Source organism: Haliotis asinina, chromosome 12 (genome assembly GCF_037392515.1).
Source record: "Haliotis asinina isolate JCU_RB_2024 chromosome 12, JCU_Hal_asi_v2, whole genome shotgun sequence".
In the NCBI taxonomy this organism is placed as follows: domain Eukaryota; kingdom Metazoa; phylum Mollusca; class Gastropoda; order Lepetellida; family Haliotidae; genus Haliotis; species Haliotis asinina.
This window is the reverse complement of record NC_090291.1, coordinates 11149843-11211006: the sequence shown is the minus strand read 5'-3', so window position 1 is coordinate 11211006 and position 61164 is coordinate 11149843. Positions and strand designations below refer to the sequence as shown.

The following is a 61164-nucleotide window of genomic DNA, read 5'->3' as shown; positions in this document are numbered from 1 at the left end:
ATATCACAGTAGAGTATTGACACGGATTCGGTGGTACATATAAACTCTCTCAAAAAAGAAACGCAACCCCTGTATTCAGATTTTCAAAAAAGGTTTTATGTATGTTATATTTTACCAAACTAACTTTTATGGAAATGTATTCAAATACTTCACATTATTAATGAGGATTATCATACAAACAACCCCATTTTCACACAGAAGTGTAGTTTAATGCTTATTTCGGGAAAAACGCATGGAATGGCATTTCTGACTTTGCACAAAAAGACAAACGCACGTGCAATACATGACAATGGCAGCTGATGTAAGGGAGTATAAAAGCTCGTGTGATTTCGTATCTTATTCATTGACTTGTCGCCTAGAAGCAGCGTTAAAAATGCCACGATTGAGCAATGCTGACAGAAATATCGCCATTGGTCGTCTTCAAGCTGGCGAAAGTTTTGGCACTGTTGCACGTCACGATCGGTACATCCGGGTCCATCATCTACGCAATCGTCATGCCCTACCAACGGTGACAGCCACACAGATACCCGGATTGAGGAGGGTGTCAGCTCAAACAGTCAGGAACCGTCTGAAGGAAGTGGGTTTACGTGCTCGTAGACCAGTTCTTCGACCTGTACTGCGCCCCCTTCATCGACGCCAACGACTCAGATAGTGCCGAAACGTAGAGATATGGACCTTACAAAACTGGAGGCGTTGATGAATCCCGTTTCCTGTTGCAACGTCACGACGGAAAACAGCGTGTGTATCGGAGACGTCAAGAACGTTTTGCGCCTGTCTGCATAAGACAAGTGGACAGATTTGGCGAGGGAAGCATAATGGTATGGGAAGCCATCTCCTATAACCAGAAATCGAACTTAGTGATCGTTCAAGGCAACCTGACAGCCCAGCGCTATATCAACGACGTGTTGCAGCCTCACCTTCTCCCAGTTATTGATCGACAGAGACAGATTTTTCAACATGACAACGCCCGGCCTCATACCGCACATGCAACAGTGCAACTTTCTGCAGAATTCTAACGTAAATGTCCTGCCATGGCCATCTAAATCTCCCGATCTCAACCCGATCGAACACCTATGGGACACCCTCGATCGACGCGTACGTCAACGTCAGCCTGCGCCGCAGACGCTACAACAGCTCTCTGTTGCATTGCAGGAGGAGTGGAGAGCTATTCCACAAGAAAACATCCGCCGACTTTTTCGTTCCTGTTCAAGGAGATGCCGTGCAGTGGTTGAAGCTCGTGGGGCCCATACGAGATACTGAGGAAAACGCCCCCTGGTGACCCCCTGGGGTCTATGAAATGGTATTTGATTTGAACATTTCAAACATGATTATATCAGTTATCAGTTTGCCAAATATCAGACCTGAGTCTTCACAAATAAAAAAGCTGTGTTGTCCAAAATCTTAGAAATAAAATTGTCAAAACACGAGGGTTGCGTTTCTTTTTTGAGAGAGTTTATAATATAAAATTGCTAATATGCCATGTTGTTCGAGCGATGAGCTTATATTCGGTTAGATAGAGCACTTTTCTACCATGGCATCATGAACATGTCCTGATTTTACATATACTACGACTTTTTGTATTCTGGCCTTGTTTTTTTTTTTTTTTTTGTTGTTGTTGTTGTTGTTTTTGTTGTTGTTGTTTTTTGTTTGTTTGTTTTTTTTTTGGGGGGGGGGGTTATTGGTTTTTTGTTGGTTTTTTTTACTTTGTATAATTCGTACAAAGGGGCATAACATCGTCGATACATGAACTACCTCATTTTATAGAACACTACCATTTTGTTGAATCAATACACTCATATATAGACACTCTTGTTCAACCTCTTTAACAGTCGGAGCCGTTGCCCCGGAGGACGTCAAGCAGTTGAAGGAAGAGATCTTTAATGGATACGATGTTTACATACGTCCTGTTCACAACCAATCAGAAGCAGTAACGGTAGATATGAGGTTCACGCCTAACACTATTGCATATCTGGTAAGTACGGCTACTTGAGAATGAAAACTATCAAACTGGCAAATGTGTGTATGCGTGCGTGCGCGTGCGTGCGCGAGCGTGTGTGAGTGTGTGTGAGCTTGGCGTCATGAATAAAGAGTTGAGCTATTGGTGACACTATTTCTATTTCTAAGTTCTAAAATCTTCGTTTTTGTACAGAATATATACAACTGAATGTCTTACAAACCTTCTTAACAACGTGGATAAAACATCAGACAGTTCAAATGCTATTATTACGTTCTTTATAGTCCGACTGTCAATATAAAAATCCAGCTGCCACTAAAGGACCAAAGATCTTCAGACATTCGACCTTTCGTGCGTGCGTGTGTCCGTTCAAGGCGTAGGGGTGGGGGGTGGGGGGTGGGGGGTGGGGGTAGGTTGCCTGCGTGGGGGCGTACTGAGGGAAAAACTAAGGGATCACATGAAAGCTCAAGTGTTCGTTTATTAATATTCCCAGGTTTCTAGTTTTATAGATGTGTATGTGTGTCACGTGTGTGTCTGTGAGCCTATGTGTGTACGTGTAATATCTAGCAAATTTTCAAATGCAGGATCTGAAGATTCAAAAACTGAAATGGTCCGGCGTGCTGACTTTGGTAAGTTTACTGTTTTAAAATGCAGCACAAACCTTTTTTTCAGTGTGTTTTTTTTTTTATTTTTACAAAAATAACTTGATTCCTCTTACATTTGCCACCTTGAACATCGTACTCGTTGTATACTTTCGCCACCACATTGAAGTGCCAATTGTATACTTAATGTACAAACATGCATATGAGTGTCGTTGCCATTATGGATCTTGGATAAGCGGTGCACAGTGAAATGTATCAAATCAAAGCCACATGTCAATGTTCCTCGGTTGGAATGGCATTATATATCATACTGGCATACTGGAACACGGTAATAAAATACATATTTAAAGATGGTATCTATCAAACCAGGCTACAAAGCAAACCAAAACTCGTGTTGGGGTTCAACGGCCGTGGATTGCTCAATGGCTGCATTTAAGAGCCTTCAAATTATCATAGTTCAGCAACAAAATTTTTATGGATTCAAAGGTTTCAGACAGTCCTCGTTCAAGAGAGTATCCGTTGTAGAATATACCGATAAGAAATGAAAATACCTACAAATTACATTGCATGCAGAGATATATTTAACGCCTCTCGTTTGTGACATATACTTCATACATCATAAAGTACTCATTTACATACATATGTTTTTATAAATAGGTTTCTGACTGAAACACTCAACATTTGCTCTCTGGTGGTTAATTGAAGCTTTTTTAAAATTCAGTAAATATGTTGAATAAATTCTCTCCATAAGTATTTTTGTTTGTTTGTTTGTTTGTTTGTTTGTTTTAGCGTTGGCATGACAGAATCGTATCATGGAACGCCAGTGAGTATGGAGGACTGGACTTCATCACTGTGCCGCAGACTAACATATGGCGGCCCGACTACGTCATCGACAATGCGTATGTATAAAACAACAATCTTTGAATATGCCAAACTAATACTGAAGAGCTAATACTGAAGTCCACTTAAAAGGCAACATTCCAATATTATAGTCGACCTACACATAATACAGTCTGAACCAGATATTGATAATATGACCAACGTGCCCTGCCATCAGTTATGAAAACACAAGCACAGTTAATAAAATATCATATCATAGTCAATACTTATTCCCAAACATGGACATCATGTTGAGTAGGGTGAGTGAGGGGGTGAAAGTATTAAAGTGAGGACGCTGTCTTCAGCTATATCGATACTAAATGAAGCAGTACGTTTACAAAACACTTGTCACCCATGGACAAAGGGCATACATGTACGTCATATTTTGATAGGAGCTCAAATGAGTAGTCTCCAAACTTAATGTCATTTTGACTTCCAGTATATCTGGATCATTATCATGCACTGTTGCCCAATTTCACAAATGTACATCCTAATATTTAGCTTCTTTTCCTCTAGACATAGTGTTTCTCACACAACGAACTTAGGAGCACAAGATACTCTCGTTCGTATAGAAAGTAGCGGGTTAGTCACTTGGGAACCAGGAATTGTTAGTGAAACAAGCTGCAAGATTGACATCAGGAAGTACCCCTTCGACTCCCAGACCTGTTCCTTTATATTTATTCCCTGGATGACAACAAGCAGGTTCTTGAACACTACCAGTCGTCTCAATGGGATCGACATGTCATATTTTGTGCCACATGGAGAGTTCACCATCGGTGAGTCCACGGTCCATTGCAAACACATCCATGTGGAATTTGCTGAAGATGCATTGGTGGCAATAAGTTACAGTCTTGTGCTCAACAGACGACCAGCGTTCTACTGGATGGTCATGGTGTTGCCAGTGACAAGTTTTCCATTACTCGGTCCAGTTAGCTTCCTTGTACCTGTGGAGAGTGGGGAGAAGATAACTCTGTCAATCACCGTGGTCTTGTCCTACCTGGTCTTCATTGGGTCCATAAGTGATGCGATGCCTAAGTTGTCAGATACAGTCTCTTTGATAGGTACGGTTCGTCCATAAGAGGTTTTTCAGTTTCTTGAACTACTATTTCTTGTATGTATGCATACATTTTGCAACTTTTTTGTTTATTAAATGTAGGGGTGTATTACCTGTAACTGTATGGGTACTGAATTGGATTGAAATGAAAAGCTGTTTGATAGGTACGTTAAGTCACCAAGATATTTTTTGTTTCTGTGAACAAGCAAGAATTTTTTGGTTCCAAAATTATATATACATATGAAATATATTTTTGTCAGTTTTTGTGAGATTAAGGGATACGTCACCTGGAAAGGGGGCTAAATGGAATTGGAACCAAACTTCGAACCAAACACTACAAAGGGAGGTAACTGTTGATACATACTAGGCCACCAACAGAGTACTATCTATACAGAATTAGTTCCCTTTCTCGAAAATGTTTGGCTTCATATGTTTTCAGCTAAACTTTTGCAAACTACTGACTTACTTCTCTCATTTCCTTTCTAAGGTTGGCTTTATCGTTACATAAATAAATTTTATCTGCTTGTACGCATGGTATAATCAAATATAATAATGTGATCATGAGGATTCAAATTTCATTTAATATTTCGAGATGGGCTGATCTTATCAGATCTCGAGTGTGAGTTTGATTTATTAAGTGCTCATTCAGTTTTGTCATATAATCTACACATGTGCGTTTGTTTCAGTGATGTATGCGTCCCTACAGACAATAATAAGTATGCTGATAGTGGTTGCCAATGGAATTATCATATGCATTCATAAATTACCCCCAGACTTTGAAGTCACAGTTCCAATGTCCAAAGCTTCAAGAACAACTAACCTATCACGAGAAGATACATACGATCTACAAACTGGGGAGAGCTGCAAAAGTCATTCTCCGAAGCTGGAGTTGTCTTCAATTACTGGCAGGACAAGGGCTTTACAGTTAACAAGTGAAAACATTAAAGAACAGTCCGAAAGCAATGGACTTACAAATGATAAATGGATCCTGCTTGCTCGTCGACTTGACAAGATCTGCTTCGTATGCTTTACGTTTCTTGCTATATTAGTGTCGGTACTTTTCGGCATTCTATTCACATGCTGAGGTTGAAAATAATGGTGATGTCTGCACCTTTAGTAGAGGTGACAGTGGTTACATGTGAATTAAACTCTGCGTGATGATGTGTTAATTATTCGCATTTAGTCTGTTTCGTGAAATGTACATTTGTAATAGAATATGAGTCATTGAAATTTGCACAAACAAAATATGTTCGCCATTGTATCCACATATTATATAGGCCTATTCTGACCTAATTTCTGTTCTAACTTTGAAACATCACACGTGAATATATTATAATACAACAAGGTTACAAGGTTTCTGCTTGTAAATCGATCACTTTTACTGTCTTAATGGTACCGTGTAATGTCTAAAGATTCTACTATAAAATGGGGCCCCCCGCTGCATTCTAATTCGTTGAAAATCAAAGCATAGAAACCTTGTTTACCTTTTCATCCAACGACGGTAATTTCAAATTGAAAGCAAACACACACTAAAGTCCCTGTAGAGTATTACTTCCAACATGGATCGGTCTTTTTCAGTAGCAAAAACATGTGAGAACCACCATGTTGCTAGAACTAGGTTGAGAATACAGAGTTAAATGTGCCCGTCATTAACTGCTGATCAGCCTACATTGTAAAACGAAGCGTGTACGATTACCTTTATGTACATCCCGTTACGTGTTGTATTTGACTGTGCCTGATTAATATATGCAGTTCTAGCGGCTTCCTTATTTAACGTATTCCTTTATTCAATAAGGAACCAAGAACAATTAATGGAGTACTCTGCCACGATTCCTAAATCCATGGAACACTTAATACTGAACTCGGCTACCACAGTTTGATAATCGGCATTTCTTAAATACCCGGGGAGGTGGGGTGAAACCCATGTGGGAAGACATATCTGTGAGGTCGATTTCTGATCCCGTCATTGGCTGCATCATGGTGATGACCTGGGGTCGAGTTATGACAGACTACTTTCCTGATTAAAATTCATTGTTTCAGTAAGGTACTTCTACCGAACAGAAACCTGTTACTCGGGCCAGACACCTTATCACCTACCTGTTATTTTCCTGTGTGGAGGGTCACTTTGATGATGAGTAGTGATGACGTCACTCATTCACAAACGTTGTGTTGTGTATTATTGCGCAACTATAATATTTTAATCTATTCGACCAAAAAATGGTGGGATTTTTCCGTGTGTAAGAAACAGATTACTGTGCTCATGTCTGTTGTTCCAAATCGTATTTAACTCGCTTTCATTAAATACAACTCGTTGCAAGACAAATGGTATCTGACAGACACTCGTTTAGTAATTTCTATGTACATTCTGTAACGTATCGGTGTTACCCATGAGGCACAATTACGACACTATTTGGCAGATAAACGTATTGTCCTTGAAATTTAGACGAATGTTACATTCAAAATTAATCATATGAACACGGCGTTCAATTCGGTCTACCATTCATCTAATTTCCAATAGATTTGATAGTTCTGATGATATTCGTTATCATTTCTAATCTGAAACCCATTAGGCAAATGTCCCAAGCCTATGTCCCAAGCCCAAATGTTGGGAAAGATCAATTATCTGTGTTTGCGATGTATTGATAATTTACCATTTCATCTGATTCTGATTACATACCCCGCTGCAGTCACCCACTCAGTACCAACATCCTTTGTTACACGTCAGACACACTTAACACACCAGATCAGAAACAGGTACTGATTGCTTCAGGCAACAGACTACCACCGGCCTTTACCTTCAGAGGTTCGTCTATAGAACCCACTTGGACATCAGGACATGATGGCTACGCTGTCCTCACTGGCATGACTGAGAAACAGATCATCCTCACATTCATGTGAAGTATCTCCAATTGAGCCGACACGTCCTCTACAATGGATGGGTGAGTGAGTTCAGGTTTTAGCGACATTCTGTAATGTTCCAGCAATATGGTCTGTAAATCAAGTCTGGACCAGACAATCCAGTGATCAACAACATGAGCATCGATCTACGCAAGAGGAAGACCGTGATACGAGTCTGGCCACCCAATCCCGTTAGTCACCTCTTAAGACAAACGTGGGTTACTGAAAATCTACTCTAATCCGGATCTTCGTGGGTTTCCATTGCAATGGAATTGCTGAGGACTAAAAGATAAGTTCAGCTGAAAGCAATTATTTACACAAGTTTTTCACCCACTAGATATTCTTCAAAATCTATATGATCAGCTGTGGGTGATCACAGCAGACACAATCCGCTTTAGGGAAGTGTCAATACAAATAAGTAAAATACATTTGTATATCAGATAATGTGTTTAAATGATGATAGAACCACATAGCTTCTTCTGTCCTCGATATCTGACACTTATTCCAACTTATACAATGGCACGGATGATCCATGATCACTTCCTTCCCTACAATTTTTCTAATTTGTTAGAAACGGAGACAGACAAAAATTTAATTTTACTTCTGACATTGAAGAAGACAACAGCAACTTATTTTTATTAGATAAGGAGGTTCATGGTAAGGAGGTTCATGGTAATATACACTATCGACTCTTGCAGCAGTTGCCTGATCCGCTTAGAATCATTCCATGAAATATGAGATGCGGGGAATTTTCCTCTTTTCCCACATAATGCCATTGTAATCCCTATACCCAGATTGGGCCGGGATTCTGCCTCCTTCTAATTACAGACCAATATACTCAACGAATATACCTATTTTACTAATCACACACTCCCACGCACACGCACATGCATTCTCATGCACGCACGCACGTACGCACACAACACATCCCAATAACAATAGCAGTCACCGAGCTGTCCGAACTCATTTGCCTCTCATAACGTAGCACCTAAATTTCAACATAAAGACATCAGCAATGTTAATATGAAAAATATTTCGTGTGAATAACAAATAGATAGTGACTATGAATGGTAGTACACAACAAAGTGGTAGTACTAAGTCAATGGAAGTACAAATACAACTGAAATACCTTTTTCTTGCTTCCATTAATTCTAATGGCTCACAAAATGTCAATACGAGACAGAAATGACATACTGATAATTATCGATCACCACCTCTCCTATTCAGCTACGTCCAATTAACGCCTAAACCTTCCCAAGCAATCATATAACACACATAGTATCATATAGCCACGTTCATTATTGTCAGTATCAATACTGACTGGAAATATATATCCACTGATTCCTGCACCTTTGTCCATGCATGAAGTTCAGATCTGACCGTGCATCACTAGGCAACGTTGATGAAGGAATGACACACGGGTCCCGGGTTCCAGGAGAAATGGCACAAAACATCCTGACCTGCATGACTCTACTCATGCACCTGTATAATGGTAAGTTCTTGTACTTGGTCACAAAAACATTTCACAATCATTTGTGGTTAATAATATCAAATATGTGAAACTTATAATTTATAGTATAAATTTGAATTCCTGCCAAACACATATTCTCTTGGATAAATTCATCATCCACGAAGCTCTGATTTATCCGTATAAGTTCATTAAGTGGCATTTAGAAGCTGATATGATAAAGTGGAAGACTGTATTTTGTGGATGGGCAACTTCCTTATTGCAAAATGATGCTTGATAACGGTGTTAGGAGCTACACCGAAACGATGCATCCTCTGCCATAAAGAAATTGTCTATCCATTAAACGTGTATGCGTGTATGGTTTCACAAAGAGTGCTTTCTTCTGTTTTTGTGATTCTGATTGTCCGATGTGGAATCAAATTTTTGTCCTTAATGTACAAAAACCGCCTTAAAGACTACCGACACGGAATATCTATAAACATGTTTTGCGAAATATGGGCACAATAAGATTGCACCAACCCTTCTGTATTCATGAAATTATTTAATGCAGCCGATTTTGCACATTGACGCTCCTCAAAGACATTGCAGATGAAACCCTACTTCAGGATTTGTGGTTGATGTGCTGCTATGTTATTCTTTTAGAACAAACCCACCCATTTATTGAATAAATACAATAATTTATATGCGCTGAAGTCAACCCTGTTCAACTACTCTGTTGTAGTTGGAGCCGTAACGCAAGAGGACATCAAACGATTGAAGAAAGAAATCTTCAATGGATACGATGTTTACATTCGCCCTGTTCAAAACCAAACCGAGCCGGTGAACGTAGATATGAGGTTTGTCCTTCTCAATATCGCCAACCTGGTACGTACTTCAACTATATCTGTTATCTCCTGTTGAAAAAAACACTCATATATTTTAATAATAAACCTGTCTAACTATCTGTTTGTCTGCCTGTCTATCTATTTATCAGTGCACGTACAGCTTGAAGTAAATGATCAGCAGGTGACATACATTGTAAGTTGTTCAGTGGTAACGAGGGGGACATTGGTTGATGTGCCCTCGATGTTTGTTTATGTTCCCCGTTACCTTACTTGTAAGTTGGGTATATTGAAAATAATAGAAGATCTCTAAGCCAATCACAAAACGACATTTATGTTTGCGTTAGATAATTGTGGTTATACGATTCCGAAAGGTTTTGTTCAATGTGTAAATTCAGGATCTGAAGATCCAGACGCTTAAGTGGAATGGCTTGCTGAGCTTGGTAAGTTTCGTGTTTGTTTGTTTGTTTGTTTGTTTGTTTGTTATGTAATATACTAAAAACATTTCCCTTGCTTCCTATATATTAAATTCCAGCTGCATTTTAATTTTAATTCAATACCTTCAACGAAACGAAGCAACGAAACTCCCATATTCTTTGCATACTTCAATCATAAACTTGAATTCAATGGTCCTTGTGATAAACCTTGTGAGTGACCTACATTTCATATATATACATAAAATATGCATTTAAATCAATACACTTTACAAGTACATTTCGTACTGAAACATGTTTTCTCTTGGTTTACTCAAACCTGCGGTAAAAGTTAAGTAAACGTGGTCAAAGTTTCCTGAATTACTGATTTCTACTTTCACATGTATTCACTCATTTTAGCGATGGTACGATAGACTCCTCTCATGGAACGCCAGTGAGTATGGGGCTTTGGAATCCATCACTGTGCCACAGACGAACATATGGAGGCCTGACTATGTCATCAACAATGAGTAAGTACAAAGACTAATTCTCATTGACCTTACAACATATAATAATCCATAGTCACCTGTGAAGGTCCTGGGTAGGATACGTCATCAGCAGCCCATGTTTGCCATAAAAGGCGACTATGCTAGTCGTAAGCGGCGACTAACGAGATCGGGTGGTCAGGCTCGCTGACTTGGTTGACACATGTCACATGGATTGTCTGGTCTAGACTCGATTATAGGTGGAACATTGCTGAGTGCGGCATAAAACTCAAGTTACTCACTCACTCATATCAATCGCACTTCACACACCTGGATACGGTGATGAACAGCGAGTGAGGTAAAATATCAAACCAACAATATACACCTTGACACTGCACAACAGAGCCCACATTATGTATACCAGATTATACCTGCCTATTATCACCTAGATTACAATACCACTGCTGCTTGATCTGATCTGCTACCCATTTTCAAATTATGTTTTTTTTTCTTTTGTTCACATAGTATTTCTCAGAAAACGAACCTGGGAACACCGGAAACTCTAGTCTTCATAGAAAGCAGCGGATTAGTCTCTTGGGAACCAGGAATTGTTAGTGAAACAAGTTGCAAAATTGACATCAGGAAGTACCCCTTCGACTCCCAAACCTGTTCCTTTACGTTTCTTCCCTGGATGACGACAAGCAGGTTCTTGAACACTACCAGTCATCTCAGTGGGATCGACATGACAGCTTTTGTGCCACATGGAGAGTTCACCACCGGAGAGTCTTCAGTCAGTTTCAGTCTTGACAATGTAGCTTTTACAGAAGATCCATTGGTGTCAATAACGTACACCCTTGTGCTCCATAGACGTCCATCATTCTACTGGATGGTCATGGTGTTTCCAATGGGAAGCTTTCCTCTGCTTAGTCCAGTCAGTTTTCTTGTACCTGTGGAGAGTGGGGAGAAGATAACTCTGTCAATCACCGTGGTCTTGTCCTACTTGGTCTTCATTGGGTCAATGAACGACGCCATGCCAAAGCTGTCGGATACCGTCTCTTTGCTGGGTACGCTTTGTTCATTAGGGTTTTTTTAATTTCTTTTTATGACGTAGATTCCCTTAGTTGTGCACGTACATACACCTATACGTTTTTATTTTATCAAATGCACGGTTGTAGTACCTACATCTGTGAATGCTGTAAACTTGACTCATCACTGAATTGAACACTGCTTCTCTGCGTATCATGGGATCATGATAACTGGACGTGTGAATGTTCACATGAGTGTTGTCTGGTAGTAGATGTGTACATGCAGTTAAAAATCGTCACTAATTCTTTTCACATTTTACAGTTACTCGCACATTTGATGTCTACCCAATTGAAAATGTTGTTCGAGGTACTTAGGCGTGAGATGATCGAACGCAGCAATGTAATCATGAGAGATCAAATCCGTTTGATGGGTTTGGAGATGAACTGATCTTTTCTGGGATCACGTAAACGTTTCATTGCGCATTTCCATTGTGCTTACAATATGATCTTTACACGTACGTTTATTTCAGTGATCTATGCCTCCGTGCAGACATTGATGAGCATGTTGACAGTCGTTGCCAACGGGATTATCATATGCGTGCATAAACTGCCCCCGGACTTTCAAGTCACAGTTCCAAAGTTCAAAGCATCAAAAAGACCTAAGTCATCAGGAAAGGAAAAATACGATTTGCAAAATGGAGAGCTTTTTAAAAGTAATTCTCCGAAGCTGGAGTCGTCTTCAATTACTGACACGACAAAACCTTTACAAACACCTGAAGAGCGCAAAGAGAAGTCAGAAATCAATTGGCTTAATAATAACAAATACATCCTGCTTGCGCGTAGACTTGACAAGATCTGCTTTGTATTATTTGTGTTTCTTGCTGTATTGGTGTCGGTCATTTTCGGCTTCCTTTTCGCATGCTGAGGTACAGTACGATGGTGCCCTTTAAAACTTTGCTTGAAACATTGTCTGTACCATTGTACCGCAGTGAAGCTAGCTGTAGTGTCCTTTGCAATAATTAAACCAGCTTGACAGTTATGCTTTGATTCCTGGTTTCATTTTCGTGACGTGTTTTTGATGTTTATAACAGAGCGTTTAACGCTGAAACTTTAATTGATGCGTCTCAGTACTACACAAAGAAACCATGACTTGGTTCATGGCCATGTTTGATTCAAACGCCCAAACACAAGTATACGGAAGTATACAGTGTACAGTGGAAGTTGCCTAACTACTCACTGGTACTGAAGAAATAATCCAGTTTAGACAATGTGCCGAATTATGGAGCTGATGATATGTATACAAGCCACGGGTTAGACTGAGATTATATGCTGGTGTTGACAACTTGCCGGACTCGACAGATGCCGGTTCTGACAGCTTCCATTGTATATCGATTTGTATAGGCCCATTCTGACCACATTTCCTTTATCTGGAACAACATAACAGGAGAGCTGTTAAAGGTCAGGTTAAAGTCGTTCTAGTCTTACACACGTTTTACACACTGTAATACGAAACGAAGCATTTACTGTCTCTATATTGGTTGAAAACTAAGTCCCAGAAACCTTTGCACAGCTTTTGAATGCACTTGTTAAAATATCTTATTCTCACTTACGGTAAGTTAAGACGTCATTTATTTTTTAAAAAGATGGAAAACAATTGTAGTATGATATCATGGCAGGAGACGTCGTGTATGCCCCTCAGTTCTGAGGATTCACATGAATACCGTTCTACAGAAAATGAATGGTAACATTTTACTATGACTTAAAGCATTTAATGTGGAATTTATCCAACATCCGTCAATTCCGAGGTTTCAACATACACAATGTGTACATTTCACATAACGCAGGGTTTATGTATACACAATACGTAAATACACATTAGGAAATTAGGTCAGTACTTGTTTCTGGCGTGTGATTGGATTTATGTTAGTTTTTCTTTTCTTGCGTCCAATACCACGATGAGTGTTTCAGCTACATTTAGATCGCCTCCGTTCAATAAATATTATTAGGGACAAATCCCCGTTAATACAAAAGACTCATTGCTAGGCAACATATAAACATGATGTAGAAGACACTTTGTTCGTTTTATTTGTAAGCCCATTAGGCAAACCCATATGGATCCGATTGTGGCAGATCACGTGTTATGTCTTCAATGCTTGGACAGTTTACCTGTTCATCTAAATTGAGAAATTGAGAGAAATTAATTGAGAAGTTGAGAGAAATTGATTTCAAACCCAAAACTAAACATGTCAGTGTTATATTTACACGTGGAGATCCTGGTTTAGGGAAGTCGGGGGTTGTGGGTGGGTGGGTGGGGGGAAGGTGGGGGTGGGTGGCAGTTGCCCCTCTATTCCTCCTTTTGCTGTTAATTTTATGCATCAAACTGTTGGTATAAGTCTGTTTTAACGTACATGGTGACCCCCTTACTTAGAAAAGTTAGCAACGGCTCTGGGTTAGAATTAACTCATGTTTGTCGACTAGATGAGGCGACTAATGGGATTTGGTGATCACAATCTCTGACATGTCATCGTAGCCCAATTGCCCAAACCGATGCTCATGCTGTTGATTGCTGGATTGTCTGGCCCAGGCCGATTTACAGACCGATGCCACACAGCTGGAATGTTACTGAGTGTGGCGTTAAAGAACAACAAGAGCAAACCATTGTTGTTTACAGATAAGTACAATGTAGTTTGCAACTGCGGCAGATGATTCAGGCAAGACTATTTTCTGAAGCCAGAGTAGAACATTACGACCAATACAGTGTCCTGGCCAGCAACACCTGGATTGTCTTGTTCACACAGCGCGCCCTCTACAGCTTGAGTATAAAATGATAGAAGTTACAGAATGATATCGGTTGAGCATTCTGCCATTATCGCAAACCTACAGTAAAGTCCGATATTTGAATAGGCTACAGTGGGTGATTTTTAGTTTTACGCCATATTCATATTCCAGCAATATGACGGCAGCGAGCATCAGAAATGGAATTTACACATTGAAACCATGTGGGAACCGAACCCGGATCTTCAGCGTGACGAGCGAATGCTTTTATCACTAGGGTACCCCACCGCCCTTAGTCAGCTACAGATCTGGGACCCCTTTTCACGAAGCACTAAGGTGATCGTAAGTAACTAGATGACCTTAGTGCAAGGTTAAAGAATGGGAGTTAAGGTTAAACTTAGTAAAGGTTGCTTCGTGAAAGGAGCCCCTGGTATTTGCGGCGATCCTATGCATGCACCTGTGGATTGGCCATGTTTTTGTGACTGCTTCTGAAGGTAGCAAGGTAGCAAGGTAGCAAGGTAGCAAGGCCTGAGTGATGGATATCACCCGCAACCATATACACAGTTTAGATATGATGACATGCATCATTGGCACTTAGATGTTTGATTGGCATTTGGAAGTTAGTAGATGACATGACAACGAAAGGTATGGATTTGCAACTTCTTTAATAGTTACAACACGGCGTTGGTGGGCTACTTCTTGTCCCTTCGTCAGGTTAATGACAGAATATGACAACGACCATAATACTTCATAGCCCTTAGCCAGGTGTTCGAGAAAGCATGGAGACAGTACAGGTTATTGAATAAAAATTAACTTTCTCGGTACCTGTGCACGTGCTTCTCAAACATCTGGCTGTGCCTTTCTCTGCACTCTTCCCTCGCAATAAACAGTGAACTGTGTCAATATTTTAATGATAGTTTGTTTAACAACTTGTTCATTATTAGGACAAAAATTCTGCAAAAATCTCACAGAGTTGGTATGATGTTTTGATTATGATCCGCGTTTCACTGAGTATGTTATGCTTATTAGTTTTCTAGTGACATTACAACTCATCGATTCGCTTTTGAGCCAAACTGACTATAGATCTCATCATGCCTCGGTGATGGCCAGTAACATCTAGCAAGAAGGCAAAGATACAGGACAGTCCTTTTATGTTAGGGATTCAACCGCGATCTGACCCATTCAGCCACGGCGGCTTCTTGGAAAAATGGAAGTTTGACAGTTGGTAGTCCAAATGAGGTACGCTGTATAGCCTTCTTACAAATGTAAATTGCCACGGCTCCAATAGTTGAAGCTAAGACTACACAATAAAGAAATGTGTAATCAACAGATGTGTTATAAAATATAACCGGTTTGCAAATTATCACAGCAGTATTAATTAATTAATGTAACGAAGGTATAAGGAAATCAATGAGCTCAGTTTTACTTCTATTTTAGCAATATTTCAGCGATATATCAGCAATATCTCAGCTGGTGGTACCACACATGATATGGTCATCATTCATTGCACCATGTGGGGAATCGAAACCAGACCTTCAGCATGACTAGCGAACGCTTAAACTTATAGACTACCCCACCTCCCCGAAATTATAAGTACAATGACAGTATGTTTATAGAAATAGTGATGATAGAAATAAAGTTATGAAACTTTCTTTAACGCAGTTGTTCAGACTATACTGGACTACATAGTCCGCATGTTCGAGAAACTTCCTGATCAGTCATGACTGCACTACTAAACATAGCAACAAGCAAACAACTGTCTACAGCAGTATCTTAAAAGAAACGATGTAATAGTGAGTGAGTGAATTCAGTTTAACTTTTAGGCTGCTTTTAGAAATATTCCAGCAACATCACGGCGGGGAACACCAGAAATGGCCTTCACACATTTTGCCCATGTGGGGAATCGAACCCGGGTCTTAAGCGTCACGAGCGAACTCCTTAACCACTAGGCTACCCCACTGTTCCTTAAACGATGTAATACCACTGTTCAGCAATGTTTAACACTACCACTTAACATATTATGTTTATGATGTAAATCTAAATACGTGTTTAAAACGATTGCTAATTAAGATGGTTAGTGAAATAAAACACGTTTTAATATATATTATATCATAGCGAATGAGTCAAATATGTGAGGTTGGGGCTGGTAACTGTGTCCATGGCGCGTCAGGGTACCCTGACTGAGTAGTTTGATCATAATGTCACTCACTGGGTTGGTTCAGAGATGATTACCTAGTCCGCAGTCATTTTACTGGAATTAAAAGAACAGTGATACATACGGACACGCAAGTATACATGCACGTGCTCACATACACTTACATAGACACAAACAAAATATTGTAATGATTAGAAAACTTTAGTTTTGTTGTAGCATAGCAACGCCATAACAATGTTATTAACGCCATGTCTATGTCTTACGAAACTGAATTCAGAGCTCACATTTCTGGTATACTTCATGTCCATGTTTATTTACGATCCACATAAACAATAAGGGACTCAACTGTCATCCTTGTCTAACTCCACTGTACATAATAAAACCTCTCCTTTTGAGTTTTTTTTTCGGTCAGACTTCAAATAATCAATACATATTCGTTAAAAATACTGACCATCTGTAAAAACAGAGTTTCGTCAACAGACTGATTATTATAGACAATTGCAGAGAAAACATAATTAGAAGTATAAAGAGTATTGATTCCTCATGTTTTACCATTTAGTTTCGATGATTTTGGTCTTGGTTTATTGATGCAGACTTAGGCAAATATATGGTGAATTAATTTTTAACCTTTAATTGTCAATTATGTCTACGTTTTGCAGAAGTTATTAAACCTGGTAGTATTGGGATTTTTTTGGGTTTTTTTTGGGGGGGGGGGTTTTGGGGGGGTTGTTTGTTTGTTTTTTGTTGTTGTTGTTTTGTTTTGTTTTTGTTTGTTTTTGTTTGTTTTTTGGGGTTTTTTGTTGTTGTTTTTTGTTGTTGTTTTTTTTTGTTTGTTTTTGTTTTTTGTTTTTTTTTGTTTTTTTTTGGGGGGGTCTTTGTTTTTTTCCCTGGAAGATCCAGGTTAGAGCTGGTCTTCAGCAACCCCCATTTTCGATTAACAGGAATGATGGTCAGGCTGACTGAATTGGCTGACAGATGGCATCGTATTCAAGCTGTGTATATCGATGCTCGCGGTGCTGATCACTGGATTGCCTGCTCCAGAAGCGATTATCTACATACCGCCGCCATATAGCAGGAATATTACGTGGCTTTAGTATGGCGTTAAACAACCAGTCAACCAACTGAAGATAATAAGACTTCGTTTCCTTGATATGTTTCACGGATATTCATTGGTAAAAAAGAGCTAAAAGAGGAGAAATACATTGTTGTTGGTGACGTATTGCAAGACAAAGGGATATGCTTCATAGTACATTTACATTGTAACATTTTGGTTATCTGAAATCATACCTTCACTGATCATGTTCGGAGCTGAGCAGCAAATGTTGAATTCGTTTTTAGGTAATCAACCTAAATTGGTTACAAAAATCGATAAATCGAATTTGATTCAATCTATATATTTCCATATATACTTATGGCATAAAACGCTGTTGTGGATATAAAGTCCAAGGCCACGGTGTATTCAGCTTGTAGATTTCATACTCACTTGAGTAAGTTATCGCTATCGTTACAAAACATAGCTTTTATCGCATTTTTGCCACAAAGGTTTTAAACTGCAGGAAAAGTTTCAGAAAATACCCATAGAAACAATGTGTGTGTGTGTGTGTGCGCGCGCGCGCGCGTGTTATGCTGTGTTTTGAAAAAGAAAGATTAACTAAAAAGCAAATTCAAAGCATTTAATTTCATAGTTAAATGCATATCTATCATTCAAGAATTCGCTGCGAATAGCTGCAAATTTGCTGATGATTGTATTTGACCATATCTAAATGTCACATACATTCCTGTTTCTAACCACAAGGCTGAATAAAAAAAGTGAAGTGTGTCTGGGGCATCAGCGCGTCACTTTTATTTGTGCGCGTAACAATTTTTACTGCCATTTGGAAAAATAATTTTGACTTTGCCGCGTCACGATTATCCATTTGTCCACTATAAGAATGAGTGTCTGTAAGAACGAGGGTGACTGAATCTGTGACACATTAACGCGTGCAGAACTTTCCAAACTGTATTTCTTAGAGAGAAAAAATTAAAATGTGTTCCTCCCTTGTCACTTTTTTTCTATCAAACATTACAAAACAAAGCCCTAACGCCCTCGTCACTTTTGAAAAAAATGTGCCCGAGAAACATTTAAATATTTTTTTATGCAGCCTAATATACATGTTGTTTCCTAAAAATAAATGGATATATCAATTTAACATTTTCTCAAGTTCGTATGTTTCTAAGATTTAGCCTTATGTATATGTAGGTTTCATTAACAAAAACGTATGCATTGTCAAAAGGTGACACACAGAACTTCAGATAGTCAAACGCGTTTGTAAAACGGAAAGAGAAGATACACAGTGGTTGTTGCCGTTAGTCAGAGCGCGTATCCAAGTGATCTAAGGGAAATAACTCGTGCCTTACAGAAGTTTTTCCTTCACGGACGTGACATCACAGCGGCCGCCATTTTGTAGCCGCCGACTGATACAAGTCAGCAATGATAGTTTAATTTTCTTCAATGGAAGCTGTTATGTAGTCTCTGGTAAGCTGTTATGATATGTAGAACTAAGCGGACAATTTTCATGAAAATATTTACATTCATTGCGAATCCCTTGTCTTGTTTAGTTGCGTATCATCTCTGAATTTGAGCTGTTTGAAATCGACTGTTTCGAATCTGCTAGCTCGACAGGGGAGAGTAGACCATGAAACTACTCCCAGTCGCATATTCCACCACACGCAATTTTCACGATAAATTACAGCTCATTAATACATTGTGTTCAGTTTTGGTTATGCCAAGTTAGGGTTGACTGTAGGAGTATGAAGTATTGAACTGAAAGTGTGTACGATGGGCGGTTGAGCTTGACTAATTTTGTATGCAGCTTTGCATGAAATGACTAAGCTGAGTTAGGTCTTGTGGTCAGAGTGTCTGAGCAATGACAGCATGTGAAAAAACATGTGAGCTCTTGATGAATGTCATTGTTTCCAACTTTCTGACTCAATGTTAAACAACTACATCTTTAAATGTTAATATGCACTTTCAAGTGATTAATTCAACACTTCTGCTAATCAAGTCTATTAAAATTAAAGACTAAATCAAGTAAAAATTTAAATTTTACAGTCAGTGAAAATTCCATGTCTTGTTTTATTGCGGGCAAGAGTTCCTCCTGTTTCCCCTTCCCAAATAATGTTTGGGATTCTATTCTAGAATATATTCTAGTATTGTTAACAAAATCTAACACAACAGTTACCTAAGGACACACAAAAAATAACTAAAAGCCTCCAAATTAAGAACAGTTATACAGTGTTGAAGCATTTAATGTTACCTCCGTTAATCTGCAGATGAAAGAATATGGATGAACGGAAGGAACTCAATCCAGTTGCATATCATCTCTGAATTTGATCTCTTTGAAATCACTGGTTTCCATACTTCAGTTATATCTATACAGTCAAGTGAAAATATTTACTGTCAATGCAAATCCCAGGTCTTGTTTAGTTGTCTATCATCTCTGAATTTGAGCTGTTTGAAACTGACTGTTTGAATTAATTAAAATGCCACAACTGAGCTGATTAAAATGTGTAAAATGATGTGATGTATCAATCTGATGTTTGAGACAACTTGATAATTCTCTACAATTGAAAATCATGGGAATTTTGTGACAACACAAACTATTGAGGGTAACAAGTTCCCCAGTTGTTGTTTTTTTTTTGTACTGGGAGGTTGTAAATCACACGGAAACTAGATATATGTGGCTTAAACTCCCTACAAAAGCATGCTTGGTACCTTGAACAGCAGGACCTATATTCCTCAATCCAAAACAGCAAAAAATTAATTTTGTATTTCCTGTTCGCTTGATTACTCGTGATATTTAGCATTGCAAAATATTTGTCACTTAATGCTTGTACATTGCAGTCAAATACCTCTCTGCATCAGTGCCAATCACCGAAACAGAATGGTCTCATCCTTGAGTACATTGCTACATACAACCTCTTCATGAATATTAAGCACACAAACCATGGTAGTATGTATACTGAATGAACAGCGTGATACATTGAAACTCAACACTAAGTTATCCTTGCCTTTTGCATTTTCAGAAACATCCAAAATTATCTTGCTATTCTTTTGAACAACTGGAAAACTTTTCTTAAGCTTATAACAGAGTTCTTTAGCTTGATGTATTTTGACTTCAGTTTAGGTATACCATTGTGCAGTCCCAAAATTTGGTATTTTCAGTTTTTGAAGATTTCTAAGAATTGAATCATTTTGTCAAACTCACTCTGTGCTGGAAAAAAATAGTTTAGGATATTTGTAAATTTTGAAATTATGAAGAATGATTTATTTATTCATAGACCCAGATAAAATAGCAGTCATAAAAATACTAATATCCCAAACTTATTTTGTCCAAAATAGGTTTGGTGCTTTTCAGTTTTCTGATTATGATTATATCCCTTATTCCGAAGTGAAACAGAACAAGTGTTCTTTTTAACACAGACATCTGCATTTTTCACGCAAAAACAATCTACAAAACATGCTAACAACATTTTGCATGCACGTATAGATTCTGATGTACTTAGTTTTCAAAAAGTACCTTGAAACAGCAACGTGTAGAAACAATATATTTTGAAATGATAAACATATCAAGCACTAAACATTTGGACTACATATTCATAATTTTATTTCTGCACAGATTCGTACAAAACATAACAAGAACACTGAAAACAAACTGAACACCTTGTTCTGCAATACGCACCATGCCATGGTAAGAGCATACTATTTCACCCCAAATTATGGCACTAGCAAACACTGTCATCTGAAAAAGTGTTGCATCCTAAAACCAAGCATAGTAAATGTTTTCCATTATCAAAGACCAAACATATACATATTTAATAGATATAACTGCATCAATTAAAGTTACACCTCTTTGGGGATTTGGTGGGCACTCAACTAGTGCTTCATTTCTGAAAATATATGATCTTGATGAAAACAAAGAATTTCATTTCACAGAAAAGGAGGCAAGAGGAGGTGGGAGATTCATGTGAATAGCCAGACTAGCTTCATTCTGTGTCGGTTCGGTTAGGTGGCCTAATGGTTAAAGCATTGGCTCATCACATTCAGTGTTCACGAATAGTGTCTGACCCTCTGACAAATCTGGCAGATTTGCCAACGGTCAGACAGAAGTCCCCAACCTGCTGGCCCTAGTGTCAGACTGAATATATCACAATAACTTTGTCTGAAGTTGTTATTTGTGGCATGTGACACTTGTTCACTGTTTATAAATCTATGTTTACAATGTTTGTCATTATATAATGTTAACAATTTCAATGCTAATTATGAGAAATGTTAAATCTGAAACGTGTGTTTAATTGTATTCTGTGGGTCCTGTGAATTTTCAGTGGGGCAGACAGACATCTGAAACTTGCAGGACCCAATGTCCTGTTACTTTGAAACACCATTCATGAACACTGCACATTGAGGACCCAGGTTCGAATCCTTACATGGGTACAATATGTGAAGCCCATTTGCCCATTTCTGGTGTCCCTTGCCGTGATGTTGCTGGAATATTGCTAACAGCTGATAAAACCTAACTCACTCAGTCATTTGGTGCTCTTGCATAACAGTAGGGATGGATGGAAGGGAATTTAATTTGGAGCCACTGTGAGGCAGACAAGGCTGAGACTGGAACAATTTTAACAAATGATTGTGTAACACTTCAGTAATTACCCCATGCATCCTTTTCAGTTTGATTAACGGTATCTTTAGTCGTAATTTACGAAATGTGTAAGATCGCTGTCATTAGTACCTCTTGGCCAATACTCAGTTGAGCTGAAGCTTGCTTTTTGTTCCAAGTTTGTATGTATACATGATGGCCTGAACACCAGGAGGTCATTAGAACTAAATGTTTTACAAGTTACATTTTTTTTGTCGTTGTTTGTAGTATTTTGCTTAAAATCAACAAATGAAATCCACATGAATTTGTTTTACAATATTAGAAATTGATAGACAAAACGGCATTGAAGTGATTTTTTTTCCTTGAATTGTCTATTCTGCAGCCACTCCTGTGGATCTGTTAGAACTGATCTTCAGTAACCAATGCTTGTATTAGGAGGTGGCTAATGGGATTGGTGGTCAGACTAGCTGACTTGTTTGACCTAGGTCTTTGTATCCTTATTGCCTTCATCAGTGATCTTCTTGTTGGTCACTGGATTGTCTGGTCCAGACTCTTATTCAAAGACCGCCACCATACAGCTGGAGTGTTGCTGAGAGTGGTGTACAACTAAAATTACCTGTAACCATGACTACAAAATGGCAATAACTGACCAGACTACATGTACAATCAGTGCCAATCAGAGTCAGTCTATCCACCTCTAATATATCATAATAAAGATGCTTACCTGATGATGCAGGTTAAAATTGGTCTTCAGCAACCAGGCAACTAACAGGATCAGGTGGTCAAGCTCGCTGACTTGGTTGACTGATGTTGATGTAGTAGCTGACCACTGACTGCCTTGTCTGGTCCAGATTCTGTCAGTTTTAGAATACAGACCACTGCCATATAGCTGAAATATTGCCGAGTTCAGTGTTATACAACAAACAAGACAATGCAGATACTTATATCATAAAATATATCAATATGATTTTATACCAAACTAGAGCTCTGATATGAGCTCATGGTGTGACAATGAAAATGACAGCACTTGCTACAGATTCTGGAACTATGGCATGTGACAGGAAATTGTGTTAAGAAAAACATTCCTACTGATCGATACTTGAGATACTCATTCAGTGGCTAAACGTTCACTCTCCATGTCAGAAGGGGTTGAATCCTTACGTGGAAATGATGTGTGAAGCTCATATCTTGTGTATCTTGTCATGGTTTTGTTGGAATGTAGCTGAAAGCAGTTAAGAAACATATTCATTCACATTCAGTTCATTCATCAGTCAACTCACGCACACACTCATTCATTCATAAAATTTCATTCATTCAATCACTTATGTAGTGGCAGTGCTATATAACTCACCTACTCACCTTTCACTCTCTGTCACCAGTCATCTCACCTACACACTCATTTACGATCACTCACAAGTCAAATTTCTCACAATCACTCACCAATCCCCTCACCTACACACATTCACTCCCTCTCAATCACCAATCAACTCACACACACACATTCACTCACCCTCTCAATCACCAATCAACTCACCTACACTCATTCACTCACTCTCAATCACCAATCAACTCGCTTACACATTCACTCACCCTCTCAATCACTAATCAACTCACCTGCACACTCAAACTCCACTCATCAGGCAGCTCACACACTCATTCACTCAACTCCAGCCCATTCACCTGACTCACCTACTCACTCACTCACTTTTCCAGGATGAGCAATGCCAATGGACACCTTCATCTGCGGTACCTGCCAGGGTGCCTTCAATGAGATCGAGCTGTTTATGCGCCACAAGGGGGAAGGGTGTGAACCGCAGCAGCCAGAAGTCATACAGGTGCATGTCAATGGATCAGGGGAGATAACTGAATACACAGGTGAGGGGCCAAGAATAGAATCACAGTTTACAAATAAAGTTGTGCATTTATTATCCCCAGCAACACGTTTTGCGGTGGGTATTAAGATGCACCCTGTCTGTCCATCCGTCCGTCTGTGCACATCTATCATTTCTGGAGCAGAACCTTTTAAAACCATTCAATATTTCATCACCAAACTAGGCACATAGATAGATCTGGTGGTGTATTAGTGCCTTTTGGTAGTTTGGGTTTTCTCAATTAAAAATTTGCGTGTTTCCATGGCAAGAAGTTTGACTTAGAATGAAATTGGAGGTAATGATGAGGATATTGATGGCTGTGTCTTCTTCTTTGGTCTTCTTCTTTTACCTTTGATACCTAAGTATCCTTATGAAGATCAGTTTAAAGTGCTCACTTGTCAGTCCAAAGAACCAAGTTCAATTCCAAACGGGTAAAATATGTGAAGCCAATGTCTGTTGACTTCGGTCATAGTATTGCTGAAACTTTACTGATATATTGCTAAAATAGCATAGAAGCAACATATGTCGTATTTGGGATTAGTAAGATACAAATTCTAGTACTTTTTTTCGGTTGAGTCCCATCCGGGATTCGATCTCGCACCCTCAGATTCAGGCACCTAGTCGCCAACACACAAAGTTAACCGCCTAACCCGTTCAGCCAGTACGACATGTTGCACTTGACTGCTTTCTAAATGGCATCATGTAATCATAGCATAGAAGCACTCATAAAGATCAGGGTTATAGGTTGTGGTGATGCTCATGTTTTCAGTCATTGGTTTGTCAAGTCCAGACAGGACTGTTTACAGACCACCATATTATAGCTAAAGTGTTAAAGCTGACTTTAAACAGCAAACAGTCAAAATACTAAAATTGAGAACATTTAACCATGCCATTAAGATTTGAACATGCCTTTGGATTTATAATACACGTAATCTTGAATCTGTCCATCGTATGTGTAGATACAGCTGGAGATGGGACGACCACCCTCAACCTGTTCAGTGACACCATCGACCAGGGCATTAGTGTCGAAACAGGGGAACACATTGATGAGAATGGCACACCCACTCTGATTATCTTGGATGAGGGGCAGTCCCTGGTCACACAAGCTGTCACGGACAAGGCTACCTGCACCCCTACCACAGAAGCACGTATGTTATCAACTTTCTGTAACACAGATTTGTGTTGTCAACATTAGATGTTATGTTCCTCTTAAGACAGATGTTCTAACAGATATTGGACCTGTGAAGATCCAGGTTAGAATCAGTCATTAGTAACCCATGCTGCTCATGAGAGAACAGGATCGTGTGGTCATCCTTGCTGACTTGGCTGACATGTCACCATTCCCAATGGCATAGATTTTTTATCATGCTCTTTATCACTGGATTATCTGGTCCAGACTCGATAATTACAGACCGCTGCCATACAGCAGAAAAACTGCTGAATGCGGCATAAAACTCAAATCACGGAACTGATATCGGAAAAAGAATTAAATAAGTTACAAATCTTAGTAATTCATATTAGTACCTTGATACCTGTTCAAAGCTGGTCTCACTTTCATTACAGCAGGTGTTGTGACAACTCAATACACTGCTGACTGCGCATGTCGTCAACCTGTCACTCAGACTGATGTCAAAGGTAGAGCCAATATTTTACTTGAGTCAACCTTCAATGATCAGGGATTGTTTGACCAACTGATTGGGTATTATTTTTCATACTGGGAAATAATCATAAAACTTGTCATATGTGTGTATTGGTGAGGATTTTGACTGTAGCTTGAATTCATTGAATGCCAGAGAGCTTTTAGTTAGTGACTGAGTGCAAATGGTTATGACAGTGTTTGCAAGAAATGCAACATTGAAAAAATGACTGACTGGAATAGGAAATCCACAAAAGATCTGATGGAAAGGTGTTGGGAATAATATTGGAAAGCCATTACTATCTGTGCAGCTTGGAGCATGAATCTTGGTGGAACCATTTCTTGGTGATCTTGGTGTAGTAGCAAATGATAGGCCTCATAAATAAGCTTTTTATTGATTTGAAGTAATACCTCAGGCCTGCCTCCTCCATAAAACAAATGACCACTGTTCATCCTGTGCATTTTAGCCACATTGAAGTTCTACTGCTTTTTATTGTGCGGCATGTTACAAGTACTTGTTGTCTTCCAGCTAAACGGAAAGGTCGACCAAAGAAAGGAGAAGAGAAGAACAAGGTTATTGATGCTGTGAGCAAAGAAGTAGGGAAACCACCTCTCCCTGAGAAATGTGAGTTGTCATAGAATTTGTTATTTTGTCCCATGGCAAGTCGTCTCCTGATATGTCAGCAACATATTGTAAAATGTACCCTTGGTTTACTTAAGTGGGACATGTCTTAGACCTGTATAACTTCTGACCCATGAAGATCCTAGTAAAATTGATCTTCAGTAACCCATGGTTGGGTGGTAAGGCTCGCTGACCGGGTTGACAGATGTCATTATATACAGTTGTCTGGTTCAAACTCTGTCATTTACAGACCGCTGACATAGAGCTGAAATATTGCTGAGTGCAGTGGAAGACTCAGCTCGCTCACTCACTCAATCAGAACTTCAGACTTTCTTTGCAAATGAAGCTGACATGTCTATGGAATACTGTTTCAAGAAGCGTTCAGCAACACATCACTCACTCATAAACAAGCAATCATTAGTTTCTATTCTTTTCATTCTTGGGATGTTATGTAGGAAGAGATTCTGTGGTATACGATTGGCTATGATTGTGTACGAGTCCATTATTTGGAAACCATGTGATATACCATCCAGTGGACTAATGCTTTTGGATTGTCTGATACTAGAATCTGTTTTCCATCATGGACTGAACGATGTCACAGATGTATATTGTATGCTTAATAGTGTTCCTGTTTGTCCCTCCTTAAATACAAAAACACTTAAAGTCAGTTCTTAGAGATATTCAGATGTTGTTATGTTATCGTTCAGTTTCAGGCTGCCAATATACCTTCAGTTTGTGTTTCAGCCAAAGATGGCAAGTTTCACTGTGTGCGCTGCAAGAGGGCATTCACCAAGGAGCGTTTCTTCAACACCCACAAGTGTCTGGCATCATCTGACTATGTCATCATCACCAGTAAAGATGTCAAGCTAGATTCAGGTACTGTCCTTGATCTTGCACATCCAAAGACATGTTCATCTTCTAAAATTTCAGTCTTTCATCCAAAGTTTCTGTTGTAGTCTGTTGTCTTCTGATAGCGGTGTGTGTCTGCAGGTGATGAATCTGATGACCTGGAGGATGTCGGAGCAGAGGAAGTGGAGGATGCAGAGGAGTACTCGGCTCCCAGCGACCTCATCATTGCAGGTGTGTAGACAATAGAAACACAGCTTTAAGGATGGTAGTCAGAACACATACTGTCCAGTGATTTATCAGTGATTCTAATCTAAGATTTGGGATTTTTAAATTTTGTTAATGGTGTTTGGTATTGTCCTGTATCTTTTGAATCAGGCATATATATTCCTGTCATATTCCATTTTGTGGAATGAATAGTTTTCTGGTTACCCAATACAGACTTGGAAAACTAGGTTTCAAAACAACAAAACTGTTCATTGTAATTACTGAAGCAAGGATTTGTGTAATAATTAGGGCTGCATCGATTCGGTTCAATTCATTGAAAATTACAAGCTGACACCTGGATTATTTATTTCGATAACAATTATCTCTATTTCCATTCAATATTTGAATACCAGTTTAAATTATTTCCACATAGGCAGAATGTAACTTTGACTTCTAGCACAAGCAGTTTCAAGAGCTGAAATAGGATGAAATGTGATTGGTTGATTCTGAGCTAATTATCCCATGGAAATTGTTAGCAGACATACTAATAACGATTTTCAAGGCATACGTGTATAAATCAAATATTTTCTGTGGAAACAACTTCCTGAAGAATGTGTAAATGTAAATTTTGTAGAGATCTTTTGCCATAATGACCTCATTTATAATTTATTCATTTGTACTATCCTGCAATATTTGCTGTTCCAACATTTTCAAAGCATTGTCTGTGTTATTAGATGAGCAACGGGCCAAGAAGTTTGACAATGTTCTAGTCAGTGCTGACCCAGACGGTGATGCCTACAACTACAGCACGGAGAAACCCACAGACGAGATTGATGACATCCCAGTTTTCCGTACCCTTGAGGAAAAAGTAGCATTTGAGACAAACCTAAACGTGGACCTCAGTAGTGTGGATCAGATGTTCAAGATTCACATGATTGAACAAGACCTGAATGAGAATGCAAGTTCGGTGCGGAACATGTCCACATCTCTGTCGCTGTACAGCTGTAACATCTGTGACAAGGTGTTCAAGACATTGTCTCACATGAGACTTCACTGTCTTATCCACACAGATCTCAAACCCTTCAAATGCTTCAAGTGCTCGTATGCTTCAAACTCAAAAGGTATGTGCAGGCATAATATTAGTACTTTCCTGTCATTAGTTTTTATTACTTGGATTTATTCTGGGGAAACAGCTTAACTGAATAGTTTTACATTATCAAACAGAAAAGGTTATAGGGATAAAGAATAGTTTCGGTGATATTTTTAAGAAATTTTGTGCTCAATATATACTTTTCAAAAATACCATCTAATCTTCATAATTTTTGTTCAATATATTAAAAAGAAGATATGTGATGTTATCCAAAGGATTTGTTGTCTGTGGTTTACTCAAATGAAAGATCTATGAGCAAATTACTGATTGTGTTGCTATGATGCCTTTTCAATTTCTTTATTTCAGCAATATTTTCATAAAATGCAAACATTAGAAATTATTTGTGAATTGACAACCGTGTGTGTCAGTCTGTAAGCTTATAATGGAGAGACATGCTCAAGAATTATTTCTGAAGTATTAGTGTATAAGTTACTTGCCTGTATCATGTCAGATCAATAACTTATGTTTGAGGCTTCAGAAGCTTTGACTTGTACAATGGGTGAAGCCCGATTCGTGGGAATATTGATAATGGCAGCTTTAGTTCAGCTGACACACTCACTCACTGATTCCTTGATGCAGGTAATCTTTACACACACATGCGGAAACACACTGGTCAGTTCTATAACTGCAGTAAGTGTTCGTTTCGGACAGTCAACAAGAGTCACCTACTGGAACATGAGGCCACTCACAGCAATGTACGCAAACAGTGTCAGATGTGCAAGAAGGACTACAACACGCTCAAGTCACTTATCAATCATGTCAGGAAGTACCACAAGTAAGTCATATGCCACAAATACTTTCCATCTGACAGTAGGGCATTGGGGTAACCTAGTGGCTAAGGCATTAGCTCGTCACACCAAAGATCCAGGTTCGATTCCCCACTTGGTTTGATATTGAGATATTGCCAGAGCATTGCTGACACGGCATAAAACTGAACTTGACTCACTCACTTTATGTTAGTGGCGTAGCCTAGTGGTCGATTCCTCACATGGGTACAATGTGTGAATCACATTTCTGGTGTCCCTTGCTGTGTTATTGTTGGAACGTTGCTAACATGCATAAAACTGAATTCACTCACTTCATGTATGGCTGACAATAGAGGTGTCCCAGTGGTCTAAGGTCTCACAGTTCCCAAAGAAGTATTGCATCCCATGGGCATTTCAGAAGATGTACTCCTGGGTTCAAATCCCATTGATCCCAAATTGTGGGTTTCATTGCAGTGATAAATGTCCGAGACCTGCATCACATGGGCATCCTCCTCCTTTAACTTGATATATTGATATATACTGTAATACTGTTAACAGCTACATTAAACCCCACTCAACATCACTTAATGTTAGACAGCACTGTACTTCTGTAAGTAATATCCAATTAAACTTAGATGGTTGTAGTTCTGTTGTCATGTTTCACAAACACAATATTTCTTTCATAATCAACAGCAGAAAGAACTAAATTCAACAGCAAAAGGAATTGTTGCTCATTTAAATGCTTTGAAATTTGAAGTTACACTCAGGAAATACATGTAATACATTTATCAAAATCTGGTAATTGACAGATGAGGTATTCTGACCTTAGTAATCTTTTGAAACCTATGGTGATAGTTAATATGACTTTTCAACCTGAGATGCTAAGTTAAAATGGTTGATCAATGCTGGCATTTTGCTTCTGTTCACTGTTCTGGCTTTTGAAGTACCTGGGGCAATAATCCATTTTGACATTGCGGATTTACTATATGTGTGCGCAATGTTTATAACAATCATAGGAAACTGTTAAACTCCATTATTACAAATGCAGCAACATGGTTTTATGGAATTGCATCTACTTACAGATTTTCAGCCAAGGGGAGGGAGTATCTGCAGACATTTCTCCAAGGGAGACAAGCCAGGGGTGCAACAGTCATCCACCAGTGTCATGTGTGTAACCGAAAGTTCAAGAAGAAGATTGATCGAGATCGACATCTGTTTATTCATGACATCAAGGACATCCCAAACATACAGCATTGCCAGTTGTGTGATTACACTGCCAGCAGACGGACATACCTGGAGAAGCATTATCTTAAGCATCGAGTCATCTACTGTTGCTCATTGTGTGATGAGAAGTTCCTCAGCACTGTTCGCCTCATTGACCACTTGACCAGTGTCCACTTGAAGGATGATCCCAACCAGTGGGAGAACTTGTTTGAGCAGAGCATCAATAATAGCTTGTATTTGCCAGAACCTGATGAATCATTTGATGCAACTGAAAAAGAGTTTATTAATCTTCCTGAGGAATTGTCGAGCACAAGTTTGAAGAAAGCATGTGTTGAAACTTTAGAAAATGAATCTGAGCAGAAAGAAGGGGATAAGACATCAAACTCGGAAACAGTTCTAAATACAGAAGGGTCCCTGATCAGTGACAACAACCAGCTGGGTAAGGATGAAATTATGGATACTGTGAACAAGGAGTGTGGTCAGTCGGAGCAAGTGCTGAACTCCCACCAGGTGAAGGACAGTGTCCAGGGAGACAGTCATCAGTTGAATACTGCTGCAGATGAAGGCACAGAACCAATGGATACTGGACTACCTATGTCAGGTCTGGGGGAGGATGTAGAGATGGATGGGCACGATAAAGAAGGTAGGATCAGGCAAAGCCAGTACTGCTTGTCCTTAACATGTAATTTGGAGGTAGCTTAACGCCTTAAAACATCTGGTTGTGTTACTGACGAGATGCCCGCCATGGACATGGTGTGAAGCCCATTTCTGCTGTCCCTGGTTGTGATATCGCTGGAATATTGCAAAGAGCAGCTTGTAAACACCTTCTTCGGAGCGGTGAAGATCCAAGGTAGAATAGGTCTTCAGCACACATGCTTGCGATAAAAGGCGACTCTGCTTGTCATAAGAGACAACTAAAAGGATCGGATGGTGAGGCTAGTTGACATGGTTGACACATGTCATTCGTTCTCACTTGCGCAGATCAATGTTCATGCTGTTGATCACAGGATTGTCTGGTCCAGACTCAGTTATGTACAGACAGCCACCATAAGGCTGGGATATTGCTGAGTGCGGTGTAAAACTAAACTCACTTGGTCACTGTAAACACCTTCCTCAGGATCCAATATATTTCATACAGTGGGGTAGCCTAGTGGTTAAGTGTGTGCTTGTCATGCCTAAGACCTGGGTTTGAATCCCCACATGGGTGCAATATGTAAAGCTCATTGCTGGAATAATACTAAAAGCTGCATAAAACCCAACTCATTTCATCACTACAATATGTTTCTGAGTCTATTCTATGCATTTTTCAACTATTTTAACATTTCTGCTTTGTATAAAAGCCTGATATTTCAACGTAATATGTAGTACAATCAAATGTTAGACTAAATAGTGTTTTCTTAATTCTGACGTACACAGTAATGGAATATGTATGGAGATTCAGAATTCTTGACATAGTAACCCTAAATGTATTCACAGTAAAAAGTTGAGGTTGTATTTGAACCTGCTCTCATTGAGTATTTGTTTTAGATTTAATGAAACTGGACAAGGTCATTTATGCTTATCAATGTGCTTATCATTGATGTGCATTCCTTATTGCATTAAGACATGTGATCCTCATTTAGTAGCATGCATTATTGGGTTGGCAGAGGAAACTACCGACCAGTATTTTAGTTCTTACAAGAGGATTGATGGTTGTCCCAAACAGCTCTAGTTAACAGTGGGCATGGAAGCAGGTTATTTCTGTAGGAGCTGCTTTGACAAGCTGTTCATCTCTTATTTCAGCTCACAAAGCAAACGAAACAGGAACTAAAGAAAGTAGCAAGTCTTTGACAGAAGGGTTAACAGAAGAGAATGAACTGGACAAAAATAAACAAGGTGACAACTCTGAAGAAGTGAACGAAACTGTGAAGGAACCTGGAAAACCTGGAGCTGAAGTAGACGAAGCGATGGATGTGCAGGAAGAAACTGAAACTATAGACGAGGCAGATGAAACTATGGACGAAAATGACACGAGTGAGTTGAATGAGCCCCAGGACGACAAGGACAAGACCATTGTGAGCATCGTGAAGAGGCTCGGCTACAGAGAAATGTCTATGGAGATATTCCACAAGATGAGGGAAACATTCGGCTGTGAGGAATGTGAATACTGTGGCCGATTGTTCTACAACAAAGCAGATTATGAACCGCATCTGCGCACACATACAGGTTAGATCTCTGGGTGATGTTCACTTGAGTCCTTTTCTTATGAATGTGGAATATGACTTATCCACTACAGGGAGTTATCTGCACTTACTCAGAGGCCAATACTTTGCCCGTGTCTGCAGAAAGCATCAGTAGCTGATCAGCTAAAATTCATATATTTAAATAAAATAGATAAAATATTAATGTCAAACTACAGTGGAAGCTGTCTAATCCAGCACTCATTGGGACTGAGGAAATAATCTGCTTTAGACAATGTGCCAGATTGCGGGGCTGATGATAAATGTACAAGCCACAGAAGGGACTTGGATTTTATTCCGGTATTGACAATTTGCTGGATAAGACAGATGCCGCTTTTAACAGCTTCCACTGTATTTGTGAAACTAGATTTATGGCACTGAAAATTCTGTGGTTTCTTTAACTAAGAATAAGACCAATCATATGCAAAGGAAAAACGTGCTGAAGCTTAGTTTTCTAGTTTGCCTTGAACGCAGTGTTAAAGGAGCTGAACATTTAATAAATGAGAACTTGATGAGCTTGCTTGCCAAAGCCATTTATTCCGTGTACTAGACTTGCTGACTTTCTTGGTATGTTTCATATCCCAACTATGTTGATCAGTACTCGAGCTTTTGATCACTGGATTGTCTGGTCAAATTTATGATTAAAATCGACTGCCATGTAGCTGGAATATTGCTGAGAGTAATGACAGCCAGCAAGCAAATCAAACATGGAAATATCTGATGTTAAATAACCAGACTGAGAAGCAGAACACTGGTATGTAGTTATATTTCTTAAGGTGACAATAAAGACTGTTCGCTACATATCCAGGTGAGTTCCATGGCATGATTCCATGGCGACCAAACTGTTTTCCAGGTGACAAGCCTTTCAACTGTGAACACTGTAACTACCGGGCTATTTCCAAGGACAGCTTGAAGCGGCATATAGAGAAGGAGCATCTAAAGATGGCTTTTCCATGCAAGGAGTGCGACTACACTGCCCCGTCACGAACGCAGCTCTGGAATCATCAGCTTAAACATCTCGGGGTCACAGGGGTTGAGTGCAATGTTTGCCAGCAAAAGTTTGATACGTAAGTCCTGGTTGTTGATTTGATAAATCTTGATTGTTTCAGGGCTGACAGAATAATTACATGAGATATACTCTGTTTACACTCGGACTTTATTATGTAATATGTTTTGTTACTATCCCAACAATTATGTTCTTTGTATTTTGTTAAAGGAGAGATATGGCTGTGGGGTAGTAAGGTGGTTAAGGTGTTCATTCGACACGCCAAAGACATGGGTTCAATCCCCCAAATTGGTACAATGTGTGAAGCCCATTTCTGGTGTCCCTGTCATGATATTGCTGGAATATTGCTAAAAGTGACATAAAAATAAACCCAGTCACTAAAGAAAGCTAACAACATTCCCTTAGTCAAGTTTACAAAACTTTTCCATACAGCCAGATTTGCTCAATGGTAGTTTTGGCAAAATCTTGTAATAATTTTGTGAAGCACAATTTCATGATTTGTAATTATTGATGAACTTGACTCACTTCTGTGAACAGAATCAAGAAGCTGCGAAATCACATGATCCTGGATCATCCAGAGACTGACCGGAACTATCTGGATGCCCTGTCGGGGGTTAAACACAGGATGCAAGGCAAGATGGGTATGTTCGTGACATCTTCAGTCCTTTCCCAGTCAGGATAGACCACCTGACTTATGATGTGAACCTGACTGTGTTGAATGGGTGCCAGTAATCCAGTAGGACTGGTTGCTGCTTATGCTCTCAACCACTGGTTTGTGTTGACCAGGCATGGTTGTTGACAGGCTGCTGTGGCATGGTGGGAATATTGCTGTTGACAGAACATACTCACGCTAATTAGCTAACCTGCTTGTTCGCTCAATCACTTTTAATCCCCTTAGAAAAGCAAGATTCAAAATGTGTTACTACAGACCTATGATTGACAGGGATGGCTAGTCTGTGAATTCGTGGAAATCCACAGATTTAATTGCAAATCAACCAATCCAGGACCCTGTTTGGGGCCTATGGCCCCCAGACCCTCAGTTAATTTTCCACTGAAATCACTTTAACCTGTTGCCATCCCTGAATTAAATATGTTAATATTTTGTGTTACCAGGCCGCAGGTCCTACAAGTGTCCTTACTGTGATCGAGTGTTTATCAGGGCCAACTCTGAGCTTCAGAAGCACATCTGGGTCCATGAAGGCATCAAGCCCTACAAGTGCCCCATCTGTCCACATGCATGTCGCAGCAAGACCAACCTGCAGGCACACATGCTGCGCCACTCCAGTGAGAAGCCCTTCCAGTGTGGTGACTGCGGCAAAGCCTACAAGTCCAAGACAGCACTACGCTGGCATGTGCGCTCACACAAGGAGGGCAAGTTCAAATGTGACAAGTAAGTTGATGGTTTGTCTGCATCATACCCAGCTCGCTGGAGGTGCATCCCTTCATTGGACTTCCTCACATCAAACTGATATTCTATGATAATACTTAAACAACTCGGGTCCCATTTCACAGCATGTGCTTACCACTAAATTCTTTTTCAGAAGAAGTCCTCCTTGGGGTACATATATAGCATTAAAATGTCCATTTAAAAATGCCTACGACAGTTGTAACAATATTGAATAAATATTTTACAAAACAAAAACTCGTTTTTGTCTTGTGAGACCACCCCTACAGGGCCCCCACCCGGGCCCCTTAACAGCCAAGAGCAGGTAACTCTCGCCGTGTACCTCATACCTCACTTTTCATGCTGTCGTCTTTGAGGACAGTCGTCCATCAGCAAGCTCTCATACTTAGAGAACCTACGAATTGAAGAGAAATGAGTGAGAAAGCTACGAAAACCGTATGTATGGTTCCTTTTTAACGCACGGGCGGTATTAGGAATGCATATTTCACTCTTTTTCATTCATGAAATGTTGTAACTTTCCGTGGCTACCGTGGTCTTCAGTCATGTGGCTGACAAGATGGCGGGCGGCACGTACCTGGTGGTTATTTCTTCTGCCTATTCTTTTAGGTGGTTTTAAATACAAACCGGATATTTGTATGGTTTTTTACCTTTCTTTTCCATGGTAAAGAAATCCTTATATGCTATTGTATGTTTTCATAAATAGCTTTCTTATTATTTAACGGTTAAATATCGCCAGTGCGTATTATTGTTTCTGTTAAATACTCATACTGTTATCCCCCCGAGGGATAAGCATATTCTGTGCCTGCGTTGCTTGGCGGAGGAAGCTCACGACGAGCAAGGATGCGCCGTATGTCAGGACTTTTCCCCCAGGGCTCAAAAATCCCGTCATGCAGACTTGATCTTTTATAGATCTTTGATCCAGGCGGGGGGGGATATTTGGGCTCAGGAGCCGCCTTCAAAAAAAGCTAAAAAAGATATTAAGAAGGCGTCTTCGGCGTCAGTCTCGGGGGGGGATACGGCAAAACCAGCGAAGGGTACTTCGGTTCCACCTCCAGCGGTGGCTTCTACCTCCGCAGCACCTCCCACTGAACCCTCGCAACCGTTAACTTTTGATTTACTTTCGTCTTTGTTACAGCAGCAAATGGCGTCGGTGCATACCCTGATTTCGGATGCGATGTCCGGTCTCCGTCAGGAGATCGGCGTTCGTCCGGAGTCGGGTGTGTATCCGGCTTCGGCTTCCATGGGACTCCCCAGCCACGCCTCTGGCGCCGGTGTGGGGACTTCCATTAGGGGTGCGCAGGAACCGACTTTAGAGTCGGTTGCCAGCCACTCCGAGGTTGCCAGTGTTGGTCATGGGACCATGCCTATGTTGGGAGCGTTGCCGGCGATCCGCCACCCAGACTCAGTCTCGGGCGTCGGGTCTATGGCGTCGGGCCGCTCGGCTCTGCTCGGGCCTCTCTCTCTTTCGGATGTTCCCTCGACCGATCCCCCGGAGCTATCCTTAGATGACAGATCTGAGGTGTCACTCATGGGGGATCGCGCCGAGGAGATAATGGAGGAGGGGGAGGACCGGGGTGGGCCGAGTGAGTTTTCGTTTTCGCTCGGCGCCTCGCTGAGGCAGGTACGGGAGCGTATTGCTTCTGTCCTGCCGCAGGTCGTGGTTGCTTCGGCGACACCTGACCCCGAGGAATTCCGACTGCCGGGTGAGGCTTTTGCCCCAGCCAAGGTGGTGGATTCTCGGTTGCGCATCCTCCCTTCTATTTTGTCAGAAGTGATTAACCCTCTTTTAACGGGAGCGCGGTCACGCTTCGATTTGCCGGAGCTAGACCGACGTTACCTGATGGGTGATCTTGACTTGTATAACCCTCCAGTGGTCGACGACTGTATCTATGCATCGGTCGCCCTGGGGGGTTCCTCTGGCAGCTCCTTAGCTTCGGCTAAGCAAGGACGCCGCCTGCCTCCGTTCACCTCTAACGTTACTGCCCTCAAATCGGCTTATAGGTCGTTTGAGGAGCAGTACCGAAATGCAGCTCAATGCCTTAAGGTCACAATACACGCCGCATATACTTCGGTATTGCAGCGTCGGCTTGTTGACGGCGGCGGTGTTGAGGAGGAGTGTGTTTCCCCTACGCTCGCTCAACAGCTTACGGAGGTGCAGTCACATCTGGCGCGGGACTCGATCAGGTCCTCGGCGTGTCAGATGATGTCTGCAGTTATGGGCCTCCGTAGACTGTGGCTGTCCGTGGCACGGTATTCGCCGGCCACTCAACAAGCGCTACTTTCACTGCCATTCCGGATGGGATCTACTCTCTTCCCGGGAGCGGCATCAGTAGTCCGGGAGGCCGCGGAGGCTGTGTCTACATTCAAGGAGTCTAAACCCTTGTTAGAACAGCCTCACACTTCTCGTGCGCGTCCCCCGGTGCTTTCCTCCGCTTATCCTTCGGCTCCGGCCAAGGACTCTGCTAAGTGGGCACAGCCCTTGCAGGCGCGTAAGGGTAAGGGTAGGGGCAAGGGCAAGGCTGCGGCGCCCCAGCATCCTTTTCCGAGGAAAGGGAAGTCGGCCCCGGCTTCCCAGTAAGTCATCCTCCGGAGCCCTTGCAAGTGATCCCGAATCAAGCAGTCGGAGCACTGCCGACGTCGGGCATTCATTGCCTTCTGCCAAACCTTCCTGTGGGTGGCCGCCTTTCCCACTTCCTGTCGGATTGGGAAAAGGTAACCTCCAACCCCTGGGTCCTATCCACACTCAGGGACGGCCACTTACCACTATGGAAGAGAGACCCGCCTCCCTTTTCCGGAATTCGGCGCACTCCTGTGCCGGTAGTTCCGGAGAAAGCCGAGGTTCTCCGCGCCGAGGTTCAGTCTTTACTGGACAAGGCGGCCATCGAGGTGGTTCCAGGGGGCCAGGAACAAGAGGGATTTTACTCCACTTATTTCCTGGTCACCAAAAAGGACGGAGGGTTCAGACCGATTCTCAATCTCAAACGGCTGAACACTATGCTGCAGGTACCGTCATTCAAGATGGAGACACTACGGTCAGTGATCTCATCTGTAGAAAGAGGCGACTGGCTTACGTCCATCGACTTCAAGGATGCGTACCTGCATGTTCCGATGCATCCCGAGTTCAGGAAGTACCTGCGGTTCTCCTTCGACGGGGTATGCTATCAGTTTCGGGTGCTTCCCTTCGGCATCGCTACGGCTCCGAGGGTATTCACCAAGCTTATGTTAATCCCAGCGCAAGTGGCCAGGTCACAGGGCAGGTGTTGTCACCCGTACCTGGACGATTGGCTTATACGAGCACTTGCCGCTCACTTGAGTCGAGACGCAACATTCGCCATAATGTGTATTCTCACCAGGTTGGGCTGGATTATCAATCTCAAGAAGTCAGACCTAGTTCCTACACAGGATCTGATCTTCTTAGGCGCACGGTTCGACACAGCGAGAGGCATAGTCTCCCTGTCGCCGGATCGGATCTCCAAAGTTCAGAGAGTTGTTATGCAATTCCTCGAGTCCCCCTCGGCTTCGGCTCGGGTTTGGCTCCAGTTGCTAGGCAACATGGCAGCGACGGTGGACGTTGTTTGGAGGGCGCGGTTGAGGATGCGACCCATTCAGTACGCCTTGGCGCGAATGTGGCCCCACGGCAGGAGTTACGAGATGATTCTCCTCACTCCGGAGTGGCTCCTTCCTCATTTACGGTGGTGGACAGTGGTAGGGAATCTATCCAGGGGGTTACCCCTGGACGCTCCCTCACCAACCCTTTCAATTCAGACGGACGCTTCCCTCACAGGGTGGGGTGGCGTGCTGGGCGCCCATTCAGTTTCGGGCCTATGGTTACGGCACGAAACGCGCCTGCACATCAATGTGCTCGAATTGAGAGCTGTCCGGCTAGTGTTCCAACACTTTCGGGAGACGGTTCGAGGCTGTGTGGTACGTCTAGAGATGGACAACCAGACGGCAATGACCTATATCCTGAAACAGGGCGGTACGGTTTCTCCGTCCCTCCTAGAGGAGGCGTGGCACTTTCTACAGTGGTGCGACCGGTTCAATGTTCGGGTGTGTCCCGTGTATCTCCCCGGGGTGGACAATGTTCGAGCAGACGCGCTCTCTCGACGTGTCCTAGCTCCTCACGAGTGGATGTTGCATCGGGAGATATTCGGGATTATCTCCCGGTTGTTCGGATCGTTCCAGGTGGATCTGTTTGCCTCTGGGGGGACGAACCAGATTCCGGTGTTTTGTTCTCGGATACCGGATCCGAGAGCCATCGCTCAGGACGCTTTCCAGCTCGATTGGACGGACAGGGTATTGTGGGCGTTCCCACCTCTGCCGCTGATTCCCAGGGTCCTCTCGCAGCTTGCCACCCAACCAGCTCGACTGTTAGTGCTTCTTGCTCCTCTTTGGTCGTCTCAAAGCTGGTTTCCGGTAATGATGAGGTTTCTGGCATTGCCTCCTGTCCTTTTACCCTTTCGACCGGACTTACTATCCCAGAACGGAGCGCCGCACCCGAATCCCAGGATTCAGTGGGTGGCCTGGCCACTGTCAGGAATCGCCTCCAAACGAGCGGAATTTCTGCACCAGTTGCAGACACAATTCTGGCTTCGCGGAGGGATTCGACAAACGTTCAATATGAGGATAGATGGGCCTGTTATGCGCGCTGGTGTGTCAACAGGGGGATTCTTGATCCCTTTTCTTCAACTCTAGTTGAAGTACTGGAATTTTTGCAGTCCCGGTTAGAGTCAGGCCTAGCCGCCTCTACTATCCGGGGCTATTCCACGGCCATTTCGGCATTCCATATTCCTGTTGACGGTGCTCTCTTGGGGCAGCACCCTCTTGTTCAGCGTTTTTTAGCGGGTGTGGATAGGATCCGTCCGACTGTCCGGCGGATTAGTCCCCCGTGGGACTTGTCAGTCGTTCTTGACTGGTTGTCCGGTCCTCTTTTTCACGAGCTATCGTCTCTTTCTCTCCAGCTGTTAACGTGGAGGGCTGCCTTTCTTGTGGCGGTAACGTCTGGCAGGCGGGTAGGTGACATTTATGCAATGTCAGCGGATCCTGCTTTGACCGTCTTTCACAAAGACAGGGTCAGTATTAGACTGCCGGATTCTTACCGTCCTAAGATCGCAGGCGCTTTTCATGTTACAGCGCCTATCGAGCTCCCTAAGCTCATGCAGCCTCCCTCGCCCGGTACCTCTCTTCGACGTGCTCACGTCTTAGATGTCCGTAAGACCCTTAGGGCTTATATCAAACGAACTGCTGATATCCGAAAAGATAACCAGTTGTTTTGTTGTTATGGCGGGGGAAGAGCTGGTCTGCCGGCGAACAAGCAAACCATATCTAGGTGGCTTGTCTCTGCCATTTGTATGGCATATACTCATAAAGGGTTACCTATCCCTAATGGGTTAAAGGCTCATTCTGTTAGGGCAGTGGCTACGTCACAGGCTTATGCCGCGGCTCTGCCCATTGAGGAGATCTGCTCTGCGGCTATTTGGAGCCGACCGAGCACGTTTATCCGTCACTACCAACTGGACAAACATTCACGGGAACGTGCTCGGTTTGGCCATACAGTTCTCACCAGTGGGCAGAGTCGTGATTCCCCTAGCTGAATGAGCGTCTGAGATCTCGACTTTGTTTATCATGAAATGTTCCTGGTGGTGGGTTTTCACGAAACATTTCTTGTTATATTGGTGACGGATATCCCCTGGTGGTGGTGTTTTTATATATATATATATATATAAAAACAACAAAAACACAAAGAGAAACTACCTCTAGACGGTTTTTTCACTATTAGCGTCGACATACGCTCATATTTACCCTTGCACTGTTATTCCCGGCACTACTTCGCTGGTTTGGGGGAATATTTACAGTGAATGGCATGAGGTGTGGTCATATGTCCATCACCTTTGCTGGGTTATTGTCGATTGGCTCTTTCGGCCCTATGTTGCCACGCCCCCGCCTGATTGACATCAGCGGCTTGGTGATTGGGTAAGTGTATTCTATCTCTCGCAGCTTCGGCAGTGTATGAGAGTGTGTGTAGGGTACACATCAGCAGACAGAATGCCGCTCCCGACTCACGTTCGTTGGGAGTCTGTCTTATGCTATATATGTACCCCAAGGAGGACTTCTTCTGAAAAAGAATTATACAAACCTGTAGAGGTTATGAATTCTTTGAAGAATGTCCTCCTTGGGGTACGGCCACCCGCCTCCCCACATTCTGTCTGACAATCTCAGCATGAAAAGTGAGGTATGAGGTACACGGCGAGAGTTACCTGCTCTTGGCTGTTAAGGGGCCCGGGTGGGGGCCCTGTAGGGGTGGTCTCACAAGACAAAAACGAGTTTTTGTTTTGTAAAATATTTATTCAATATTGTTACAACTGTCGTAGGCATTTTTAAATGGACATTTTAATGCTATATATGTACCCCAAGGAGGACATTCTTCAAAGAATTCATAACCTCTACAGGTTTGTATAAGTTTTTATGTACATGTAACAGTGAGTGAGTTTAGTTTTACGCAACTTTTGGTAATATCTCTGCATGGACATCAAAAATGGGCTTCACATTGTACCCATCTGGAGAATCAAAACAGGGATTGTAAAAGCTAGGCTACTACACCCCACCAGTATAGCAGAGCTCACCCAAAAGTGTCTAGTGTCTGAGCTGTTATGTGGCAAGAATATTGCCATCTCAGACGTTTGACAGTAATAAACACATCATTGCATCCTGTTTTCTTGGATCGTTGTTGCTAGATTGTGAGTGTTAAACAACAAACTCACACTGACAACAAACACACGTTTTTCGCTAACTCCATCATCGCATACTTGCAAACTTGCAAGCTCACTCATGCTAAATTGTCATGTTGAAATTCTTTTTTACAAGATGTCCGTATGAGGCAACACAAAGCAGCCACCTCAAGCGTCACATGGAGACCCACGACGTTGTGAAGAAATTCGTGTGCCAGCACTGTAACTACTCTGCCAACACCCCAGGCTACATGAAGATACACTACACGCGTAACCACAAGGGTATGACCTTCGTTGAGAAGGCAACTGCTGAGAGTGACAAGCCACCTCCTGGCGAGGCAAGGGTCTACAAATGTCTCAGTTGTGATTACCTGTTCGGTAATATGTCAGACTTGAAGCGCCACCTACGTGTCCGACATCATGTGCAGGTTCAAGATATCTCGTGTATGGATCAGATGCATGTGTCGGAAGTACAGGTATGATATGGATACTATAGTCTGTTTGCAAATGCAAATCTTCATAATTTGACTTTGCTAATTGAACATGTAAATCTCAGATATTATTCAACTTAGGATAAAACTTGTTTAACAAACGATCATAATTTCAAATGGCTGTTATTGTTTTGTATTAAATGGGGGCATGCATATTAAATGAAACACCAAGAACAAGTAGGGTTAATCTTATTTTACACTCATCACGTACCACAGGTTTATTTGTTTCACTGTTCCAACTACTCCACGTACCCCCTTGACAACTAGACTGCTGCCATGTAGCAGAAATATATGCAGCATTACACAACAAAAAAACAAATTTAGCAAGAAATAAATGATTAGTGCAGAAAAAGTAAACAAAAGACTGCCCTCCCTCTCATATATTGGTACAGCCAGCATTCTGGAACCTGTCCCTCCAAAACCTTAGTGAACAAGCAAGCTTGACATATTTATAAAAGCAGTAACTCAAACTTCCGACTTGGCTAGCACTTTCTCCAGTCCTCACTGTTTCCACTCCAGGTGCTGCAGTGTGCAGAAGAAGCCTTTGCTACAGAGCAGGAGGCTGGGACAGAGGTGACCTCCACCATCACCACTGTCCAGGACAATGTTCACATACAGCCTGCAGGTAGATTGGCTGTCTGGGTTAGAATTGGTGCCTAGCAAACGTTTCTTATCGTTCGGGATGGTTTGATTCATCAGATTTTGGGACTGGATCAGTCTTTAAAGCCTTACTTTCAATTCTTAATGACTAATGAAAGATCTGTCAGCTCACACTGAATAGTGTTTTTCAGTAGCCAGGAGATGTTGTTTGTGTCTAAGTTTATTAATGGTTTGCTGTTTCAGTGGCAGGTCAGTCTGAATTAGATGAGAAAACAGCATCAGCAGTGAATCTCCTACAGCAAATCATCGACATGTCTCAACAGGTAAGCTATGCTTTCAGTGTATCTGGGACTGACCAGACCGCCACCATAGCCTAGTTGATGGTAGGATAGACTGAAACCAGTGATAGCCCTGTAGAAAAGTGCAATCTAATGTCATGCTCTATTTGCTATAGTGTCAGAGTTAGAGTCAGAATTGTCTCCCCTGAACTTTTTCAGCCCAACAACAATTCTTATTTTTCCTTATCTTGACTCATGCTTCATTGTTTATCTCCTGTTCCCTGGCGAAGGTAGTGGAAATACCCTAAATCCCTTGAAGTTCCCTTCTGAAAGAAGCAGACGTAAAAATACACTCACCCATGAGTAGCCTCCCCTTTCCCACATAATTGGTCAGCTGACCGACCATGCTTGTCACTCTCTCTCCTGTAAATCGCCCGACGAGGGCGGCTGGAGTTACCTGGGTCTTCACTACGTATTTGGTTTATGCACATGTATCACAAGTTGTTTATTTGTGATTATTGTGTGTTGATATAGCACGCATTCCGTCAAGCGAGAATTAGTCTCAGTTGATGAAATCTTTTTACAGTGTAGATAACAACTGTCAGCAGTTGACCCGCTCTTAGTCTCTGGCAGGGTGTAAGCCCTTATGTTCTTACACTATTGGCTGTGAAATTTGCAGAAATTTATCCGTTTCAAAATTTATTGTATAAATTCGTTCTTTTCACAGGCATGCGAGAGATAGGCAACATCGACTTTCATTGGTCATGTCTAATCGGGTGATTTGGCTTCGAGTAACTGCCTTTTTTCGTTAACTGCTGACTTTCATTCCAGTTACCAGTCAGTTGTGTCTCTGGGGTTATACCTTGGGTCCAGGAAGTCGTCCCCTAGACCACAGAAGAGTACTTCATCAGGAAAGGGGCAGTCGCAGCCTAAGAAGACAAGATCACCATTGTCGTCGTCGAAGACGAAGTCGTCTACAACAAAGTCGTCGTAGAATCAACATTCTTGACGAGATCGTCCCTCTACAGGAATGACATATCTACGATGAGCGGGCGTTGATGCTACTATTCCAGCAGAATGTCAACAGGCATAGACAACATAGACTTTGTCAGCACCCATGGTTATCGCAGTAGACATCTCTACGAGTCAGCTATTCAACATTCAACAAAGACGCCTTCATCCAACATAAGCTTGGAAAGGTCATGTTGAAGAAGACCAAAGACAACAATCTTCAACTACGTCGACTGCTGCTCCTAGATCAGCCACAACTGCATCATCATCAACTGCATCATCATCAGCAGCAGCATCCGGGTCATCAGATAAGGCAGACTTTGTCAGCAGTCATCACTGCAGACATCCCTAAGAGTCAGCCGTGACTGCACTCAATGCAGCCGTTTGACGCAGATGCCTTCATGCAACATGAGCCTTTGAAAGGTCATGTTGAAGAAGAGCAAAGACTATGATCTTCAATTACGTCGACTACTGCTCCAGGTGAGCACTCAACTAGATCTGCACTCACTCCAGAGGATGAAGAGGAGGCGTATGCACGCACCTGTTCAAGAAGATCATCTCCGTCATCCTTATCATCCCGTCGCAGTTCCGAGAGAGATTCTCCTACGTCGAGTGAGTGTACCCGCACGGGCGAGTGCACTCACGTGGGTGACTACGCTTGCGTGAGTGAGGAAGCTCACGTGGGTGAGTGCACTCACAGGTCTACTCTTCCAACGGAGAAGATCTTCAGCAGTCTTTCAGACCTGGACTCACACAAGAAGGATCATCGGCATCCACCGAATGCATCGCACTCACAGAAGGATGAAGACAGATATTACCAATCGTGTTGTCTGAAGGAAGTTCTCGTCTCGGACTCGGAAGTCACATAGTGAATCACGAATAGTCTCAACTTAATCTCACCATCCAAGGACTGCCACGAACCCAACACTTATAGGATGAAAAACTCTGATATCTACGATTTCTGAGAAGTTAGCTACAGCATTCAAGAACAACCTTTGTCATCATTCCACTCTCGTCGCTTCCCTCTTCACCATATGGAGTCCTCCATCATAGCACGGCTTGCTCAGCTGAACACCTCTACGAAACGCACCTTCTTCGGACGGGCTAAATTTAGAGCCGTCAACAAGACTCTCATCTCAAGTTCAGCAATCCTGCGAATGAGGAAGGGTGAATGATCCTATCAACTTTCGTCACTCAGAAGAAGGACAAGTAGTTTACGTAAGGGCACCTCGTCTCAACTACAACAGGACTGAATCTACTTTCTCGACAAGATTAAAGAGTCCATTGTCACCATGACAACGGTGCTCAAGCAGACAAGTCCACTAACAAGTCCAAGTTCTCCAGAGTGCAGAGCGCGAGAGATAAGAAGGTTAATACCGGAGCGTCCAGGAGGTAAACATTGAAGATCGGGGTTGGAACGACTGGAGTTTCCCACCCTCAGCCGTCCCCATACAACTGTCTCCAGTGGGTGGATGTTTCAACTCTACTAGAAGAATTGGGGAATTCTAAACGATGAATACGTCACGAAGATTTTTCGAGACGATTACAACAATACCACTGCAAACTACATCTCCTATCACAAGAGATGACAGTATTATCTTCAGGGAAAAAATTCCGATACATCTACCTGGAAGACAATTTGTCTACATTAGCTTCAAGCGGCAGTTGTTTTTCACGGGTTTTACTCATGTAGACTCATACTCGCCAAACAGTTTGGTTATGGACAAGCCTAAATGCCAGCAATGGTATCATCATGTGAACAAGATTTCACGATGGTCAGTTGTCTGCTACACCGGTGACATCACGTCTACAATCTGATTGGTCCCCTAGAGACAACACCCTGCAAAGAACGCCAACGATGTTACATCTACAATCTGATTGGTCAATGAGAGACAATGCCCTGCGCAGAATGTGGTGTTATTGTTCCAGTAGCAGGAAGTCGTCAGTGACTTTCAATGCTGGAAAGATGTCGATTACACTCTAGATTAACAGTTTACAGCGTCATTTGATTCGTCAGGCAGCACAGAGTTCTTCTAACATCAGACTCAACGTTGCCTGTCACGAGGCTAACAGCAATGATTGACAGCTCCTGATCGGACAGGCAGCCAGCTATAAATAAACTTCACTCAAATGTCAACACGCTCATAATGAATAGTCGTAACGATCTGGAAACGAAGAATGGCGTATCTTCATGGCACACAATTTCTTCATGAGAGAAATCAACTCAGTCTACAGTTGGACTTCACTATCAGGCTACTAACTCAGCTCGGATGAAATGTGAATCTAAATTCATCAGGATTTGATTCATCACCACATTGAAATACATTGCTGTCCCAGAGAATTGGTGGGTCAAAGTTCAAGTTGATGTTAGAACAAGTTCTACTCCCTCTGCTACCATTACGACAGTGTCAATGTCTGCAAGGTCTGCTCACGTCATCTCAGGATATGACCAGACGCAGATGCCTACAACTACGTCTATGATGGCCATTCTTGAGTCACTGTTTCACGTCCTGACCGGTTCACAATGCTGGACAACTTACAAACACACCCGCTATGGGAAACTTGCCAGTCAAATGTCTGCGTAGGAACTTTCCTGTTAGAGTCGGCATTCAACAACCACCTCTATGTAGACACGTCTCTCCAATGATGGGGTGCCCATCTAAACAACGAAGTTGCAGCAGGAATCTGGAAGAAGGAGGATCAAACTCTTCCCATCAACCAGTTTGAGATGAAAGTGGTGATTCGTGCTATCCATCACTGGTCGACAACACTGAGAGACAAGCTACTGATGATCCACACAGACAACTCAACAGTTGCTTTCTACTTAAACAAGAAAGGGTCAATGAGACCGCCATCTCTACTACACCTCTGGTTACAACTCTTCGACCTGGTCGACAGCCTGAATCTCCAAATAAAAGCATGTCACTTACCAGGAGTCTGTAACATCATGGCAGACACCTTATCTTGTCCTCTTCGTCCATCACCAACAGAGTTGATGCTGCTTCAAGAGGCGTTTCAGCTAATCAGCCAGAACTTTGGATCGCCGCAAATAGACTTATTTGCAACAAGCTACAACCTTTGTATCACCGGTACCAGATCCGTTAGCCTGGGCAACAGACACTCTTAGTATCCCATGGGAAGGACTAAACACATTTGCGTTTCCCCTTCAAGTGTTGTTACCAAAAGTCATTGAGAAAATAAAACAAACCAGGAGGCTGCTACTGACTTTGGTCACGCCTTACTGGCCAATGAGACATTGGTTTCCAACACTCACAGAGGAGTTAGAACAAGCAACACTACAACTACCAGATTGGGAAAATCTTGTCCATCCCCACACGAAACAGGCACACAGCAACCCATCTGCGTTCCGACTTCATGTGTGGAACGTATCAAAATCTGTTTAAAACACAGAAGATACTTGACGAGAGCAGCGAAAGCAGTTACCTTAGTCTTACGGAAATCCACTTGCACCCTTTATGATGACAAGTGGAAGCGGGTTGAAACATAAGCCGAGAAGAAAGGTTTCATGGCGATGAAGGCAACATATCCGCAGATAGAATATTTATGGCACTTACGACATTCCAGAGGTCTAAAAGGCTCTACATTATCTACATACTTGGCAGTTCTCAGCTCAGTTGTCACCATGGAAACTGGGACCAAGCTAGTACCCGAGCTATTTGCCTTTCTACGCTGCTTCAAGTTGGAAGATCAACAACATAGATTTAGAGCTCCAGCATGGGATCTAAACATCGTACTCCAACATCTCACAAGTGACGTACAAGCCGCTTGATCGGAAGTGTCCTGCAACGCTATCTCAGTGTGGATCAGAGCTGTTATATTGAGAGCCTATAAAGCAGCAGGATTGGAACCTCCGCAGGCCTCCAACCCATATGAATTCAGCGCCTTGGCCTCTACACTAGCGCTACATGGGAATTACACGCTATCAGCTATAATGGAGAGCCATGGAGGATGTTTCTGGCATTTGTCAGTTTGGGCCTCTTGTCGTTGCTCAGCAACTAACAGTTCCCCGAAGGCACTGAGTTCACTCCCCTGTTTTATCAAGTGACTTGTGGAAGCCAGATGCTCTGTGGAGTATAATGGTGGAAAGTCCATGTGCACGTCTTAAACAGACTAGCATGAGTGATTATGGCCCCCTACTTATAATGAAGATACTTGTACATGGAGAGGGTCGCATCTAGTCTCGATTGCTATATCTTGACATTTAGCTGCATCAGAAACTAGCAGGATGCTAGTTTTGATGTCATCACGTGCCAGTCAACAAAGTTGTCTAAGGAAGACAAGTTCGACTGGATGTGATCCCCAGAATCTACAATGAATATTAGCAGAACAGGACCAAATTATCGCCATTACAAGTTCCCATTAAGGGGGGAAATTGCTGGGTGTAATTTTGAACAGCCAGCAGAATCCAGCTTGACCGTTTCCATTGGATTCTGTAAGCAATTAAGCATGAGTCAGGATAAGAAAAAATATTTAATTTTCTGAATAAAATTGATCTTTTATACTTATCCTGACTCATGACGACTCATTAGAGCTCCAGCATGGGATCTAAACATCGTACTCCAACATTTCACAAGTGACGTACAAGCCGCTTGATCGGAAGTGTCCTGCAACACTATATCAGTGTGGATCAGAGCTGTTATATTGAGAGCCTATAAAGCAGCAGGATTGGAACCTCCGCAGGCCTCCAACCCATATGAATTCAGCGCCTTGGCCTCTACACTAGCGCTACATGGGAATTACACGCTATCAGCTATAATGGAGAGCCATGGAGGATGTTTCTGGCATTTGTCAGTTTGGGCCTCTTGTCGTTGCTCAGCAACTAACAGTTCCCCGAAGGCACTGAGTTCACTCCCCTGTTTTATCAAGTGACTTGTGGAAGCCAGATGCTCTGTGGAGTATAATGGTGGAAAGTCCATGTGCACGTCTTAAACAGACTAGCATGAGTGATTATGGCCCCCTACTTATAATGAAGATACTTGAACATGGAGAGGGTCGCATCTAGTCTCGATTGCTATATCTTGACATTTAGCTGCATCAGAAACTAGCAGGATGCTAGTTTTGATGTCATCACGTGCCAGTCAACAAAGTCGTCTACGGAAGACAAGTTTGACTGGATGTGATCCCCAGAATCTACAATGAATATTAGCAGAACAGGACCAAATTATCGCCATTACAAGTTCCCATTAAGGGGGGAAATTGCTGGGCATAATTTTGAACAGCCAGCAGAATCCAGCTTGACCGTTTCCATTGGATTCCGTAAGCAATTAAGCATGAGTCAGGATAAGAAAAAATATTTAATTTTCTGAATAAAATTGATCTTTTATACTTATCCTGACTCATGACGAAAGCACTCCCAGCCGGCCCTCACAGGTGCGCCAAATTCCTATAATTCTTGTGTCGGGCGATTTACAGGAAAGAGTGACAAGCGTAGTCGGTCAGCTGACCAATTGCACAGGAAAGGGGATTCTAGTCGTGGGTGAGTGTATTTTTACATCTGCTTCTTTTAGAAGGGAACTTCAAGGGATCTCAGGTATTTCCACTACCTTCGCCAGGGAAGAGGAGATGAGCAATTAAGCATGAGTCAGGATAAGTATAAAATATCAATTTTATTCAGAAAATTACATATTTCACAGAATTACCTTTGGACATCTACTGAAGTAATATTTGTGAAAATATTGATGTGACATACAGTTATATGTGACCTAAGACAAGTCCTGTCCTTTTCTCCAGGGGGCATTCGGACAACAGCAACAGATCACTGTCCAGGCAGAGGATGGCCAGATGGTGGCTGTCAACCCGGAGACCATTATCGTCCAGCAGGATGGGGAGGAGGTGTTACTGACCGACGCAAATGCAGGGGTGGAGGGAGGACAGTATGTTATACAGTATGTTAGTCCTGACATGCATTTGGACAATATACCCCTAGAGATACAGACACTTGAGGAGCAGACATCTTAGTGAGGCTGTAATGATAGAAGGGCTGTGATTGTCTAGGAGGATGAATGACAGTGCTGCTGCCCAGTGCCAGTGAAGAGGGACTGTATGTTATACATTACATTAGTCCTGCATTTCTTTGGACAACATAGCCCTGGAGATACAGACATATAAGGAGCAGACATCTTAGTTGATACGTATTGTACGGCCAAAACTGCATGGGCCAGCAGGATGGAAGTGTTGCCAATCGCAGGATTCGAGGGATGACCTTTCTTATACAGTATGTAAGTCCTGCATGTATGTGGACAGCATATCCTTGGAGATACAGACACTTGAGGAGCAGATGTCTTGGTGTGACTGTAATGGTAGAAGATCTATCATTATCCAGTATTGTGACAGTGCTGATGACCAATGTCAGTGGAGAGGGACTGTGTTATACAGTTAGTCCTGATCAGCCTCTAGACAACTTACCCCCGGAGATACAAACACTTTAGTAGCAGACGTCATAGTCTAATTGATATGAATGGCCAAGACGTTCTCCAGCAGGATGGGTGGAAGTGCTGCTGACCAACACCAATGCTGGGATACAGTGGACAGTATACATTAGACCTGTCATGCATCATGGCAATGTACCGTTGGAGATACAGACATCATGCTGTAGCCAATTCAGGGAGTCCCCTCTTAAACATAATGATAGATGAGATGTCCTGAAATGTCTTCATCACCATTGTCATATCTGCTGGTTTTGCCAAAAGGGACACCATTGTGCATTTCCTGTATAGCCCATACCATGTGGATTTGTAGCCAAAACATTTCCAGGTACCAAATCATCTGACAGTCTCCATTGGTTGTGACTCTTTTAGACATTGTTTCAGAATACTTGAGTGTGTTAGTATTGATGTGGCTGCCTTGTCAACACATTCACCAGTCTCGTGAACCAGTTTACAGTGGGCCAACCTCCCATGTGTTCCATGCTACAGGATACGAGAATCATCTCTAGCATCCATAACACAGTCTATATCAGTATCACAGGGATTTCTTGACTGCTGCTCAAATCGTTATGTTGGCCCACCTCGGTAGAACTTTTGAGAGGAAATTCCCAAATTGGAATAAAAAGTGTGACAAGTCATTTTGTTATGCATGTGACTTGTATTCCTTAGTACAGGACCAGTAAAGAAGAGGATGATTTGTTTTATATTATTACATTAAATGAAACTTCAAATTACCCCTAAATTCAAGAAAATACTTTTAAGAATGTTTATTTTAACTAAGTTTGTCTGCAAGGACACTTAGTTTGGAATCCTAGAAAACACCAGATTTCTCTGAAGAAACTGATGTGATCAGCGACACATGCTAGGACAACAGTCTCACTTTAATAATTTTCAAAGTCGGGGTCCTGCTCATACAACTGACACCATCCTTAGCATAATAGATGTCTTTGCTATTAGGTGCATAAAATTTCCTTATTTCTTAGAAAAATAATTGCCCACTGTTAGCGCTGAACTTAGTCACCCATCCAAGGACTCTCCATGACTAATATTGCTTCACTATGCACAAGACCACACACTGCTTGTCAAACTGTGAATGAGAAAATTTGCTCTTTTTAATGCTTCATTAGCAAAATGCTGCAGCTGTCTCAAACATGGCTGAAAAATGAGGCTGACGCAGCTTAGATGACACGAGCTCTTCAGCTGCCATCACAGGTGTCTCTGTCCAAATGAGATTACTAAATACTGATCACCCCAAATCATTAGAGTTGTATATGTGTATGTAATACAGCAGAATGGTGCTCATCAATCATACCTCTGTCTAGTAATGATGTAATGGCTTCTGCCTCGCCATTATCAAGGTCAAGGTCCCATGGTCAAGGTTCAATGCATTCTCTTCCCACAGAGGTTACTCCTGTCATATCTTCCTATGTAACCTCTGTTCTAATATGGCCCTTTCATGGTGCGAGTGTTCAAGACTCGCGATTGGAGGCATTGAGATTCAGATGCAATCAGAGATGTTGTTTCAAGAGTGATGATATGCATGATGTCGGTAATTTCCGAATGCATCAGGAAAACTTGCCACTACCAGTTTTTGTTTCTACAAACACATCCTGGCCATTAATCCCTGCACTCTCTGTTGCCAGTTTCTGATTTTCAGTTAAACATGAAATACTGAATCTTTCCTTCGTACGCTGGTGTACCAACTCCATGGGGGCTGCCATATTGGATCTAAGTCTATTTAACGTGTGTTCTGATTGGATAGTAACAAGGGAGACAATTCCTGTTGAGATTTTTTGCCGCAAGGGGATTTCTCGATGACCGGGAAATATGGCCGTATTAGAACAGAGGTTACGTAGGAAGATATGACAGGAGTAACCTCTGTGGGAAGAGAATAGGTTCAATGTTGACCTGAAGGCCTACAGGTGCCATTTCCAGACTTCAAACTCATCAGATTAGAGATCCAACTTTTGTTTCATGTTAATTCCATTATTTATTACAATTGTATACAATTTAATACTTTTGTACAATGTCCCAACTCAACACACACTGGGAACCATTACAAAACGTTATCTTTACACTAAGCTCGTTACATGAGGTAAAATGTCATCCCATAAAGATAACTGTGAGGAATAGGTCTCCAGTTCCTGGTCCTCTCCCTCTACATGGAACCAGTGTCATAGTCATACTGCCAAAGTCAAAGAACTGGTGCTCATATTTTCAGACACCTTATATGGTAACTGCATCTCAGGGCAGTGATTTCCTGATGACAGCATTTTTTTTTTTTTCAAATCACGATTCCACCTCTGAAACATGTTAATTAACAAGTGAATTCTTTAATCCCTTGCTCCAACAAATCAAAGAGATTAATGAAATTATTATGAATTTTCAAGAGAGGTATTGGAAAACAAACGAATGTAACTATTATAAATCAATATAATTGTCAACGGTATTTATGCATGAAATTGTACATAAAACATGGATGCCTTTGTATTTTGTCATCCATATTTTCATGGAAATAATCCATTGAATAAAGTGCATGTTGATCATGCTGTGAGAATCTGAACCATCATTGTTTTGTTGTACCCAGCTTGCTATTCTCATAACATTCGTAGCTCTACAAACTTCTTTAGCGCATTGACCCGTGAAGGTCAAGGGTAGAATAGGCCTTCAGCAACCCATGCATGCCATGAAAGGTGACTTTGCTTGTCATAAGAGGCAACTAACGGGATCGGTTGGTCAAGCTCGTTGACTTGTTGACTCATGTCATACTTTCCCAATTGTTCAGATCAATGCTAATTTTGTTGATCACTGGATTGTCTGGTCCAGACTCGGTTATTTACAGACCGCTGCCATATTGCTGGAATATTGTTGAATGTGGTGTAAAACTCAACTCCACTCACTCACTCACTCACTCACTCACTCACTCTTTACCCCATTTTTAAGACATTGGCTACGGTAAAAGTTAAGAATTCTTAGGGGTACCCAGGTTCCGAGAATATGGGCCTAGCACTGACAGTATTAACACTATACTTCATTATGATTTTCTTATATTATTTATTGCAACATGTTCAGTCTCTTTGAATTCATTTTTAGACCAATGAACTGCTCACTAACAAAATCTGATAAATGCAGCAAAACCATTATTTTCTTGTCACTCTTTGCTATTTTTTTTTCCAAGGGGAGACCACTTGCTGATAGAACAGCCAAGTATTCGACAAGAGGGAAGTGTAATTTCAGTTTTACACATTCAATAAAAATCTTACAAAAAATAGCAAAGTGACAACAAAATTGATTGTTTCTGAAACAACTTTTTTTAATTCAGGTGTCCACAATTATGAGACAATTCATCAGAGTTGGTCTGTCAATTTGTTTTTGTTGCTGATTAGATATTGTGTTGAACAGCAATTCATCGGTCTCAAATGAAATCAAATAGACTGTATGTGTTCCTGAACAGTCAGTAAAAGATGACCTTCCCTATTACAATGTATTTGTGCTGTTTAACCATATGTTTCCCATCAAAGTTGATGGAGAAAATAATGGAAATGTTGATTAAGTCAGTGGAAATGAGAAATGTTCATTTGTCAGATTTCTCACATTTTCACTGTCCAAGGGTAATAATCCTGTTTGTCCACTTGAAGAATTACTTTGTTGTTCCTGCCTACACATGCTTAAACTGGCAGTTTTCTGTGAGACTTGTGAAAATGAGAATGTGGCATTATGCTCATATGGGCACTGTACACATGTAAATATGGTACTGACAAATATGTATCTTTCATGCCTCTGAATTTAAAGGGCACAGGGGTCTTAGCATGTAGCTGCAGAGTATTCAAAATAGCCTGATATTCCTATAGTTTAACATTCACCTTTCAGTTGAACATATGTAGGAAACGATGTAGAAATTGTAGTAGTGATGAAATTTTAAAATAATTACGACATGTTCAAACATGCCTTTAGGTTTCACAAATACCTGTACAGAGTTACCTGGTAGAGATCTGGGTTCAAATCCCCATTCATCATCATGTATCTTGGACAAAGTGGATGATGATGATGATGGTGGTGGTGCATCACCAAAATAACTATCGAAGCAACATAAGTCACTCAAACCGGGAACTCATTTCTGATTATCTCTGGATGTTAAACAGAATATAGTAAGACAATGCAAAGCAAATATCAACAGTGTTTATTTGTATAAATGGTTTGAATCTGTACACACAACTTGATAAGGCACAACAGAATTATAACCATAGTTATAATGAAACAAGTCTTCTATTGTTAAACTGCTAAAAGGAAGAGGATATTGCAATAGCAATTGATACTTTAAGGATTATCCCTGAACCATTTACAAACTTGAAAACAAAATCAATAACATTCAAACAGTTGCAAACAATACTCAATGTCTCACATTCAGACATTTTCAGGGTTATACTATGAGCTATACCACTGCCTGTATGCTCAGACTTAACAGCTTTGTATCGCTCTCTATCACTATCTATCTATATAGTCTCTTTGGCTCAAAAGTGGAAAACTTGTAAATGTAAAACACTCGATGAAACACTGATGATAAAACATCATACCAACTCTGCGCAGAGAGGGACACACAGGTGTTTCATGAAAGGATGGAGACAGCACCTGTGCACATGCTTCTCAAACACCTGGCTGTCCCTTTCTCTGCACTCCTCCCTCATAACTGCAATGAACTGTGTTAATATTCTATTAATAGATTGTGAAACAACTGTTCTATTTTTAGGACAAAAATTATGCACAAACCTCACGGAGTTAGTCTGATGTTTTATTAAGATCAGCGTTTCATTGCGTATATCATGTTCATTAGTTTTCGAGTTAGATTGCAATTCACTGGTCCGCTTCCGAGCCAAACGCACAATAGTATGACTTACAGCAAGACCAATTTACAGCAAGACCCTGGATCCGCAGACCCGGAAACATCACCCACCAGTCAATTTTCATTCAAAAAGATCTCTTATATTATGAAAATTACTGTCTCTAAAGCTAAATAAAAATATGAACTGTTTCTCGGGCACCAGTGTGTCACTTATATTTGTGCACATAACAATTCTTTTACTTGGCCATGTCCCGATCATCCATTTGTCCACTATAAGAACGAGTGTGACTGAAACTACAACTCGTTCACACATGCTAAACTTCCCAAACTGTCTCTCTGAGCAAAAACATAATAAAAGTGTGTTCCTCTCTCATCACTTTTTTTTCGATAAAATTTTTTAAAAAGGCCCACTGACCTCATCACTTCTGAAAAAAATGTGCCCGGGAAAGAATTAATTTTTTTTATGCAGGCAAACAGATGTGTTTACAAACCAACCACCTAAATCAACACAAAATGCACCACTCACTTATGGACATGTACCTTTGATCTTCCGCTGACAGTGTGAAGTAAAGCGCGAGAGTCCCATGTGCCTTGACACGAGACGAGGTCTTCTAATCCAGATTAGTGACTGGTCAGCAGTATACTGGTGGTGATTAGTAGACCTATCTGACACTGAGTGAGTTGTAATTGGCAAATCAAAACAACCACACTGTTTTGGAAGTGATTTTAAATCAGAAGTGTATGCTTGCTACCATTTCAACACAAAACAACAAAACCTAGGTGATAGAAATCCGGATATTCTGTTATCAGGCCGTTTTATGCTAAAATGGGTTTCTGGGTCTCACTGAGTTTTCAAGTTCAATTGCAATTCAGTTCGCTTTTGAGCCAAATGGACTATAAGAACCAGAGGTGTCTTTCCAAGAGCTCTTTGGCCTTGTCCACTCACAAGATCATCACACTGTAAGTATGACCAGTGTAAATGGTATTTGTTTATTGCACTGTGTATATATATCATGGCGACATGGAGTATGTACTTGACCAAACATGAAAGTTCTCTTTAATATTAAGAGAAGAATGTAGTACAATGATCTATAATAATTTAAGATGACGTAAATGTTCTCGTCTAGATATGAAAGTATGGCTTGTGATATCGAGTGATGAACAAATTAAATGTTCTTGGCTAGATATGAAAGTATGGCTTATGATACCAAGTGATGAGTGTAGCTGTACCATTATAGATAACTGATGCTGAATTAAATGGTCAAGTTGATTTAGTTTTACAATCAATATCACAAATGCACGTTCACATGAAGCACACCGATGATGGATAATACTAATTTCAGGCTGTCATCAATCAAGTAGATCATACAAAGCACCTCAGTGAATTTCATCAATCCTTTTTATCACAAATTGCTTTATTAAGTCAAACTGATTCATGAATCTATGGAGGACCTTGGAAGACCCAGTCTCCTGGGACATGGCAGTTATATGCACAGTTATCACCCTTGGACTTGTCAAAAACCCAATGATCATCCATGTTTCATCCAAGTGGTAAGTGTTTAAGACCTGCATCAGTTTGGGCCACCCTCCACCATCAAGCTGGTGGTTGAGTAGCGGAGTGATTGAAACATTCGCTCATCATGCCGAAAACCGTCAGATTCCATACATGCAGGGATGGCAACAGGAAAATCTATTTTCAGCTGAAAACGTATTGCATCATTGGAATGGGGGTTTGAATTGATCATTTTGAAATAAATTCAGAGGATCACTGAAAAATTGCCATTCCTGCACATGGGTATAATGTATGAAGTTCATTTCTTCCCTGCTGTGATATTGCTGGAATATTGCTAAAAGCGGCATAAAAAACATGCTAACTCGCTCACTCCAACATCAAGCTGACACACTGCAATAACTGAGAAAAAGTTCAAAGTGGAATAAAACCAAACTCACTTATCACCAAAATTTTAGGGTAGACCTCTCTAACTAAGATAACTATCACCACAAAGATGAAATAGAAACCTTTTGTACAATAATTGTGCTTCACGTTGCACTTCATGTTCACTGACCCTTAAAAGAAACAAAAAAGCTCTGTATCACCAAGCAACATGGGTCTCCCGACCTAATGTTACTGATACTTATCCAGCATTTTTTGAGGTAACTGGCTCCCTTTAATATAGAATACTGCCAGTCATTTTTGGGCACCTGACATAATGTCCATGTGCTTACACATTAATTTAGTGTAGCATATATAATTTTCAGGACATGAGTTTACAATGGGTTCTTTGTAAAATCTGGCAGGCAACTATGATATCCAGTTAAATTTCCAGACGACTATTTAACTAATGACATCACAGTTATCAGCTTGAGTATGGTTCTACAATGCACAATCCTATATGCCAGCATGTTAAAGAACTTCTCAGCACTGTACATATGTTGATTAAATGGTTATAAAAATATCCAACAGAAGGTTAAACAAATTTGACTTGAATCTTACGAAATTAAATTCATGAACATTATTTATCCTGTAATGAATCAACATGTAAGTCTGTGGAAATTATGTGAAGTGTCCGAAAATAACCGACACTGCTCTGTATGTATTCACATCAGACATGTTTAATGGTTACTGACTGATGTAAGTAGAGGTAGTGCTCACCTGTCTGTGTGATGTTATCTTTGGGTGAGAGGACTCTTCAGTGTTAAACTCTATGAATGTGGATTATAGAATGTCTTTATCAGAACGGTTTATTGAATTGAAAACAGAAGCAACTGATCTTTTCCAAAAAATGCAATCACACATAAGCTACTATCTTTCAAAAGATATTTTTATTTCTTTTCTGATCCTTCAGCCAAAGGGAATCTTTATTATGAGTAGTATATACAATGGGGGTTTTAAAACACTTTCAAGAAAAGTCTCTACAAAGCCTTATTTACTAAATAAGGCTTTGGTTGGGCCCTTAGCTCTTGCTACTATTACCCCTACTACTTAACGTGTGTTGGAGGTAACACTGTGCCTATATCACGTTTATATCAATGAAACAGTTTAACGTGAACCGCCTATGATCTCTTTGGTGTTCATAATAAAGGCTTGTTGGGCTTTTTGTATCCCCTGTTCTATGTACTTTTTTTTCTCGTCCTCACTGATAGCAGACTTACGAGACTTGGACCGAATATCTTGTTTCATTCCGTTATATTTTGTGAGTTCAGAGAGGATTGAACGAAACTCCTCTTCTGAGATCTTACTATCAGAGAGTGCCGTGGAAATACGCCCACTTACTGTGTTGAGCTTTGCTTCGGCCAGAACCCTGATCTCGTCGTGTTTCAATGCCTTACGATGTAGTCTGCGTGACACTAACTTAAGCGCCAACCCTGCCAACCCTGCCACCCCTGCCGTTATTTCAATACCTAGCACTATAGGTGCAGCCACGATGGTAGCCAACAACCCAACACCTGCCGCCCCTAGTCCCATGCTGGTTACCATAAGGGTAGTGTCAGCCCCGTCCACGATATTGAAAGCTCTATGGTACTTTTTACATAGTGCTTTCCGCGTGTCACGGTCTTGTTCTAGTTGGCGTTTCACATCACATAACTGCCTCAAGCGGAACCCATCTACGGTTTCCAGCGTCTACTTCATCTACGACTGGGTACAGACCCATCCTATAATATATATTTTGAAAGATATTTTAATTGGGTTTCAGTTAATACTCTATAAATTAATTTTAAGTCTACAAGTTCTATTCTAGTAGTCAGGGTAATAGGTGAGAGTCTAATAGAATTTTCTGTTGTAATAAAAACCCCACTGAGGTTTATTAAGCGGTTTATAGGACCCGTGGTATCCCGTTGTATAACAATACGACAATATTGGTCTATGTGTTCGTCAAACCAGTGTATTGACACCCCGGGTAAAATTTGGTGTACTCTTGAGGTGTTTTCATTGCCTGAATAGGAAAAGAAGACTTCTATGATGAGTGTGAAAGGGGAGAATATATCAAGACTTATGTTAAAAGAATAATTGATAAATGCTAATTTATTTTTTTGTAAAGTCTTTAACCTATTTTTTTCGGTATCAGTAGTTGCTATGAATATACTCTCCGGAATGAAATCCCCGGTCGAGATACCGTTGTTCCTAATCTTAGAGATATATCCCCCCGTATCTGCGTCTATTGTGATATAAGGTGAGGCGAGTGTTAAGTTGATCAGCCATTTGGGCTCTTTAAAATCTGATAACGACACCCGTCTGTACACGTTGTCTTTGAAGTGTAGGATGTATAATTCATCTTCCTCACCAGGCTGATCGAATCCCTCCGTATCTCCTAGGTCGTTAAGCGTAGTGTTGGGACGATGACTGGCCATTATTATACTATTACGATATAATTTCCAACTGGTTTTCTGATAATAATTCAGGGGTGAACTTCATACCCATGAAGTGTATGTTGTCAGGCAGGAAGATCTTGGTTAGTGATATCTTGTTTTCCACGATCACGTTGACCCCCTCCAGACTGGTGTTGGAGCCGACATTCACCCGCACGTAAACGTTGCAAACTTGATACTGGTGTCGTTTCACCCACCCGAGTTTGATCCCCTTCACGATCTCGATATCATTCCCCGATGGTTCCCCTAGGTAGACTTTGATGATCAGTGTTGAGTTTGCCGGTAGACTCTCTAGTATACTTACCACGCCTTCGAATTCAGACACCAACTGTAATGTCACGTTTGGTATGGTCGGTTTACTCGATAGCATGTGGGCTGCCATAGTGTTGAGTGGGCTGACGACTACGCTACATCTCTGAGTTGGGACGTAAGCCACGAGCAGGGTTCCATTGTTCACGACTTTGTTTAGGTGGTTGTCTTTGTTATCCGTGAACACGTAGGGGGAGCCGAGCCTAATATTGAGAAACCAGTCGTTATCGGGTAACAACACCCACTTATCATCTTCGGTGAAGACGAGCATATATGGCTTGTTTCGAGCGATGGTAGTGCTCTCAACATCGTCTAAGTCGAACAGTTTACCCCCGAACGATGGGTATATTATCCAATTATTATTACCGGTGTTGACAAGGGCGTACTTAGTGTTGATTTTTGCTCTTGTGGTATCTACTATATCACTTAGGGTTCCCCCGGAGGGGACTTCAACGCGTTTGTAAATGTTGTTTTTCAGTTGCAAGGCGTACGATTTACCATCTACTCCGGGAGCGTCGAAACCGCGCGTGTCTCCGAGGTCGGAGATCCCGATATTAACGCATTTTTTCACTCCGGGCCCTTGTGCGCTGGTCATTTTACATGAAGCGTTAAGCTGAGGTATCCTATATTTACAGGATTATGATTTATATCTAACACCGATATTATCAGCTCAGGTATGTTGCCCTGGGTTAATCTCTTATACTGCCGTGGTGAAAACGACTCGGTTCTACCGTCGTTGTATTTCTCAGTATAGTGGAAGGGTGACCTCCTTGAATGTTGTACGTTGTGCTCACCTGACTGAGATGAATGTACAGCTCTCGGTACGGTACTAGGTTGGGTAACTTCGTGCCTGTGACGGTTGTTGTTGGTTTTATCTCGTCAGGAGACATACCGAGTATCCTCGCTAATGGTCGGCCGAGCCTCAAGGAGGTTCTTCCGTTGTTGATTAACACCACTGTACCGTTTGAGTCGTTCATCTTGAGTTCGGCTCCC

At 41.4% G+C, this 61164-nt stretch overlaps 3 protein-coding genes across 3 annotated transcripts; all 3 read left to right on the top strand.

Annotated features, from left to right (window-relative positions):
* The first annotated feature begins 373 nt into the window (after positions 1–373).
* LOC137258741 (acetylcholine receptor subunit alpha-like) lies at positions 374–5573 on the top strand. The gene is made up of 6 exons (XM_067796431.1): positions 374–577; positions 1787–1972; positions 2539–2583; positions 3346–3455; positions 3958–4496; positions 5176–5573. Exons 1-6 carry the CDS (start codon positions 374–376, stop codon positions 5571–5573), a joined length of 1482 nt encoding a protein of 493 aa, XP_067652532.1.
* A 3254-nt stretch (positions 5574–8827) lies between these two features.
* LOC137258739 (acetylcholine receptor subunit alpha-like) lies at positions 8828–12524 on the top strand. The gene is made up of 6 exons (XM_067796430.1): positions 8828–8879; positions 9577–9719; positions 10075–10119; positions 10510–10619; positions 11100–11638; positions 12130–12524. The coding sequence occupies exons 1-6, from the start codon at positions 8828–8830 to the stop codon at positions 12522–12524; spliced, it is 1284 nt and encodes a 427-aa protein (XP_067652531.1).
* Positions 12525–18941: 6417 nt separating this feature from the next.
* LOC137257845 (zinc finger protein ZFAT-like) lies at positions 18942–53211 on the top strand. Its single transcript, XM_067795326.1, has 18 exons — positions 18942–19044; positions 23882–24043; positions 24999–25187; positions 25603–25674; positions 26205–26300; positions 27042–27173; positions 27288–27377; positions 28085–28471; positions 29080–29275; positions 30329–31113; positions 32253–32675; positions 33543–33756; positions 34233–34336; positions 34809–35085; positions 41965–42304; positions 42839–42944; positions 43163–43242; positions 49960–53211. The coding sequence occupies exons 2-18, from the start codon at positions 23890–23892 to the stop codon at positions 50185–50187; spliced, it is 3873 nt and encodes a 1290-aa protein (XP_067651427.1). The 5' UTR covers positions 18942–19044; positions 23882–23889; the 3' UTR covers positions 50188–53211.
* Positions 53212–61164: the final 7953 nt, after the last annotated feature.

Bases quoted from the DNA above. Each gene is read 5' to 3' on its own strand.
- LOC137258741 (XM_067796431.1), top strand. From the start codon at position 374: ATGCCACGATTGAGCAATGCTGACAGAAATATCGCCATTGGTCGTCTT. The intron at 3,456-3,957 runs GTATGTATAAAA...CTCTAGACATAG, and splicing joins GACTACGTCATCGACAATGC to TGTTTCTCACACAACGAACT. The intron at 4,497-5,175 runs GTACGGTTCGTC...CGTTTGTTTCAG, and splicing joins AGATACAGTCTCTTTGATAG to TGATGTATGCGTCCCTACAG.
- LOC137258739 (XM_067796430.1), top strand. From the start codon at position 8,828: ATGGCACAAAACATCCTGACCTGCATGACTCTACTCATGCACCTGTAT. The intron at 10,120-10,509 runs GTAAGTTTCGTG...CACTCATTTTAG, and splicing joins GGAATGGCTTGCTGAGCTTG to CGATGGTACGATAGACTCCT. The intron at 10,620-11,099 runs GTAAGTACAAAG...TTGTTCACATAG, and splicing joins GACTATGTCATCAACAATGA to TATTTCTCAGAAAACGAACC.
- LOC137257845 (XM_067795326.1), top strand. From the start codon at position 23,890: ATGCCAATGGACACCTTCATCTGCGGTACCTGCCAGGGTGCCTTCAAT. The intron at 25,188-25,602 runs GTATGTTATCAA...CTTTCATTACAG, and splicing joins CACCCCTACCACAGAAGCAC to CAGGTGTTGTGACAACTCAA. The intron at 25,675-26,204 runs GTAGAGCCAATA...GTTGTCTTCCAG, and splicing joins CACTCAGACTGATGTCAAAG to CTAAACGGAAAGGTCGACCA.